The sequence below is a fragment of the Genypterus blacodes genome, unplaced genomic scaffold, assembly GCF_046128005.1.
Source record: "Genypterus blacodes isolate CSIRO-AG114 ecotype Tasmania unplaced genomic scaffold, CSIRO-AGI_Gbla_v1 ptg000033l_1, whole genome shotgun sequence".
NCBI lineage: Eukaryota > Metazoa > Chordata > Actinopteri > Ophidiiformes > Ophidiidae > Genypterus > Genypterus blacodes.
The window spans coordinates 1,257,669-1,329,757 of NW_027466846.1; the positions used below are offsets into that span (position 1 = coordinate 1,257,669).

The 72,089-nt window shown below is 40.9% G+C and overlaps 1 protein-coding gene across 1 annotated transcript; it reads right to left on the minus strand.

The window, feature by feature from the left end:
- Positions 1-10,999: 10,999 nt before the first annotated feature.
- Positions 11,000-16,266, minus strand: LOC142995635 (phospholipase A and acyltransferase 4-like). The gene is made up of 4 exons (XM_076146770.1): positions 16,135-16,266; positions 14,303-14,411; positions 13,929-14,197; positions 11,000-11,231 (listed from the first exon to the last, which is right to left on the minus strand). Exons 1-4 carry the CDS (start codon positions 16,147-16,149, stop codon positions 11,106-11,108), a joined length of 519 nt encoding a protein of 172 aa, XP_076002885.1. The 5' UTR covers positions 16,150-16,266; the 3' UTR covers positions 11,000-11,105.
- Positions 16,267-72,089: the final 55,823 nt, after the last annotated feature.

Consider the following 72,089-nt stretch of genomic DNA (forward strand, 5'->3'; position numbering starts at 1 on the left):
GTCAGTGCTTCAGCATGACATTATTTGATGCTGTGCATAAACTGTAATGTCAATATCTGCAAATCAAAGCCAGACAGTATTTTTATTTTATAAATATGTTTTAACTTGACAGTAAACTGGAATAAATGTGTACGTTTATATATAAGTTTATAAATGTTTTCTGATTTTAATCTCAAACACAAAATCCCTTGAAAATGTAAAAAAAACAACAATCTCTTTAGTCCTGTAAATTAAATTAGGTCAGACTTACACATTTTTTGTATAAAGCTGATGATAGTGTGTGTAAAACAAATCACTCGTGGGACCACACTGCCACCTTGAGCTTTCTTATTTCCTGTTACTAACCGAGTGAGACAGCCTCTCTGAGTGTGCTGAACATCACCGTGTCGTGTATAATATTCACCACTAGGTCGCGCCAGCTCACCGTGTAGTGTGAAGCGGCGATTGACAACGCAGTTTACAAACTTTGCCACTAGGTGGAGCTCAGCACTTCTCTACAGCTGAGCTCAATGGTGCCAGCCAGCAGCCACGACCACCTAGGACTCGACAACTGCGTCAGATTGAGAGGCTTCAAACTTCAAATACCCCTAAACAGTTTGTTGTGATCCAGAGATTTACAGAAACTACATTTAAATCTGTTTATCCTGCTTGTAAGACAAAAGATGAGAGAAGACAGTCAATATTTCGTTCCTAGCTCTTCATTTTTGTTCCCATAGAGAGGAACTTTCCAATAAAGCGGAGTGAGAGCCCATCTGAGTCCTGCTGTGATTATTTTGGTTGGTATTGACACATTATCTGCCAACACTTCCCTCTATTTTTCAGCATGTGATAGACTGAGGTTTCCCCTAATGCAGCTTTTCCACTGACATCCAGGCCGCAGGGTAATCGCCCCCGCAGCACCAGGAGTCGCTCTGTCTGACTGTAATTCTATAATATCGGGGTTGGCTATGACAATAATCCCCGGGCTCATCATACACCGCCAACACTGTTTCTTCAACTCAGATATATATATACTGTATATGTGAATCTTGAGATTGTGGGTATGGGACAAAAGCTCTTTGACGTGGATGTTTCCATCTGCAGGCTAACACAGCTTTCTGTGGGGACAACTTGACTTAAATCACATATAAAACACACAGGATCAAAAACAGAAAACGTGAATATGAGTCATGGCTTATTGTGTCAATCTGTCATTTTAAATTCTTTCAACTTCATACATATACTATATAAGAAATCCTTATCTCTAGAACATTCATGAAACAATCTGCCCTGCTGTAACTGGACTGACCTAAAGGCTTAGTTTTTGTTTGGTTCTTCACCTCTGTAGCTTGTTTACTTCATTTACTGGCCAATCCACCAAATATAAAGCCGAGACACGAGTGTTTATGCCAGTTTGTGCCATACTACAGCAGATCGATAAAAGCAGTGGACTTATCAGCTGTGGGCACTTAGAGACTCATTTGATCCTCAATCTTCACTCCTCAGGTTACCCAGAAATCAATCCGGTGTGGCATCTTTAAAGGATGTTCCAATGCTCCTATTTCTTTCCTATTTATGAGGATGGAGGAGACAGGAGGGCTTCCTTGAGGAGAAGTGAGCGAGGAAACACGAGATGATCCTACACGGAAGCCTAAAAAGACTCAAGTGAGAGTAACATAAAACAGTTGAGAGCCTTTGAACACACCTACAGTCCAGAATGTCGTGCTATCACTCAGTGTGCACAGTAATGCTGCAGCAAACAAGAGTGGATCTATATATTTGCATTGCAAATGTTTCAATATGCTTAATTGATTTGAAGCTAAACAGACAGAAAGACTTGTTAGATAACTTTTGTTTCGTAGCTTTTTGGTTATTTGGACAATCAGAACCAAAATCCTTGTCTTGTTAGAAAACAAAAGGAAACGCTATTAAATATTGAGCATCTACCAATAGAAGGTGGATCATTGGCTGCTCTTATTGTGCCCAGAGTGACTAACTTCCTGGCATCACGCCTCAAACAGGCTGTCAGATATATTTCTGTTTGTGTTTGTGTTCACGTGACAACAGATCAGATGAAAAAGAGCTGGTGGATGTCTTAAAAGCTTAATGGGATGTTTGTGTCAGAGCGTGGCAGGAGTCGGGATGTGATGGAGGAAAGAGGTGCAAGACTGTGTGAAGCTGCGGCTCGGCTCTGCCTGCTGCTCTCTTTGTACAGCACGCACACACAAACGCACACGCACACAAACACACCTGTTCGCTAGTGAGAAATCTGCAAAGAGGAGCAGATGAGCACACGATGAACAGCAGTGTGATGACATTACGCAATTAGCTGCTTTCATCTGGCGTCCCGTTTCATGGCAGGATAGGAACTTGTTGGTTTGAGGGAAGTAACAAAGTGAAAGTACTGTCTGTGACCCTTTGAAGTCAGAAAATCAAGGAAATTATTAAAATCTTTGAAGAAAATTTCCTAGGAAAATATTTCAAACGTTCTACATAACAAAAAAATTGTAGAAGGAATTGTTTTGGCATATCGATCTTTAAAGCTTGTTTTTGATCGATTTTTCGACTTTTACAATTTGAAAGAGTCAAGTAGAAATTCAATATGAAAAAGTAAGGCAAGTAATTTTCATTAAAATGATATTATTGAGGTATTTATACATTTTTATTTCACTTTGTTTCATTATTTCATGTTGTGTGTTTGTTCCGCTGTTCATTGTTTGTATGTTGACCATTTTTTTGTTTTGTTGATTTTAAAAACCTTTTCATATGTTTTTATAGTGCATATTTTTAACAAACTTTTTTTGCATTCACCAGGTTTATTCTCTCATCTGTTTATTTCATGTGATACCTTGAACTTCCATGTTTCATACTAACACTTTCATAATGAGAAACCCATTCCTCAGTCATATTGTGTGTTCCTTCAGCGATGATGAATACAGTCGAGGAAGAATACAAAGAAAGGAAGATGAGAGCTTGTGGAGAATTCACTTGAAGTGTGACAACATCTTTCCATTGGTCGAGGCTGAAAATTCACAACAGTTCAATTGAATACCTTTAATTAATTGTTTAAATAGAGAAATTACCAGAAATAAAACAATTTTGGAGTCCTGCCCCCTCAACTCTTAGAAGATGGATTTATAATAGTCAACAGTGCAAATTTCCAGGTCTAAGTTAAAGGTTGAACTCTTTACACAAACTTTACTTCCATGATAAATGAATGCTTGGAGTGATGAAATTCCAATGAAATAAACATGACTCAAACGTTTCATGTCTGTCTAAAAACGTGTCCTTTAGTTGGTGACGTTCTGACAACCCCGGCTCGTATCAAGCCGGATGTGTGTGTGATCTGTGAGTCCGTGTCCTTCAAATGTCCCTGGAAAAAAACAATGCACACGACAATTAGAGCCCAAGTAAGAAACAGGGATTGGAGCAAATGTTTCCATACGTACTATATTCATTGTCCAGCTAAAATTGTGCGTAAGTATATTGTGAGTATATTTTGGGATGCAGTGGACTTTTTTTTTAATGACAAACGAGATTTGAATGTAAATTAAACGTTGATTAATACTAATTAATAATCTAAAACTCAAACACCCTGAGGGACTGAAACATCCATAATGAAGAAACAATGAATGATGACTGGGGTAATGATATTCCTGCCTCAGAATGGCTGTAGTGTATTTGATCAATAAAAGCCTCATATACACATAAATAAGCAGGTAAACTGGATTAGCAGTGTTGGTTAGAGGGCGGTTGAGCTGCAAATTTATGGATGCAAAGACCCATTTATTCTTGTTTTTCGGAGACAGTCGGGACCATTCAGCAGACGCACAATCTATGCCATTTACCTTGGGTCTATTTCTGTGACACATTCACGCCCACGCGTCAGGCTCAGTGAATCTACCTGTGTTTGGCTGACCTGGATAATTTACACAGGAAGCCTTTAGAAATAAACATTTGCCCTCATTATATGTTTCAGGCTCGGGGGCACACACTTACACACACAGATACGCCGCGAAACGACAGATAAGCACAGATAGACCTTTACACATACATGAACACCGTCCCTCTCACGGCGACGCACACACACACACATAGAAGTCATTCATAGCAGGCGGTAAGTGGGGCAGTAATAACATTAGGCTGCTTTTGGGAGGCTGGCCACAGCTCTGTGGGCACAGAGGGTACAGGAGATGTTATTGCTCTATATGTTTATAACGCTGCCATGGAAAAATAAGACACTTGGCCACAGGCATTTCCTCAGTTCCTCTCTCCTCCGTCACCTCTCCGAGACTGTGTGGGAGGGAGGCAGTGTGCATTCAGATGAGGATTGAGCACATGTCACACTTCATCATTTTCAGAATCAGGCATCCTCATTTTTTCTCATTTTCTCTGTCGCATATACTTGAGCACGAAAACCCCATTTCGCCACCCGGCTCTTATTTCCTTACATGTATTGTCTTCAGTGCTGCAGCTCTGACCCCAGCGCTCATATTGTTTACTTCAAACTTTGATGAAGATTCTTGTTGAAGTCTTTGGAATGGAGACCACTTTGTGTAGTTATTGACCTTTGCACCTTCCTCTACTTTGTGAATGTAATGGAACTTGGACAATTGTTTCTTTTTTATCTTCTGCATAACTGAATTTAGGTTTCAGCTGCTGGAAATTTAAAAAATGCAAATGTGAAGCTAACTTTTTAAGCCTGTCTCGTCTGTTATAAAAAGAACATTTGAAGGATCCACAAATATTCTGTCTATTCTGTGTCTGTTGTGGCTTTTGTCCCTGCAATCCATATTACTGGCAACCTGTTATGAAGATGACTTGATGATGCCAGAGAGGGGGTGTGTGGAAGGTGAAGGTTGTTATATCCCGGGGTGGAGTGGTTGCATGGCATCCTGGGAGCTGTGAGGGCTGATGCATCTGAGGAACCAGGTAGGCATACCGCAGTCTTCACAAGGCCAGGAAATCATCATCATCGTCTAGAAACCACATCGTTGGCCGGATTTCTGGATTACAGCCTGTCTATGAGGCCCCAACATTCACAGTGAGTGTGAGGGGCCCTCACAGGTATTTCATTGAGATTTAAAGATTGTAAGAGATTCTGCCTATTTGGAGGTTGAAGAGAGTTTATTCCAGAAAAAAGGATAGAAGTCAAAGAAAGGTCTATTTCTGAAGGATTTTGTCCCGGTCCCTAAAATAACAGGCAGGACTGCCTGCTGGGATCTTAAGGCAAGCAGGGGAACATATCAGATAATGATGTTAGTTAAGTATAAGGTTGAGGAGCCAGGCCATGTAATATTTTAAATGTAAGTAGTTAGAGCTTCAAATCGGCCCTGGCATGAATAGGAAGCCAATTTAGGGCAGCTAGGACGAAAGTGATATGTTCAAATGTACAGGTTTTGAGTTAGGATTCGTGCTGCAGTGTTTTCAACAAGTTTCAGTCTTTTCATAGCGGTTGAACTAAAGCAAGAGAAAAGTACATTACAGTACTCAAGTACTGAGAATTTATCGAGTAACCTGAAACTATCTTGGATAATCCTTGCTTTCATTCCCTCTGTACTTAAATACTGTGTTCCATTCAAAGTCAGATTGTTACATGGCACCCAAAACCAAATGCAAAGTGTTCCACAGGTGGAGAAAAGGTGTTATACGTAAGGACAAGAGCAAAGGCCTGCTGAGGTAGTGAAGTAGACCTTCTGACCACTCGCCTCTGCAGGCTTACCTAATAGGCTACTGTCTCTAGAGGTGGGCAGCTGATACACCATTGCCATGGAAAAGACAGCCAGCAGCACCAAGCAACACCTATGTGCTGCTGGAGCTGAACCACCATCATCCAAGTTCCAGTATCCAACCTGCAGCAGAGAAGGGTTTCCATTTTACTTTGGCCCACACAACAGCGGCGACATGCTATCCCGACCTCACACAGCAGACTTCATCATCGACTTCAATGTCAGTCAAAAGAGAGACAAATACGGTAGTTGTCCTCCCGGAAGCTGGCTTGTTGTGCAGACAGCACCTATTCAAGTGCAAAATGAAAAGTTCCTGAGCTCCTGCAAAGGTTCCTGTGATCCAAAGTGTTGAATCAGCCTTTGAGATGTCGGCTCTATGACACATCAGATGATTAAAACCTCTGAGTGCTTTTTTTCTTCTGGGGTCTTGGGGTATTTTTCCCATCTCTCCGCTGTTAAACATCAACTCAGAAAGTGAAACTTCTTGTACAATCACTCTAAATAAAAGTGTCAGCCTATAATGTAAATGTATATGTAATGGCTGGAGACACGTCACATGTAATTATTTTCAGATATAGCCATCCTTGCTCGCGCTGAACCGGTTCTGTGTTTGTGATCCAGACGGTAATTAGGTCTGGGAGCCTGGTGGTGAGTGTTTGGTCTCACTTTGGTCGGGTTTAAAGAGAATGATCTTTTTGAATGATAGAGAATAAGCGTACATATGCCTTTAAGAGGCAGAACTGGTGCTGTTCTTCCCTCTGATGTGCTATCCAACTTTAAAATACAGCTCAGTCTTCTTCAAAGAGTTTTTTCACCCACTCCTTTACATTTTTCGGGCACTTCTGCCAGCTCCAGCTCCAGCTCTTCCTGCTGCCTCTACTAGACGAGTGGATCAGAGTGAAGAAATTTGGGTGGAAGCCTGAGAGGAACTGCTGCTAATTCATGAAACACACTGTCATCTCTTCATTTGAAAAAATGTTGCCCCAACAGTTTAACCCTCTGAAGTCTTTTTGCAATTATACCTTTAAATCTTTCATTGCCCAATATAAAGAGTATAATCATGATTTTCCTTGACAAAAAATTATTAAAAAATATTTAAACCTCGAAAATCTCATATAATTAAGAACTTCAAAAATAACTTTTGGTTTTGTTTTACATATGTTTAATTTCGGAATATTCTCAATTCTAAAAAATATAAATGGAAAATATAGTAACACCAATACACCATTTATATGAGATATAGTGGGGGCAACATCTTTCTATTCTAGAATTGCAAAACTAAATAAATATATAATCTATCCATCCCCGATCTCTCCAAAATGAGTGCAAATTCAGCCTTCATCATGAATGTACAAGACAGGGTGGAAGATTTTCGTGTAAACCTTGATTATAATAATTTTCTACAGAATTCTCGGTTCCAGATAGAAAATATTACGTGAGAGGAGAGATTATAGTATTATAATATACTAAATAGAGCTAAAAAAAATATATTAATAATAATGGTTTTTTAAGGCCTACAGTCTGAGTTTGAAGCTTTCTTTGCTGCGAGTTGGGCAGAAATGGCTTTTGGAACTTGAAAGCCAAAATCAATGAAAAGTAGAAATGAAGATTTCACATTAGATTCCAGACTCTGTAAAATAGAGCTCACCACTAAATGATCCACTGAGCTACTGGTGTTTTTTTTGGTCTGATTGATTATTGTTCTGTTTAGAATTCTCTCAGAGTAATCAGTCTAATGAAACCCTTTCATTCGCGTTGACTTCAAGGCTTAATGGCTTTTTCAGTAACGACTTTGTGTCTCTCATCGCACAAACATCATTAACCCACACCATTGTTATTCTAATCTCTCTGTCAGCGCCCTCGGAGGCAGACCCCTCGTCCCACCGAAACAGTTTCCTCATTGTGAGCCTTTGGGGAGGAGGGATGGAGGGGTGACGGGGTGTGTGTGTGTGTGTGTGTGTGTGTTTGTGCGAGGTGGACGTTTCAACCGCTGCCACCTGAGAGCGTACATTTAGGGTGGTCCAAGCCGCCAATCTCCAAACCACCTCCTCCTGGCTCTCCTCTTTATGTGGTCCTAGTTACACCCCCGTCACCACCCCTTTCACCCCTCACTACACAAAAAGCCCCACACAGGACGAACAAAGTTGCACTGGCGCTCGTGTGTTGACTTATCACGGCAGCCATTCACTCTAAAAAAAAATCTTTAAATGTTTGTTTGGCTTGTTTTTTTTACTGTTTCAGACACACAGGAAGAGCCTCTGCTATGTCCTTTCGCTGATTGAGCAGGTGCAAAGACACAGCTCAATGACATCTTTGTAACAGATGGAAGAAGTTTGGGGGGGTTTACTGCTTTCCTGGCCCGGATCGGGACCCCTCTCACGTGTAGCTTTGGGAACTTGAATGTGAGAAGTTAGCAGTGACAGGGTGCAGAGGGGGGAAGCCATATATCTTGCAGTGACACTGACACCAAAGGTAGTTGGTTTTTGGCTTCCATGGCAGCTTTTCACTTTGCTTTTGTCACAGCTCTGGTCTTTTACTGACTGCTGTAATTCACATTGGCCTAAATGTGCCTTTACTTCGATTCACAATAGAAACTTATAATAGCAAATCCTGTATTGTACTTTCAGTGTGACTATATTTATTAACTGTTTAAATCATTTACTGTTCAAAAAATGCCAAATGTAGACGAAGAGACGGGGACCTCATACCCACATGTCTCAACACCATCCCAACCTCATCTCTATGTGACCCAAGCAAATATTTATTTCTTCATTTAACAGATTTGGATTGTTTTTAAAACTCTGATTTGTCTCATAATAATACGACATCCATGTTTAAAATCATTAAGATCTCTTCAACAGGTAATTGTGTTGACTATCCCCGCTCTCCCTGTGGGAACGTTTTGAATCTTATCACCATTCTTTTCTTATTTTCTGCTTTTGTGTTCACTTTTGTTATTCAGATCCTAAAACGAGACCCAGAATATCCTGAAGCAATTTTATAACCCTCCTTGCCATTCAGGGGGCTGCTTTAGTTTGTGGTATAAAGTGAATGGATTGATGGACAGACTGAATCCAGCGTTTGGCTTTGCATCGCTCCGTCTAGTTTAATGCCTCAAATGAGACGCAATCAGCCCATAATCAGGACATGCTGCCTGACATTATGGACTCTGATGTTTGGCAAAGCTCACTGGATTCTCTTGCCAAATGCAGCATTGTCACTGATATCATGGAAACAGGCCATGGATGCAGTGATGACTCCCTCTATTATCTCTATGTGTAATGACTTTAAATAGACACAATAGAGAATCAGTTACAGAAAATGCTGAAAGGTTTTTTTATCCGAGATGCTGCTGATGGCTTAGGGGTGCTGTCCCTTTCTGTTTTATGTCTAATATTTCACATTGATTGGAGATTTAAATCTTATGTCCTGTTGTTTCAGTTGTCCAGCCATACAAAGTTTTTGAGCGTCTCTGCATTAACACCACCAAGACAAATTCCTGTAGATTTGTCATGCCCGGTGATGAATCCTGAGCTGATTCTGAATCTAATGATCAGTCACGATAAGCCATCCTCCCCTTCTCCCAAAACATAAAGAGTATGAGGTTTTATTATTTCTGGAGACAGTCCCACGGCCCAAGCTTCCACAGCCCACCCTGGATTTCATGGAGCTCTCAGGCAGTGACCTCAGGAACAATGTGGGGTGCTGTGCTGATTCTGGGGACCGGGTGAGCCCAGCTGCCCCCACCTGCTAGCAGCTTTACTGGTTTGGCCCCAAGCCCCGAGGCCTGCTTCTACACTGCAAGAAATATCCATTTATCATGTGATTTTACACTTTTGCTGGGTCTTAATAAAAAATACCAACTATACTATTCACAAGGATCCAAATGCTATAGATGAAGGTATTTTGAGATAAAGGTAAAGATGTTTCAACAAAATTCTTGACGGCTTCTTTATTTGAATTATGTTATATTACTGATTATAAAGTTTAGCCTATGTTAAAAGGCAGGTGAGTTTAGGTGTCAGTGTGAACACAGTAAAGAATCTCATTCAAACATGTGAGTTATTTTAAGAAAAAATGTCCAGAAATTAAGTACGCAGGAAAATAATAAACCAGATATTACAAAAACATTCCACAAAAATAATCTAAAACAAAAATGAACACTTATTTTTTTCAGTGTTGGCCTGCCTGATACTTCATGGGGATCCAGTTGGGGTAGAAAGGGCCTCACACGTGTATGTGTGTGTGTGTGTGTGTGCGTGTGTGTGTGTGTGTGTGTGTGTGTGTGTGTGGTACATTATAACGATTGTTCACTCAGCTGTCAGTATACACATAGACACGTATGTACACAGACACACAAGCATCCACTTCATGGCCGTAGTTGAATTGGTGCACACACACACACACACACATACACACACACACAGTCCGTGAGCACCACTTTGCCCCACCTGCCCTGGCTGTAATGGGGGTCCACATGTGAACAGTGGTAGATTGTGATGCAGCACAATGCTGGCACACAGATGATGGGGCATAAATACCCTTTAAGCCCATAACTAGGCGGTAAGAAAAACATCATTTAGTCAGTGTTCTCCTGTTCCACTGTGCTGCCTCTGTTAGAACATGCTTCCTTTTCTCCATTTCATCCCTGGCTCTTATTTCTGCTCTAAGTGCCTCTCTGTCAGTCGAGATGGAAATATTAGTTACATGGATGTTTAGGCTATGAGGCTTCGGCCCTCATTCGTATTTCTTCATGCAACGTTGGTGATTACTTTTCTTCTAAATATGGAAAATACACAGTAAACAGAAATGTAAACATCCATGAGTGCAGGAAAAAATGTAATTGGCTTTGAGTGTTGCTGTTATTCATCTGTCCATTTTCCACTGCTTATACAGTTTTGGGTCACAGACACAACAGACAAAACAAAAAGTGTTCCCAGGGCAGGTGGGATATGTTATCCTTTATTCTGGATCGTCTCTCTTCCCTCAGTTGGATGTACCTGGAATGCCTATGGAGATACCTATGGGGAGGAAACATGCTGAAAGATGCCTGAATACCTCACCTGGCTCCTGTCAACTCAAAACGCCTTCCTGATTCCTTCTTCCTAATTCCTTCTGAACTCCAAGCTTTTTGCGTTTTCCAAAGTGCTTGCCATTGGCTGACCCAACCATGTTTACCTCCTAAAAATGTTAAGAGAGGAGAGGTCCCAGGTAGCAATGCAAAGAAAATTCTGTTGTGTATTCAGTTAATGATGGACTTGAAGAAGCAAAAGACATGACAGACAACTTGCTTTAGTTTGTGCTTCAGCAGATGTTTATTCGGCATCATTCACTCAGCTCAGCATTGTGCAACAATCATAAATCAGGAGATCCAACAACGACTTCTTTTTTTACATTTCAGTCATCGCTATCATATCTTTTTTTGTCACCTTTGAGTAGGCTTGAAAATAAAACGGCACCAAGAGCTGCAGCAGCAACAGCTACTACAGCGCCGCCTCCAACAGCCACAGCCACATCCTGAACCTGTCAAAAAACAAGCATCGAATCCTCAAATTAGATTACAGATTACAGCATATTTCTCGGTATAATCAAACTAATGTTTTTGTTAATTTCACTTTTGTGATATTTAGTGTAAATTAAAGAACAATCTGATGTTTGATTAGCACTGTGAATCAATGCTGCTGTCAAAAAGCGTCTTTAGCATTTTGAATAATTATGTAAAACATAGCAAAGTGACATATGTGTTAGTGGTTTGGGTTAAACAGGCATCTTTGAAACTGGCAAATCAGCTTGTTAATCATTGTCTGTTTTTGGAAATCCTGCAATCACAATTTATACAGCATCACATCTGCTTCTTATCAGTTAGATCTGTGAACTGTTACAATAAATGTTGTCTTATTTTGTTGAATATTCATCCAGTATCCAGGATCAGATACACAAGTCTGTATACGCAAGATAAAAGAATCCTTTCACGAGGCATTTATTAAAAGACATTACTCACTTACTTCCAAAGCTAGAATTTGTTGAGAGAGATCTGACATTTTCAGACGATATGACATAATAATCAAGAGGAGCCAGGAACACATAGATCCTCATAGAAAATCAATATGCATCAATAGCAAGATAGTGCACAATTTCATCGCTATCTTCACAGTTTGATTCAGTTCCCTCAGTATTAAATAAAATATTGTCTTCCTCTTACTCAACCTTCCATTTTTGTGTAGTTATTGACTAGACCATAATCACCCCGCCACTGACGTTTTTCTTTTGATTTGACTGTCGTCATAGTGCCACCATCAGGTAGATTGATGTTTGATTTTTTTCGCATCAGTACTGATACTTAAAATTTGGACTCAAAAGGACTATTTTCTGTGTGGTAGCACTGCACATTTGCTATGTTTTATATAGTTGGTGCACCAGGTCTACCTGGCTACGAGTGAGCCTATAGCAACGCATAGGAATCCAAGATGGGGGGTGACGCTAATTATATTGAAAACTAGTAGTGAAACTGTCTTGGGGAGAGAGATGTGCAACAGAAAACAAAGGAACACAGGCAGTGATGATAGCTCAAAGCTAGACCTTGATAATGTAGGATGTGGAGATGTTTAAAAAGCTTTGTGTGTGGATATGTGAGGGCTAATGACAGAAATGCTATAGTAAAGCCTGTGTTCATTGCTGGCAATTCCTGACCAATTGCCGACCAGGAGGCCAGTGGATAGATTCCTGTGGGTTTTTCAGAATAAGATGCAATAGGAAAAACGTGATTTGGGGTTTTGAAGGTTGTTGTTTTTGGTGAACATTGAGGAAGACAAAGACATAATAGATACAGATGATTTCAAAACATTGATAAGTTAAGTTACAAAAAGGTGAAACAGTTGATTTCAGAATAAATAGAGATTAAAAAGAAGTTAATTGTATATTACCACTTAAGAAAGGTGTCGGTTACATGATTACCTGACAAATTTAGAATGTTTTGAATTGTTTAATTTTGTAATATGTGTTTAGAAATATGCCACTCACTAGTAGAGTGCAGCGTCAGACAGTATGCAGTGATGCAGAGCAACGTAGACATTTAAGACTAAAACAAATTCATTTTGGCAATGTTCCGACAGTAATAAAATTTGACGTGCTACACAAAGCATTGCCCACAGCGTCATTCTTAATAGTGTAACACAGGGTGTTCCGGGGGAAATACCACTGACCACACCCAAACCCTAAAAAACCAAACGTTTATTTTATTTCAACACAGCATTTATGGAAGAAAAAGGCACTTTAAGTGGTTAAAATTGTATAAAGTGTATAAAATAAACACCTCTCTCATTTCTCTTCCCAGATATCACACCACAGATAAGCTTTCCACACATCTTTGGTGTGGGGAATAAATGGGGGCACTCCTTTATTTGGCTCAGGTTAGTCGGTTCTATTTTACAACAATGATCTGGTCAAGATGAACAGTTAGCAATCGGACCTTACTGATGCCCGCCCCTCTGGATCTTTTCCTGCTCCGTATAACTTTGAAAATCATGATGCTCAGCTTGGGCCTCTGTTAGCTGCATGCCTCAGCCTCACACATTTGTGCAGCCCTACTTTGGAGTTTAGTTTAGCTTTATGTAACTCAGAAGCACAATAGACAAAATGTTTCACAATCACAGCTGCTGTTCTGAGAACTGAAATGAGCTTGGTAGTATCAGCCATGCAAAGACCGGCGACTTTAGACCATCTGGACGAACCGATGTTTGTATGTAACTGACGGTTGCCTGCAGTCTTGGAATGTCAATCTGATCATCTTTGCTCTAGCTAAATAACAAACCTAAAAAACATTATATTCATCTTTAATCCCTCACAAGTGACAGAAGCAGTCCTCTGCCATCTTAGGTGTCCAACCAGTATACATAGGATAGGTAGCCTAGCATACACACTAGCTCAATTCGTGCTAATTCTGCACTTTCCTTGGTTGGCATTCACACATTCACGGACTTAAGCTGGACACAGTTGAGCACTTTTACACATGGTGGTGTCGGCTTTCATGTCAGCTTTAGCAACGGCAAACGTTCTCCTTGGGCCAGATGGCGAATCGAGATTTTCAGAGTCAGTTTTAGCGCTTCTGCGGTTTCTTTGACATGTGTAATGTGCAAACATTTTTATTTGTAGTCCCTTCCTTTACCTGTTGACCTGGTCTGGGCTTTCAACATGTCATAAATATACCCATAAGACACCCACCTGGCGAGAGTTTGGTCTGCCATATCGAAGCCCTGTGACAAAGTGCTCACAGTTTCGTGAGATGACACAGTAGGGGAGCTCCTTTCCCACCATGCTACAGGCGTCTTGCACAATGATGTGTCTTTGGCGAGGCTGGTACTCATCGTCCAGCAGGTTGTTGACATGGAAACGATGACAGCCAACCACATCCCAGATCTTCTGAAGCCACACTCTTGCTGTGCTGCTTTCAGCCATTGTCAGCAGGTTGCCTAGAATTCCTGAGTCATCACCTATGTGTGAGACATATTTATAGAAGAGAGATTATTGTTATGTGTGTGCTCATGAGAATTCTGACTTAGATGAGGTCATGTACTTTACATTTTGCAAATACTCACCTGCTGGTATCATATGAACCACTTCATTGTTTCCGATGTAAACTGCCCAGTGTTGATACGCCCCACGGAAAATCTCTATCAGGTCCCCTGGCTTTGGCTCTTCATCAAACTAAAATAATTTAAGAAAGTCGTATATTAAAAAACAGTTTTAAAGGGGTTAGCATTTAAATTCTGCTTCTCCAGTAACTTTGTCAGGGATGCCACAGGGCACAAAAGGCATAGGATCCAAATGCACGACTCGCTAAGGGGTTCGAATAACAAAATCCTTTACTCTTGATAAACAAGGCTTAACAAAAATATGCATGAGGCCAAAAACCAGACTTGACGTAATACTTGGACTTGACACTCAACTTGACAAGACCTTACAAGACAAACAGAGACATGGACTACTTATACATGAGGTAATGAGACACAGGTGACAACAATCAAAGCTTTAACCATGGAAACCGCAAGACCAATGCATGTACAGTTAAAAACCAAAAAGGTGATAATTTCATTAAAAGAGAAAGAAGAAACACAAATGCATTTAAACTGATTAAAGATAAGATTAGAAATATAAATACAAATATAACAAAAACCCATTAATATTATATTATGTTCAATATAGAAATTCAGGTAAAAACTAGTTATTAAATAGTAAGATAAATAAATAAAACATGTGATGTGCATACAGCTAAAAAAAAATCATATGCAGTTAAATATAGTAATATTAGAAATGAACGTGCATGCAATATGTATGTGACATGTTCAATTTTAACCTTAGTCATTTCAGATAAAAAAATGTGATGCATGATTGAAGTGCAATTAGGCAGCATTGCAAAGCAGAACTAATTGTAATTATTATTATTACAATATTGTTAATAGTGTTGTTCTTCCACACTGGAACACGTGATGCACTTCCTGGAGCGTTTGTCTCAAGTCTGCATCCACATACACTCGCTGATGGAAGCTTTAAAGCACTCTTATGCTCAACTAACTAACTTTTGACGGCACTTAATATAGCGTAATGTGAAAATTGAGTGAGTGGGTAGGGAAAAAAATAGAAAGAGCCCGACTGTTGCCTGCAACATTACTCCCATGAACATCCCAGGATGCATCACTCATCTCACTCACTTCACGGAGCCTTAGGGGAAATGTAGTCTATACGAACAGATTCATCAACACTTCAATGTTTTCCATGACTTAATGAATCAAATTACTATTTATCAAAAAAAATAAAATAGTTTTGTTGTATCCTTGTATCTTATCCTTGTATCCTCTGTACTCTCGGTTTGCAAATACACAAACATACTGTAATCATTAAGAAATACACTGCAGAAAGAAATACAGATGATCTCATTACTTTAAAAGTTGTTTTCTGCTTTCCACGTTGTTCCTGTTATTTGCTTTGATAGTGACAGCATGGACAGGCTGGGACCACACCTCAACCCCGCTGCCAAGCCTATATATAACTGGTTGAACCACCTGCTGACTTATCTCAGTGTCTTCAACCCACTCTCTTGTGCATTCTATCACCTTATCCTTCTAATAATCCTCTCCCTTCATTCACCCCCTTCACCCCATCCCATTCCATACATACTGCTTCCACCTGTCTGCATTGTCCTTTAGGCACTGTCTAGGGGTTCCAGTAGGTTTGAGCAAACCCCCACCCCAACACCGAGGCCTCAATCCTTCAGGATCACCACTCATCTAACCCAGACTATTACTACTAAACAACCTATGTCATAATTGTTATATAAAACAATAACACAAGCATGTATAAGCACAAGTAAAACACTATCAACTCTGCTATGACTAATAAGTGGCAACAAATGTAACAGCAGACAACTTACCAGTATTGGGGCCATATCTGCTCCACTTAATGGATCAGGGCAGTGTGGTGACTATGAATAAATGCAGCATATTTATAGCTGCTGAAACAGAAACCTAAAAGTGCTTTGGCAGAAACGAAAGTGTTCACAGGGTCCAAAAGGTAAACAAGCCGGTAGCATTGTCTCGATTAGTTAATCATTACGTAGAAGATATGATGGAAAGGTTGTACTCCATTGGGGAGAGATCTACAGCATAAAAGTTCCTTCCTAAATGTTAATTTGAGCACACCGGACCATATTCAGAGTTGGCGATTTTTGTGGGGACTTATGTGGGACTACTGAAGATTTCCATGTGTTCTTTGTTGAGATGTACAAGTGATTAACTCCATTTTTGGGCGGCACACAGAGATGATTAAGCATGTCGCTGAGTTGAATGTCCCCTGCCTTTAAAACAAACACCTGGTGCCTGCTAAGCTGATAAGAAATGCACACTGATTAAAGACTATGCAATGTTAATGTGCAATAAGTTGTGTGTTATTGATAACAATTCCAAAAATGTGCTTAACATTAAAATCACATCAAACACCATGGTGTGTTTTTGAAAAATGCAATATGAAGAACAGAATAATGAATAAATACAGCAATACATAGTTCCTTCGACAAACCATCATTTTCCCTTCATCGTCTCAATGTTTTGCCTTTCCCGTGAGGGGAGCAGCCCTATGTTCCCTCAGCCCAATGGTCCCACAGCCCTATGTTCCCTATTTCTAAGATTTTTTTCAAAATTAGTCCCTATGTTCCCTCAGCCCTATGTTCCCTCATTTCTAATAAGGCCCTCTGTTCCCTCAGCCCTATGTTCCCTCATTTCTAATAAGGCCCTCTGTTCCCTCAGCCCTATGTTCTCTCATTTCTAAGATTTTTTTCAAAATTAGGCCCTATGTTCCCTCAGCCCTATGTTCCCTCATTTCTAATAAGGCCCTATGTTCCCTCAGCCCTATGTTCTCTCATTTCTAAGATTTTTTTTTTCAAAATTAGGCCCTATGTTCCCTCAGCCCTATGTTCCCTCATTTCTAATAAGGCCCTATGTTCCCTCAGCCCTATGTTCCCTCATTTCTACGATTTTTTTGAAAATTAGGCCCTTTGTTCCCTCTGCCCTATGTTCCCTCATTTCTAATAAGGCCCTATGTTCCCTCAGCCCTATGTTCTCTCATTTCTAAGATTTTTTTCAAAATTAGGCCCTATGTTCCCTCAGCCCTATGTTCCCTCATTTCTAATAAGGCCATATGTTCCCTCATTTCTAATAAGGGTTAGGGCTAGGGTTAGGGTTAGGATTATCTAATCTTAGAAATGAGGGAACATAGGGCTGAGGGAACATAGGGCCTAATTTTGAAAAAATCTTAGAAATGAGGGAACATAGGGCCTAATTTTGAAAAAAAAATCTTAGAAATGAGGGAACATAGGGCTGAGGGAACATAGGGCTGTGGGAACATAGGGCTGAGGGAACATAGGGCTGAGGGAACATAGGGCTGAGGTAACATAGGCATGCTCCCACTGTAAGAACAGAGATGGATGGAATCAGCCTACATGCTAGTGATCAGCAGCTGTGGGTCACAAACCACCTCAATGTTTACAGAATGTTGCCTTCTCCTGATTCTGTAAACATTTTCACCTTTTACTGGTGGTCTCACAGATGTATGTGTGCAAACAACAGCACTGATCACATTTGAGAAGCAAAGTGAATAGCATAGAGGAGCAAATTAAGATTAACATTAAGATTGTAATGAAAAATATGTGTTTGGCTTCATTCTCAATGATCTGTAACCTATGTTTAGAACTTCAACACCCTCTCCTGAGTGACAAATGATTAAAGTCACATGAGTTCCTGATAAGCTGAGCAGCTGTGTGATTCTGTTGTCTGGTGGCCTTTGATCCTTGGTCCTGGGGGGGCAGATATGTGTCTGGTTGTTACCGTCACTATGCTTCTGACATTACTCGACAAAAGTTGACATTATTGCCTCATCATTTTTGCAAATGTTGTTTTTTGAGGCTGTGTCCAACCAACTGTTCAAATGAACACAGGGTATCCTCATGCACGTATGCCGGCACCAGTTATTAGTGGTTAATGTTGTTGTCTTATAAAATAGTAAGGAGCACGTTGAATTAAATTCCAAACCAGCCGGGAAACTTTGCAAGGAGACATCAGGACATTGCAGTTGCACACTATATAAGACTTAAGAGTGTAGCCTATAATACCAATGTATAATTTCAAGTCAATTACGGAGGCAGAGACCCTGACCTTATTGCTAGTTCAATGAATTAGTTGAACCAAAGATGGACAGGCTGCTTAATAAAACCTGCAGCAGGAGTAAATTAGTTGTCAATTAGACTGTTCACAAAGAACTGCCCAAGGGCAAGAAACTGTGACAGGGACACACTAGCTTATCCCTGCAGCTTTGTATGTTATATCACTGAGCATTGTAAAACCACAAGCATAGCCAAGGTTGATGCATGATGTTATTATCTGAATTCACTGCCTGCCACACATGATATGATTTAATACTAATATTTAATGAATTAGATATTTGTAATGTGTAAGATTTCCTTACAATGCCAATGCCACCCTACTTGCCAAAGCCAAGATATTGGACCCAAGGTAACAGGAGCTGAAGTGTACGACAAGCTTGGCTGAATTTAATAAACAGGCAAAATTCCAATCTAGCTTTTAAGGCAGAAGTCAGGAAAAATCTGATCTGGATCGGCAGGAGAGTTTGGGGATGTACTAGGTAGGATTAAGCAGTAACAAGACCAAGGAAGAAAAGTCTAATTTCCTTTATTGTTTACAGGAAAGTGTCCAAGCTGTGAGACCTGGAAGTCACTTTCCCCCCGTCGTTCCTCATTAAGCACTAAAAACAGGAAGCCCTCAATCAGCTCAGCAAAGGGATCCACCGGCCTTACAGCTCTGCAGGATGTTTGGAGAAATCCCCCCCTGACTTAGATCAATGCTGCTATGCCTTTTATTAAATACAGCTGTAATACAGTACGTCCTGCACCTCTGCCAAGAAGGGTTTTTTCCTTTCCCTTTTTTCATGTCTTTTCTTCCCTGTTCTCCTCTCTTCTGGTTGTCTTCACCTCATTGACAACAGATAGAATCCAGAGGAGGGAGCTGACACAAAACATTCATCTCTCTTCCTGTCTGTCAGCGGTGCTTTCTGCCGCATACAGCACCTGTTGAAGCGCCTACAGGAGATGCTGTCACCTGCCCGACACGTCACCAAGCCTCTCTGAAACATTTATGCCGTCTTCTTTCTGTCATTTCACCTCTTTCTTTGAGAGAACAGCTTCAACATATAAATCCCTCTCAAGCAACAGGGCGGCTAGTTTACAGAATTTTCACCACCATGAAAATCTTATCAAGACCAACTTAATATTTAAAGTAAATCTTCACATGATCCTTCTGACAATAAATATTGTATATAATTATGTAATATGTTTTTTGTACCTTATTATTTTAAATGACTTGAATGAGCCAAGATCAAAAGTCTTATAAAAGTTGACAGCAGCTATACCACGTCTGGAACATTTTAAATAATAGGAAAATAAATTGAATAAGCGACTCAGGCAGAAACCAATTAGTTGTTTTGCTCATTATAGATATAAATGAAGACTATAAGGAACACATGTTCCGTCATTCTTTGACTCAGGCCCCAGCAGATGGATTACAAGTTTGAAAATGAAGACTTTCAAAGGACTTTGATTGGAACTTTAATAATACCAATCATATGATTCAAAGAATGTTTTTAATTAGTATTTACTATACACTTTGTTTGCATCTGCGATATAGTCCAATTTATTTGTCTGTACTTCAATTAGGACGGATAAGACGTATTGATATACAGTATTAATAGGATCCTGCCTTTCTCTAAACATACATGATATTGATAAAGAGGTCCACCAGATGAAAACGTGAAGGCTGCTTATTTCGACCATATTGTGACATGTGGTATTGTAGGACTAAATAAGCATATGTGAATTTTATATAATGATTTATTGCCTTAATTGGAGTGTAATCAAAGTTCTAACATGCATGTAAATACACTGAGTGATGTTGTTGGGACTCAGGAATGGCAACAACAACATCTAGACTCCCTTTGGGCCGAGCGCTCATTCTTCTTAATCCCTTTCCCGTGAGTGCAGTCCACCTCATCTCATGTAAAACCCACTCACTTTCACTTTTCCCACCTTCTCCTCCTATTCTGTGAACACCTACATTTGAACCTCCTCGTCTCTGTGTGCCCCACTTCACGTTAGGCAGCCAAGCAGGCAGGGCTGTGTCAGATGTTACTCTTTGATATGCTAATACAGCTCCCTTTTTCATGTCTTTTTTAAGTATTGACGGGCAGCCATGCGAGCGCAGCGTGATCCTGGGCCTGTTACAGCAGAGAGGGAGGAGATATTTACAGGCTGTCCTGTTTAGTCAGTGATTTGCACTCTTTTTCCTCACTGCGTCTTAAAAGGACAAACCACTACAATCACTGCAGAACAATGCATGTTCTGGAATTCACTGTGGTGACAGGGGTGTGGTGATGTACTGACGGACAGAGTTGCACAGTATACTAAGAAAATAGTTTTTGTTTAAGGCAACAAAAGTACAATTGGATACAAGAAATTACGCAACATGGCTCATGCACGATTACCTCATACACAGTGAGTTGTGTTGAGTGGTTGAATAGTTAAAAGCAGCTATAATACATTACAAAATATATTCCAAGTGAGAGTCATTACAATATGTACTTATTTAAAGGGGACACATACACATTTCATTTAAAAAAATAAAATTCATCTTTTTTATGCTACTTGATCTTTTTTCATTTTGACCCAATTTAAAAGCAACAGAGTCAACATTTTTTTGCACGCAAACTCCAAAATGTACTTTTGAAACATTTTCCATCTTTTAATGTGTACAAACATATTGATGCATTTCTGTCATACCTTGCTGCAGCACTGCTGAGCACACTGAGTGAACATGGGCAGTTTTTAGGTATCGGAAAGTCTGCACTGTTGTGCACCTGCTCTATGTGGAGTTAATTATGCAATAATTAATAATATATGCAATAATAAATCTCTGACATATATATAGAGGATGGAAAGTAGAAAATCATGCAGTTTCAGTACTTCAAAGTTTTTCTTGTACTTTGGTACATGCACTTTCCACCTTTGATTTTAAATGGAGACTAAAACATCAAATTTCCAAAATATGTTTTCTAAGCATATTTCTGATATGGGATTAGACCTTTGTGTCAATGAATCAGCCTGCATATTACAGCAGAACAGGCCTTGCTGTGCCCATATTCAACCACAGGCAGGCCGTCAATCATGCTGACTGTTTGGCAGAGGCAGAGAATGGTGGTACAGTGGTTAATTAAAGCCAGATCAATCTCAGTGCCACCGATTCTTTTAAAACTACGTATCCAGAAAGAAGTCCCACGGTACCTTCAGCCCAGCGAGGAGGAGGAGGAGGAGGAGGAGGGGGAGAAGGAGGAAAGTGACGAGGCCCATGATGTTTACTCAGGGCTAGAAAGAGTCTGCCATTCATATTTGTACAGAGGACAAAGCCTCACGGGCTCTCTGGCACCATATGAAAGATCTGTTTTCACAGTGCGCACAGCAAATACAACTGTTCACTTTTTTTTTACTCAACTCCAAAAGCCATCACCAAATTTCAGCAAAATTAGTTTTGTGCCAGTTACCATGGTGACTGGTCAGCACAGTGGGCAGAGGACTGTCAGGGGCAGGGGGGGGGGGGGGGGGGGGGGCAGAGTTCACATCAGATCACCCCAAAAAGCAACGTATTACTGCAGTATTAGCATAATTACGCTGAAAAGAGGAGAATGGTATAAATGTCAGAGAGAGAAAAGAACAGAGACTTTAAATGGTGAAACTAAAAAAGGAGGCTAATTACTTCTGCCATGGGAGATTTATCGGTTTGTTGTCTTTCGTGCTTTTTAGCAGAATATGAAAAGCTACATAACAGATTTCACACTCACTTCTGCAATTATACCAGCTGTATGTAGCTTTCACTTACAAACATTTACTTAACAGGTTGGATAAATCCTGACATCTCATTGAACCCTGTAAACAACAAGGCATGAAAGTGGTGTTTTTTTAAATTTTTAAATTTCTTTACTTTATAAAACCTGTGTATTTTATATGTGGGTATAATATATACAATATTTGTTTATATTTTCTGGCAGAAATGTCCAGCTTTTTTTCAAGCCAAAGTCTTTATAGTGAAATATTTAAATACATTTAAAGTGTCATATGAACCCTTAATACAATGAACATTAAAAATTGTTAGAAATACTTAAACTTTGGGGGAAAGTTAAGCCAAGTCAGGAGGCCCTTATGGGGAGGAACCTGTCTCCTTTCAACCTGAAGGCACAATGGCTCCATTCTAAACTCTCTCCTCATGTCCATGCTATTAGCAATTCCCAAACACCATATGAAAAACTTCATGCCTGCAGCTCCAAATTCATAGCTGGAACATAGACGAACCAATAAAGACTCAATATACTGTCTCCCTGCCTGGATTTGTTATGTTCATATTTTACATGACAAATTAATTTAGATATAATAATATATACTGATCTAATCTAATCTAATCTAATCTAATCTAATCTAATCTAATATGACAACCAAGATTATGTGAATTTTCCCATTGTAGGACGAATAAAGGACGATCTTATCTTATCTTGTGTTATTAGTATGATGCAACAAAAAAATAAAGATCCAGAACAGGGAGATGACATACAAATTGAGACCGAAGTTTCATTTTTGTTAGTTGCCTCCTCTGGTAGATGCAGTATATGGGCTGTACTTGGCAAACAGTGAAACGTAAAACTTTTAATTGTAAAATGATGTCTTCTTAACTTAGGAAGTAGGGTTTGTTCATCTGTTCCTCTGGATTTTTTCCCTGCCAACAAATTTTATGAGAGGAGACGTGAAGAGAAAAGAGCAGAAACAAAAGATGCCAGCTAGAGTTGTCATCTCCATAACTCAGTGACATGCCAGTGAGTTTGTTCCAGCCCAGCCAGAGCGGCTGGCAGCATGGGATGATGGGTGATATGAAAAGAGTTCTTGGTTCCCTGTGCCGGCTTCCTGCTTAGGGTCAATCAACAGAGACAACCCAAAACATACTGTACCCCAAAATCCAGCGAACTCATCTGACCTTCAGTGAAACTCTGACCTCTCGCTATACGCTGTGACCTCAGTCACCAGAGCAGGCAGAGAGAGACAGAGAATTCACAGAAAAGGACATTTGTTGCTGCCTTTTTATGAGCTTCTGAGTCAGGTGATGTCAGTGAATAACAACCATGGAATTTGGATCCAAAATCTGGGGTTACGGAAATCTCCAAAATTGTGGTTTTGCAATTTGGATTGCAAAGCCTTATATTTTCACCCTTAGTTATTTTTGATAGCTAGGGGCCTAAAATCTCCAGACTTACAGATTTTATTCTTCAAAATGTATCAGATACATCAACAATTTTACAATCTGACAGGGCAAATTTCTTATCATATTAATACTTGTATGTGAGGATTTGCTCACCACTGCTGCACAAAACCCATCCAGTCCGTGAAATAAAATATGAGAAAATATAACAAAAGAGAGATAAGATAGGAGAGAAGTAGGTGATTCAAATAAAACAAATGTGAAATTCCTTCATAAGAAATGTTTTTCTGTCCCCCTTCTTATCTGCCTTTGCTATTACACATGTTGTACACATTTATCACAAACCTTAACAGTTAGAAGCTGCCAGTGGGTGATTCAGTGATGCATCACTTACTGCTTCAGCACACCCATTGATGTAAAGTGTTCCTATGTATGCACGGTCCTCTGCAGAAATTAAGTAAGGGCACTCGATAGTTGTATCTGGATAACAGCTGAAATGTAGCAGTGAGTCACTTGATCTCCTGTATATCCATTACCACTCACACAAATCACTTCATGATAAGCTGGTGTTAACCACAGGCAAATACACAGTGAGCTATTGTTCTGCAAACCTGTTGTCTGACACAGCAGCTCAGCAGCTCTCACACCCATTTCTGAGAGTCATCAGCTGACATTGGCAGACCGCTTCCACACTGACATGTCCTGACTTTGTTTGCACAAGGCCTGGTCATGGATGATTGATTGTCCCTTATCTCTCTTGGCAAATCAGAGCCTTAATTGAGCCCAGTTTGGTTACAGATCTTTTTCTCTGTCCATGAAAGGCTTGGCCAGTGCTTGGCCTTCTCCCTCGCGATGAATGGCTGCATTCTGGGCCAGACCATGCTGTGGGCGTGCCTTTGTTTCCCCTGACTGATGGCTTTGGGTTGTTGACCAGATTCCAGGAGATCGTTAAAGACTCGATCTGACAGTACTGGTGACTGCCAGGGTCTCTGCTGCCAACACAGACAGCTGCGCAGAGCAGGGCCATCATTCAAGCACACTGACCCCTGATTGTGTAACTCAAATCACCCACTGCAACAACTTCGGTTTCACCGCTCAAAATATTTCCTGCTGTAAATTTGCCTGTGAGCAAGGCATTTAACGCTTAAACCATTGTGGTTGAATTGCTCAGTGTTCGGTCAGTACGGTTTTGGCAAGGCTCAATAGGTATTTGTTGGATTAGGGACAGTGTCATTGGGAACAAAGCCAAGTTGCTTTAATTGCTTTAAAGATAACTGTAAGTACAGTATGTGTACAGTACAGCAGCAACAACACAAATCACAGAAGTGTTTATCAGCTTGTACCATCACAACACTGTTGAACTGAATGATAAATGAGGGAGGCAGTGGCTCAGTGGGTAGTGCTTCCGCTTGGGAACCGGAGGGTCGCCGGTTCAAACCCCTGCCAAGGTGCCCCTGAGCAAGGCGCCGAACCCTCAATTGCTCCCCCCTCTGCGAAGGATGGTACTGTCGTAATGTAATGTAAGTCGCTTTGGATAAAAGCGTCTGCCAAATGATCGTAATGTAATGTAAATGTAATGTAAATAAACACAACCTCCTGCCCTAACCTACTTTAGAACTTCTAAAACAGCACACACTGCTGTGTTCTACTCTTGCCCAAATAGGCTGTATCAATACAAAATCATGAACACCCTAATCTATTCCTAGACACACCATATCTATGTCAAATACCTACTGTCATGGTTGCAACCAGCTAGAACACCCAAGCAGCCACCATGACAACCAACATAGCAACAACCTGCTTCTGGCATTGCACTACAAATGCCCCAGCAACCACCTACAAAATCATATTATCACCTAGCAGCTTCAACACATTCAATGGCAACAACTCGGCAACATTAATCACCCATGATCTCCCTAGCAACTACCTGACGACAACCTATCAATCACCCAAAAATGCCCTTGCAACTACCTCACCATCACTGTGTAAAGCCCCAGAATCCACCTGGAAGCACCCAAACAACCATCCGAAACACCTTAGCAAAAATCTAATAACATCTTAGCAACCACCTTCCAATTCACTTTTCTCGACTTTTAAAATCTGATTAAAATGTAAGAAAAAACGCTATGAAATTGCGACATTATGCTTAACTTTATATCAACAACAACAAGTCCAAATTCATGAGGTTGGAAGTGCAGAGGTATGTAAAAGTGAATGCTGAGCCTGTGAGGTTTTGTGTCTAATTCAGTCAAGTTTAGTGGTTACCTGTGTGTTACTTAATGTATAATTGAGGAGTGAAGGGTTACTGAAAGAGGAGTGAGGTGGATCATAAAGTTAAAGACAGTTTAAATTGTACTGACTGGGTGGCGTTCTGGTGGACGGGGTGAAAGGCTGGGATGTTTTGTACAGAGAAGAGCTGACCGCACTGAAATGGCTGCTGCTGCATTTGTAATTACCTCCTGTTTCCAGGAAAGACTTGAGGTTTTTTTTTAATCTGTTAGTGCACAATAAAGCTCTGTTCAGTTTATCTCTGAAAAACAAGAGCTATCCTTTTAAAGCCAGGGTCAACGAGGAGTGTGTGAGCCTTTCTAACTCTTTGATGAAGGTCACACGTTCTTACGCTCATTGTCTCTACTGGAAGCACTACAAAAATATCGCTATCTTCCCCCCTCCATTTCCCTTTTATAAGCTTATCTGGTCGGCCTCCAACCTGGATAACACACTTTCTAAAAGAGTACAGAGCTGCTGTTTTCCCACTGTTTTGACCATAATTAATGATTTCCTGGTCTTGTTGACGAACCAAATCTAATTACCCAAACTCTAGGAGGCGTTTTAAATAGTCCTTGTTATTGAGGACCAAGTAAATGTTAAGAGGCTTGCCTTCTTAGTGTTTCCTGGACTCTATAGCTTTAATGCTCTTTACACATCTGATAGCTTTGTTCAGACAATATGAATGATCTAATGTATTTAGTTTCTGATGTCAACAAAATGATTCAATTGATGTCAATGAGACAGACATCGTTCTTTAAGTGATTCCTCTCTGAAGCATCTTTAGAGGTATATCCCTGCTAAGTCATTCATACTGCATGTGGATGAAGTAGAAGTGTCATATTTTATGATTTGCTAGCTGGGATGCCAAGAAATGTTGATCTCTGTGTTGAGATGGCAGTGCTGTTGACAAATATCCAATACATATTAGATTAATTTCCATATTATTATTTTTTCCATTGCATTTGGCCAAAACTGATCTACAAATATCAGATTCCATGTGTTTTTTTTGTATGGTTTACATGTTATCAAAAGCACATATGAGTTTAAAATTACAATTGGGTCACTCGCAGTTCCATGGTTGTAGGAGTAATGATTGGGGATCTGCTAAACGAAGGCTCTGCTTCCCTCTGCGTTTGTTACTGGAAGTGAGAGGAGACGAAAGGCAGATTGGTAGTGCAGCGGCGACCCAGCCTGAACTCCGCACATCGCAGGAATCGATTCCTTTTCATGTATTTTGACTCACAGGCGCTTTCCTGTACGCGCAGCTCCAAACGACAAACGTTCTCAACACATTTTCCATTTGTACAGCTGGATGCTTAATGAGGCAACCCGAGTTAAGATCCAGGTTAAGTGCTGAATGTATTACAGCAGCGGGGGCCCATCAGGGATTTGATCCTTTGACCTTCTGTTCGTTAGCCTGTTTCTCTCTCTGCTAATGGATATAGTGCACAGTCTGGAGATGCAAGCTCTGGGATTATTAGCTTAGACATGAGATTTCTCTCATTTATTTGTTGTTGTCTGATCCGGTTGTCATGTGTAAATCTTTCTGAGACAAACCTGTGTTTGGAATAAAGAATACATTGTCATTTTAATTGAACACCTGCTGTCGGTATAAGGAAAATAAAAACCTGAGGCAGATGTGAGGCAATCGCAGGGAGAAAAACACAGAGTGGCAGAGCTCTGTTGGCTTTTTTTCTATTTCATAACCCCTCAGGTGGCTGTGACAGAAAACAGACTCATGTCGCTGTTATGAGCATCACTGCACAGCCTCATGGGAAACAACAAAAGCCCAGGAAGCGTTTCATATTCAAACCATGGCAGGCTTACGGCACCATAGAAAGAAGTGCTCAGGTTCTTTATTTAAGTAAATGTGTCACTACAGCAGCATTCCAAATGCTGCGTGGATCAGTTACAAAGTGAAAGCATCATATTTCCACTTTTGGTGTTATTCTTGCTTTCGTATCAGTTGAAAAATATAAGACAGTAAGGAAAGAAAATAGAAGGAAGGAAGGAAAGAAGAAAGGAAGGAGGAAAAGCACTTCACCAACAAAGCCTCGCAAATTCAGATCCTGTTTTGATTCTTGTTGGTTTTGTGTTAAACTTTATTGCGCCTGACTAACACTATGCGGTGGTAAAGTTACTGCACAGGGCCCGATAACGAGCTGTGTGTGTTTTGGGATCAAACCAAACGTAGAGCCTTGGAGTCCATCCCGCGCTCCCACTCCCATTTCCCACTGCAGAATTGAGCACCTGTCTCACCATAATCACAACAGTGCACGAGAGCCCCTGGTCTCAGGGCAGTTAATTCCCTGTGACTACGTACATAGCAGTTGTGTGCGTTCGTGTAAGCATTACGTTTGGCCGCTAGCCATACCATCTTGCTGCTCACTGGGCCAACAGCTGAGGCTGAACAGAGGCTGAACTGAGCCTGATCCCAAAGGAGTGTTCTCCTCAGAAAGAGACTTTCTATCTGTGGCCTGATGGAGAATCGATCAAAGTTGCTAGAACACGATGGGTTCATGCTACACTGCCTGGCTTCCATACTGGTGCCCAGATTGCTCAGTAGGTGACCACCCTAAGCAGATTTGACCAAAGTGTTTTCTTCTGAGGCATGAATGTTGTTTGCATTGTTTTCATCATAGCATCACCATCTGGGCACATAACACAGCCTGAAGTTCTACCAGGTTGTTGCTCTTATGTGTGCACGCTTTTGTCTGTTCAAATAGAAGTATTAGTTAGCTTGATGACTATATATTTTAAATATTATCTAAAGGGTTCTTAACCTGTGAAATAATCTCAACTCACAAATATATTAGTTCTGGAAAGCTTTCGGAATTGACCAAACAATAGAGGTCTTGAATTGATTTATTTTAGACATTCTTCTCATTTTTTTCAAGAGGGTTTATAGATTTATTTCTGGAGTTTCTTCCTTTTTCCAATTTTTTGTCTAATCAATACTTTTCTAGATACAGAACAAAAAAAGTAATATAAGGTTTTTGTTCTTTACTGTGCAGCTTTAAAGGTGGCACATAAAAGCCAAATGCATAAATGTTACCCTGCCAAAAGGACTTAAACCTCCAGAGAGTTCATATAAAACTAACATTTCCATTATATCATCATTATAACAGACCTGGGATGAGTATGTCTCGCATGTACTTCTCATGTTTAACTGGCAGATTGGTGAGATTTGCAACACGTGACTGCCAGGAGCCACTGTGAGTCATCTCATCATAATTCCATGTGATTGAAGCTGACCTGGTTCAGTAAACTGTACCCATCTGACACTCTCTGCAGCTTTAAACAAACTATCACTATTATTTGCAGCTTCTCTTTAAGCTCCGTCTGGAATACGTATTGTAAATCTTCTGAGCCCTCTTTGTCCCAAAAGAAATAAAAAATGGAAAGGTCTTCCTCTCCCTTTTCCCTGCACTGGGTTGTGTAGACAATAAAGATTTAATGGGTGAAGTGGGTGAGGGGGGTCTCTGTGTGGCAGCAGAGGCCGTACATCTTCACATCTCTCTCAGCCCAAACAAAGCGTGCTCTCTGGGTACGGTGAGGCGAGGGTTTGTCTCCAGGAATAGCCTGATTCTGGCATCGCTCAAGGCCTTATAAAGCCAGGTACAGAGTCCGGATGCCAGGGACGGAGCTGTCTCGTGTGGGACGCCAGAGAGGGGCTGAGATACTGCAGGGTTTCTTTAGTCTTTACAACCAAGCCGTGCTTCTCCCCCGCTACCCTCCTGCTCACTGACAGGAAGCTCTGTGATACATCAAGAATCATCCGAGACTTTTCACACAAAGCCACCGAGCTGGATGTCCTTTTTGTACTCTGTAAGGAAGATGTTTGCTACAGGGGTGCTTATAGATAAGCCTCACCTGACTTGAGTTATTACTGTGAACTCCTCAGATCTAAATGACCCCTTGACCTGCATATAGGTTTGACGGAAGGTAGGGAAGACATGCAGCCATTAGTGATCTCTGAACATCTTTGATACCGTTTAGGAGGCAGATTTAAATTTTGCTCTTTTGTTTTCATTATTCCTAGTGATAAAGAAAATTTCCTGTGACTGGATAATTGATCCACACAAAATGAGATTCTTCATCTGTTTCTTCCAACTCTGTATTGAAGCCGTGTAACGCTGACACTGAGTGAAATATTCAAACAGAAGATGCTGTTTTTTATGTGCTCTATTCTTTCAAATGCCAAAATTGCAAATTGAAATGTTTGTGATATCTTTTGCGTCATTTTATACGTATTTCTACAAAATTCAGTCTGACATATTTGGTATCCTCTTTAACCTCTGATCTTCACTCGAGGTTAATACACAGTTCTGTGCGTTTCAACAATGCTTGGTCGCAGTGCATTTGTTATGATGAAGCTGCAGGTGGTTCTGGCAGAGTTTAGAAGGTTAAACTTCAGAAGGTCTTAGGCCACAGGAGCTGGATTTGTTTTCACTGTGGTCTGAGGTAAAACCGTTTTTAATCACAGCCGGTAGGAGAATTTCCCGGTTATGATTGTCAATGAAAACACTTCCTCCTTTCACAAACTTTGTTATCTTTATGAGAACGTTCTCCCTCATTTCCTGACTTCAGCCCAAAACATCTTCCCTTACCTGAACGCAGCACAGTAAAGCTGATTTAGACGTGAGAGAGAAGGTCAGAGTGACCTCACTGCTGTGTGTACGTGTGTGTGTGTGTGTGTAGTAAGTCATTTGGACAGAGTGTTTCCTGCTCTTTATCTCACTGTCTCCCACACTAGCTGAGTTGTAAATTATTCTCCGAAGGTCTTCTTCTGTCTGACTTTAATTATATATACAGCATCCAATTCATAAAGACACACACATTACACAATTCATTTACATTATTACAGCTCTTCATGGATTGAGTTTTTAAGACCATGTGTGCGCAAAATATTTTGGATACTAATACCAAAATGGCCGCACCAATCACCATCACCACCATCCCACCAAACCAAAGCCATTTTGTAGATCCGTTAGAGATGCTTAGTACTCCCCTCCCCCCTACCTGTGCCTTTGTGAAAGCACTGAAGCTGAACAATTCATTTATTATTATTATTATTATTATTATTATTATAGCATCTCTGAGTACATTTCCAGTTCACTTATGGCTCGGTTATGCCTAGAAAACAGGAGGACATGTTAAAAAAAGATTGATTTTAACCTTAAAAATCTATATCTATAACCAATATATATTTGTATTGTATTTGCCATTAAGGTGCAGAGTAAGTGGTAATGACACCAAGGATGTTGATGTAGATGTATTGTGTCACGGTCTGTCTATTGTGTACTTCCGGGTTTTATTTTGAAACTCTGTCTTGTCCATGTTCCTGCTGTCTTTACTTCCTACCCCCATGTGTTTCCCATCATTGTGATTACCTGTCTTCCCTAATGTGTTTCACCTGTGTCTCTTTGTCTCCTCCCCTGTCTGGTGTGTATATATACCCAGGTGTCCCTTGTCCGATCGTTACTTCTGTTATCGTTCCTGTATCTGTTGTCTCGTGTCCTCAGTGGCAGAATCTCTCTCTCGATCCTCAGTGCTTTCCCGTACGCTCGACCTCTGACCTTCGCCTGAACCTGACCACGTCTTCTGTCTCAGGCCCATGTTATCGACCCACGCCTGTACCTGACTTTGCCTCCCGTCTCCAGCCCTCAGACCTGCACCCACACCTCCTCTTGCCTGCTCCCCTGGTTACTTTTGCCCCGTCGTTGATAAATACTGTGTGTCTGAGAATCTGCGCTTGGGTCCTCGGTTCTGCAAGCGAAATTTCCCACAGGAATTAATACAGTGTGAACTTAACTTCACTCATTGTGAACAACAGTGCTGCAGCAAGGGAGAGTAGAGGCAGATTAATGTGTTTTTGTACGTTACATCTAATATGCTTTGTTTAATTGAACATGAATAAATAGAAATCAGGGTTTATTGATGAGATATTATGAGCATGGTGGTTGATATGAGCTCAGACTGCAAGTAGAACCTTGGAAAACTAATCAGTAGTACGCACGGTGTTACACTAAACTGTTGGAGTTTATTTGTGAGCAGAGTGAATGTGAGAGCCATAAAGGGGGAAGTGATCCATCAGTGTGTGACAGACTGTAATTACTGCATTGTCACAGACAGAAACAAGCTATATGGACGAGGTTTAAATGGCCTTTTAATAGCACAGAAGGGTACTTAGTGATTTCTAATCATTTGTGGCAGCTATGGGTGTAATTCTGTTCCTTAATCAGAGCTCATTAGCGGGTCCCAGTCTGTAGCAGTGATTAATATTGATCGTCAGAATCTCCACTCAAATGCTGGAAGTTAATTAAGCGATAAACCAGGAAACAAATTAATGAGTTTTAAATGCCGGAACTCCTGCCAGGGCTGTAAGGACACAAACACAGACTAACCCAGAGTTTTCACACCACTATGTCCAAAGGGAATACGTTCCACTCCCAGCTGACATATATTACACACATCTCTCCCCTCTGTCTCTACGCTTTAATCAGTTTGATGTATTTTTATTTTGGCGTAATATAACTCTAACATGACTCCTCTTCTTCACAGGTAAGGCCAGTTTAACTGTTTGCACATTTACTGTACACCACCTGTTCGCTGCCCACAATCAGTAAAATCAACAAAAACAAGAATTTACTAACTAGAATAGATGATGACTGCTCAGTACAACTTAGTACTGTACAGTGTGTGTTTGTTCTAAACAATATCATGCTCAGTGTGTATTTGTTCATTCCTGTTTATCTTGGAATGTTGTCATCTACAGTATATACATGCTACTTCAAATCTTTGTCATAATAAAATACATAATGTGGTGCATATTTTAAGTTTTCCGAGGCCACTGATTAACGCAAAAAAGTCAGTTATTATTTGCATGAATATATACTAATTCTGCGATATTCTTGCAATGGAATCTGTATAGATAATAATACAATTATTTATCAATGGGATTTTATTATTACAGGTGCAATAATAAGAGTTTTGTTTGAACACCAGAAAGGTGATCAGTGATTGTGTTCATTTTTCTGTATGTAAGGAGAACAGTTAGAGATATACAGCAAACATTTCTCATCTTATACATTAAGCAGGTATTTGAAAACTAAATGGTTATTGGTTTGATTCCCCTGAACAGGCTGGGAAGAGTGTGGATCAATTAGTGATTCGCCATGTACACCAAAGGCTGAACAATGAGAAGTTGAACAAAAATGTGTACAAAATTATACACTGCTAAAATATACAAAAATACACTGCAAAAAACAACAACAACCATGCTGCTCTGTATGCTGTTCTATTGTCCTGAAGTTTATCATGTCTTAAAAGTCTTATTTTCTTAAAACAGGTCTAGCATTAAGTATTTTCTTCTGACTTATTTTCTTTTGCTGTCATTTCTAGAAAATTCCTGAAAAATGTAGAAATATTTTCATCGAACTCTTCTATTTATCAGTTAATTAAAACTTTTAGGCTTCAATTATGTCGAAAACTTGGCAATGGTTTGAAAGAAATGTCCAGATTTCCACAAGGCAAAATTGTAGCTTTTAAGGTGGCAGTAGTTTTTATTCTGGTAATCATTATCTACTCGGCCACAGACAGACATTCATTATGACGTTATGATTCTTTTGACTGTAAATGACATTTCCGCTGATCAGTGGAACTGCCTGACACACACAAACCTGGCTGTGAATGTTCTTAAATTAATTTCTATCTATTTAAGCAGACCCACGGCATTAGCCAGGCTGTGATTTGGCGTTGATACCGCACCCACCAAGCATAGCCTCAACAGAAGAAGGACAATCCAGACTAATGCGTGTACCCAGGAGAAAATAATTGAATTTTTATCTATTTTACAGCATAATGAATCCTTATACATTAGCTGGTGTGGAGCTCTGAAAAGTTTGCAGAGCAGGGATAATTACTTAGTGGAAGCTGAATCTATGGGCCAGTCAGAGTGAAGGAGAGTGAGCTTCATTATACTGGCTGCTGAGAGGACATGATGGTGGTGGAGGCATCTGTTACTGCAGCCATTTATATTTATCTGTTGCCTGTTTCCATTTAAAGAGCAACAAACCGAGAAACTCTTTATTATCAGCTAGAGGAACTAATGCAGTCAATTTGTGTGGGTGTGTGTGTGTCTATGTGTATATGTGTGTGTGGTGGAATCCATTGTTAGTAATAAAGGAACATTTCACCAGTTAGTTTCACAAACACAACACAGAAGAATCGGGGCAGCAGAAGTTTTTTTTTTTCCAGAATGGGCAGCCATTGCTGTTCAGTGGAGCATTGCTTATGAAATCATCACCGAAATCTCCACAGATACGCAACTGTTGTCAATAGACTCATCAGTCTATCCGCCTTCCCCGCCCCTCTCCCTCTGTTCCTAAAGAAAAGGCCTTGTCCTCGCTTTCCCCGAGGAATCCGGAGGGGATTAAGACGAAGGTCCCAAAACGAGAAGACCAAACCCAGACGTGCTCATGAAGAGTCTATTTCACACATGAGTGTGCCTCCATCTGATGCGGTTGGCCACTCTTTGAATAGGATGTAGAAAGTGGAAGGGGGGGGGGGGGTTCCCAATTGATCTCTTTAAGCCGTTGGGGCTTACTTAACTCATCCAGGAGCCTCCGCTCTGCTGAAGGTATTGCTAAGGCCCCACTTTGCATGAGAAAACCAGGATTAATCCAAATATTTATCCGTGCTGAGAGAGATGTTTTCTCAGTCTTTACATCCCAAAAAGAATTCTCCACATTTTTCTTTTTGAAACTCACCAATTAATTCTCTCTCTCAGAGGTGGAACACAAGTACTGTACGGTACTCCAACAGAATTCGGATATACTTGTAAGTTACTTTGTGTTGCTTTATTCTGTTGCTCCGCTATATTTGAAATGGAAACATTGTACTTTTGAATCCACTTTATCTAACAGCTGTTGTTGTATTTGTGTATTTTTCATATTCTAAGATCATGCTATTAGTGCTATAGTCTTTATGGGTGAAATACAGACTTTGTTCAATCAATGCAACTGCGTCCTCAAGAAAAGGAAGGATTCCAAAATAAAACACAGTAATAACGGTCCCATGTAAATAGAACTAAACTTTACCAAAGAAACTACTGTGCGACTACTGTGGACTGAATTGGAAATTACCTAAAACCTTGGCACAAACATAAACATCAACTTCTGTTCCTGGAAGGGACTGCTGGCAGTGTGGAGAGTCTCACAGAGGTGTGACTGGATCGTTGGTTGAAAGGAGTGTGTGTGTGTGTGTGTGTGTGTGTGTGTGTGTGTGTGTGTGTGGTGTGTGTGTGTGCGCGTGTGTGTGTGTGCGCGTGTGTGTGTGTTTGAGCAGCAGTTGACTTGGCTGCCTGTTTACCTGCGGCGGCTTCTCTGGTGAGCTGTGTCTGATGTCAGACCTGTCACCGCGGATACAGCCGGTAACGACGTCATTTGACAATTCTCTCAGAAAACACCAAAAAAAGCTCCCCGGGACACCCGTCTCTCTGCTGCTACGTGTCCATGGCAACCCCAAGTAAACTGAGCGTACTGTAATTCAAGTGATATCTCACACTCTGCGTGCATCCCTTCACCCCATTCAAACATCCCCCCCCCCCTCCTCTCTCTCGCCTACATTCTGCCAAACACTTGCTCACTTGTTCACTCACTCTCTCCTTTTACTCCTTTTTCCGTCCCTCTGTCTGTATCTCACTCTCTTTGTCTCAATCTTTCTGTATCTCTTTCCATCCTCTTTCCTTCCTCTTGTCCATCATTCTGTCTCTTTCCTCATTCATATCTTCTCTACTGTCTAACCTCTACGTCCCTTCCTTACTCCCTCCCTCTATACTGAATGTGGCCCAAGCCACTTGCCAAGCAAAACTCATTTAGCAAATCCAGATATTACTTACTCACCATTGCCACTTTTTTTCAATGTGTCACTCGTTCAGTATCTGCCATGGCAACAGCAGAATTGTAATGATACTTACAACTAATTGAGGCCACAGCAAATATGTTTTTGTTGGGTTTGCACTATATTTTGGCTGGTGAGATATCTTCATCATCTTTATGGATGTGCATATACACCAGTCAGAATAACTGAAAACACCAGTGTGTGTATGTGTGTGTGTGTGTGTGTGTGTGTTTGATCAAGTAAAAAGGCGTAACATTGACGGTTGGAGACCAAGTCCCATTTTCTTTTATTACAAATGTTCTGTATCCATTCAGCCCTCCTCCTCCTCCTGACTGCTGATGTACAACAACATTACGCAACTTTCCGCTTTGACATAGAACGTTTTTATTGGACAAAAACGGTCAAAACCAGCAAAATCATACAGTATTGACTAATCTGCCCTCGTGCTGTCTCTCTCTCCTCTGTCCTCTCTTTACGTCTTCCTCCTCCTTTCTCTCTCCCTCTCTCCCGCCCTGTCTCTTCTCAGGACTTGTCCTTGGGAACCATTCTGTGTGTAAACTGTTAGCTTGGCTCTGGCAGTATCTCAGGCTCTGCCATAAATCCTGCTGTCAGATGCATAGGCTAGCGTTGGCTCAACCCAGTAGCGTAGTTTTCTTTTCTTTCTTTCTTTTTTTTTTGTTTTGCCTTTGTCTCGGAGCTCTTTAGCAAAGGGCGTGGACCAGCCCTCTCCTCCGCTCATAGCCTGGTTTTTCGCTGGCTTGTTGTGGGGGTGACAGAGCAGGGGGCATGGATAGAGGGTCCCAGGGAGAGAGAGAGCGAGAGAGAGAGAGAGAGAGGGGACTGTGTTTCATGGCCCTCAGACTTGGGACTCTGCTGGGGGAGTCAAACAGAGCTATTGATGCAGGAGAATAGTGAGGCCTGGCCAGGAGGAGGGCCGAGTCCAGCCCACGCAGCGTGAGACGCAGTATCATGGGAAAGATAAGCAAAGGGGAGCCGTGAGCTGAACCGCCTCTTTCATACACACTGCAGAGAGGTGCACTCTTAAAAACAAAGTGGCACTTCTGTGTCCTGCAAACCTTCATCAGTGGCACCAGTAATGGCTGACGTTTGTGTCAATATGACATTCCTCATTGGAGAGGCTGGCACTGTTGTTTCCCAGAAACAATGATTCAGGTTCACTTTCTGGTCCTGGTTCTCTCTGAGAGGAATTTGCTGGCTTAGTTTCCTCTGTTTCCACCTGCAGCGCCCTCTCATAGGTGTTAATGCAAGTGTGAGCAATTGTTTGGTTTATTTTTATTTGCCCTGTAATAGCCCCGTGACCTGAAGCAAACTTGTTTTGCTGTTTCTACCTTCTGCCAGGAAATATCTACAGTATATTCAGATTTGGCAATATCAGATTTGACAGAAATCTACACACGTACACACCTCCATGTGTTACTTGTGGAATTGGTCCAGATTTGTTTCCAGATGCAGATAATAAATGTCTAAATGTTTAGATACATGTAGTGTGTTGTGCAGTCTCAGCAGAGGAATTCATTCTCTTATTGTGTTGTGTTGTTCCTCTAAACAAAACCAAAATCACGTCTCAAAGTCAACTTGATGTTGAAACGCAGCCAATTGTGGATTGTGATTAAGAAGCAATTAATGTGTGTAAAATCAATGCTGAATATCGATTTGTCATTGTAACACCCTGCCCACAATTGCCCACAAATCCATCAGACTCCTCCAGGCGCAGCTTGCCACCAGTAGAGGGCACTTGAGTCACACCTCCTCTTGTGTATACACGCAGACGTACACAGTGTACAGCACAGTGCACTGTCACAAACCAAGTCACCACACCCAAACCACTAGTACGTACAGCAGGCGTAATGTGACAAGCTGTGAAAAACACACTTTCCTTTTTCAGAAACACACAAAAGAATAGAATTTCATCTGAATTAACAATTCATAACCTCAGTAAAGGCAGCCATATGTGTCTTCTCCAATCCCTGCTCATGTGTAATGGTTCTAATCTCGTGCAGTGAACATGTAATATGCATCACCACTGAATTCATTAGAAGTATTCACTAATTAATCATTTAAATAGCTTTTTCCATAATTATTCTGCCCATATCCCACACTGAATTTCATAAAAAAATATACAGTATATTTCACTGAATGCAATAATGAGATTTCGCCAATATTTCTTTCCACAAATAGTTAAACCTTTCTACAAAAAGGGAAATAATTATAAAGTGGGGCAAAGTGAGTGGAAAAGAGTCATTAATAGAAAATGAGAATAAAGTTAACAATGCGTTTACAGCCGCATGAGGCAACTGGAAGCTTTTTGGAGAGAATGTCTTGATTTAAGACGTCCATTCAAATGAAATGGAATAAAAACATGTGGGGATAAAATATTGTTGACACATAAGCTCACTGATTTGGCGTCTATGAAAAGTACTTTTATATGGTTTCAGTTGGTGTTGTTTACTGGTAGCAAGTGATTTATACAGAGTGCTGTTAATCTGTGAAATCCCATGTCACTTCGCTTTTAAAATCAAAGTCGCCATTGTGTAATGTGCTCCAACATTCTGGGTATTGTCTTGATGTAGTCATAGCATTCTGTGGTTCCTCTCTAAAAAGTAGTATAAAGCCTCATAACATGTGGCTTCAATGGCTTTTATATGAGACTAACCTACAACAAGCATGACACCTTACAGTTAGTGTTATCAGGAATTACTCCCATTAGTGTCTAATTGTTATTTAGCTGCTAATTTGAATTTGTCTTGAATTTGCACACTGCATCATTCCACCACATCTTGTTAAGAACTATTCAGTCTTCTGTTATTCTCTGTAGTTGTGTGATTGCTACCAGCCAACCTTACGTTGTCTGGTTCAGACAGCCGTCCATTGGGGTGGTAGGGTTGTCCAATCTTGGCTCACCACTGTGGCTGCTGTTAGCTGTCACAGTGTATAGTCAGATTGCTTATCTGCAAACTCTGTGATAAAGAGCAAGGACCATCACTGAAGAGGCTCCTTGGTGGATTCAGTCCATGTCGCTGCACTCCTTCACATCAGGGGGTGGGTAGTCTGAGCCTCTGTTGCTTTACATTGTTATCTTTACATGCTGCTGAATCCTTGGGAGGATGCCCACTAGCAGTTGTAATAAAAAAAAACTGTTGTTGAAGACGGAATACAAATAAGCTAACAAATTTCTTAATAAGAAAAAGTAATTTGGGGAAGAATAAAAGCAGCAGGGCCGCAGGCTGTGTGTGAAGTGTTAAGTGTTTGGCCTGGTTGATGTCTCACTCTCGGTGTCAGGTCTCTTCTGGTGGGAACGTCTTCATTTGGAGGCGACTAGAGAGCTGTTTCTGTTTCACAGCAGGCTCATTCACTGCAGGCCTCAATGGAACAAGAACAACAATGGGCGTGATCAATGTACGCAAGGCCAACAAAGAGCAGATAAGGAGTTTCTCAAGGATCAACAAGCCGGCTTTACCATCTATACTGACCCTTTGAAAACACTCGGCCTGAGCAGCCTGAATAATCTGACTCCTCTTCAAGATTGGATCAGTATTCACATAAACCTCTCCTGGTATTCAGTTTCAGGAGATTGTAGTTCTTTAACCTGTCTCAGCCAATGAGAAGCAATCTGTGTTTTGTTTAAAGGACACAGGGTGTCCCGCTCTATCATCAGTGTGAAGAGCAAAAACCTGCACCCAGTTATATATTTTAATTTCCAATCTGAATGACGTATGGGCCAAAACCAATTCTAATTACGTCAAACCTGCAATACACAAAATGTAATCATGTGTAATGAACGTTATCATTGTCAAACAATTAGTTTGGCACTAGAAAAGCTTGGCTCAGTCATTGTTAACATGAAGAATGAGGTAGAACCGTAAAAACAAAGCCAAGAAGTGAGTCCAGTGATACTCCGATAATACTCCAGTGATACTACAAAATGTCCAGGTCACTGTAAGTTGTACCATTCCAGAGATGTTTCATGTTCACCAGCCTGTACGCCTTTGAATGGCCCCTTATTGATCCCTTAAACATATGGTAAAGCCTCTAACAGCTACTCTACGTGAAACTATAAGTTTAGTTTGATGTAATTATGTTCACTGTTGCCCTCAGAAAGTGTTTTCCCAGAACACATTAGCCTGAAAAGTCTGTAGAGAGATGTGATGCAGTTTCACATGGCATTGTGAGGAAAACTACTACCTGAACATAATTGATTTTACAAGGTCTTACCCTCATAACACAGCTACTATTTAGAAATACACAAGTTATGTTTAGCTTTTATTGTGGTGTTCATGACGTCATCGGGATCTCTTGAACAGGGGTCCATCAGGGTCCATTCAAAGGCCTCGCAGACCATAAGGCTATCCCTTTAAGTGGCATTTGGATGCTTGTGTATGGTCTTTCAGAGGTTAATACTATTGCCTCACAGCAAGAAGGTCTTAGTTTTCAGTCCTGTGCTGACGCTGGACCATTTTATGTGCAGTATTCCGGTTTCCCCAAACAACAAATATACTTGTTAGGTTAATGCTCCTAGGTAAAATGGAAATACATATTTGGTATTAAGGTTTTTTCTGAATGTTTAGCTCTTCATTTAAGCTGTATCAAGGGAAAAAATCATTAGAATACTGTCGTCTTAGAATTCATACTTAAAATTACCTTGGCCTAGATCTTATCTTAAATTTCATGTTCAGGCAGGCTGAGATCTCTCCTGCTTTGGTGACATTGGGAGCTTTGTCTTCAGGGAGAGCCACGGAGTGTCTTACTCAGAGGCACGACTCTCACTGTAAGTCATTCTGATAGTCACAGACACTTGAGAACATGAATCGCTCCCAAAGCCAGAATGCAGAGAACCGGCCATTTACCTTCTGATGTCATCTAATACAGTGAAAGATGTATTGCATTCACAGTGGCTTCGGTTCTGTGGTTCTGTGGTCGTTGTTAATGCTTAAGAATATCGATTAGACTGTGGTGTCTCGAATTTCTTAAATAGCCACTATATCATTTCAGTGAAAGAGGTCAAGGGAAAGGTGAAGGGTAAAGGAGGAGTCACCAGGACAAACATTCAACAGGGACAGTCGCCAATATCTGACGTTCTTTGGTGAACTGGTGATTTGGAAACATAGCAATCAGGTAAAAAAAAATACCTGAGTTAAATCCTTTGCTCCACAACGCTAATGATGTTTCCTCTCTTCATGTTGCAGCTACGTCCAACACGGAAACAAATGGGATAACAAACGACATCACTATTTGCATTTTATTTGGCACATAAGTTTCTGTCAATGTGGCTTCTGTGCTTTCATTTGATCAAACTAAAATGTATCCGCCTCGAAAGAGAGCTTACAAAGTTTTGAGCACATTTTGAAAAAGATTTGCCATTTCCATTACCCATTTTTGTTACAATATGTACAAATTTAGATAAAAAAAACTTCCATCATCTGAGTTAAGCCGCTCAATTTAATCAGCTGTAGCTCATGCTGCTCTGGCCTGTCTGTTCTTCTCTATGGAGTTGAGCTGTGTACCTTGTGAAATGTTGCGGTTGTCCACTTCACCAACTGCCAGCGACCATACAACACACACAACATGCACAACCAATGACAGAATAGCTTTATGTGATGTAAGCAAAAAGCCACAAAACGATGGAGGAGAAGGAGAAGCTCACACAATCACATCACACAATCGCACAAATGTAAAATCACACCATGATGTAAGATACATCTGTAAACTGGCCTCTTTCTTCATATTTGAAATGTCAGGTTAGCTACAAGCAATCCAAACTCTTGAGGGTTAATGCTAATCTGCGTTTGGTGTCTCCTCTCTGCTCCGTTCACTGAGCAAAGCTGTCATGTGGGTAGCATGAGAGCAAAGCACTTTTGTTTGTTTACTGCAGTCCAATTTCAAAACTAAACAACATTTTAATGAATTGCGTCAATGTTTTTACCACTTTTAATCATCCAGTCTAAGCATCCTATAAATCACACATGCCAACTTATAGAAAATCATCCTTTTGAAAGCCCGATGTTGTTATCTGAGATAACAAAGCTATGTTGGTGTACCAGCCGGCGTCCCTGACTGCTCAGCTACAATCCCTGACTTGTCAGCAGACACGAAGGAAAACACAAGTGGAGCCTTGCATAAGCACTCTATCAGGGAAACTGTAGCCAAACAATTTAGGCCTAATCTGCAGAGCATGTTCCATCAGTCAGCCTGTCATGTGGTGATAGTGCGCAAGAGAGCGTCAGACAACACAAGAGGCTGAAGATGAACAAAGTGTTTCTAAGGGACTTACAGTTGACGCAAATTTATTTAGAAAGGGGCTACAAATGAAAAACAGTCTCAGAGGGCTTTACATGGTGGCGACAGGCATAAATTTAGATTTAAGCTAGTGAAGGCGAACATGTTGTAAATTTTAAGATAAGAGGACAGAGTTGAGGGCTTTGTTTGTATGAATATTACTGTGTGTGATGGTAGTTATGTGTGATTTTCTAAGAGGCCGCTGCTCACAAGGCTGGGGTTTAAAATGAAATATATGACATATTTTGTGAGATCAAAGCTGCATGTAATGATATCCAGCCCATAATGTTAATAGAAACATGTGCGAATTCAGATCAATCCATAGTCTGATCTTCTTAACAAACAGACTGATTACGGTTTTGCAATAGAGCACACTATGGGAGAATACAGCTCACCTGCAAAATGAACATGACAGTGCGGTGGATTAACTGAAAGGATGAGATTGCAGTTACAAGTACAGGTTTTCTCTATACGGGGTCTGATCACACCAGGGACCAGTGAGCAGCATGGGCACCAGCAGTGAACACAGGAGGAGATGGGGTTCCCTCAGGAAGAGCTTGGGGAAGGAAGCCAGGGCTACGCTGCCATGTTGCAAACATCCAAGGTTCTCCATTCTGTCCCTTGGGACTCACATCCCTGTGAATTTACCTCATCTCCATGCTCGACCAGCTTGTGATCAGCTAATCAGGTGCATTCACATGTTCAGGATTAGGTCTTAATTGGCAAAACACACCTGATTTAGCTCATCAGACAGCAACCTGGACCTGGATAAATGCTGGAAAATTGCTGCATACATGGTGAAATTGACAGTGACTAGTTCTAAATGAGACGATATTTTAGTAAAGAAATTTGTTTACTTTTTTCTCTTTCACATGTACTGAGCAGAGCCAAGTAATTATCTGAAAATACATTTCACCATCAGATTACAACTTTTAAATCAATCTTTCTGCCATGTTGCCACCACAGTTTACTCTTGAGACCCCCTTCCTCCACATATTGCAAAGCCATGGTGATTTCAGCTGTTTACAGACACATGTGTACAGATTTGTTCCAATGGAAAGTCACAAAACTCAAAGAAATGACCAGAGAGGAGGTTTGTATTTTCTTGTGCGCTCACACATGACAGAAATAATGGCAGAGGCAGGGAATGCTGGATCTGTCTGCAGTTGTTGAATTTACTGTAAAAATGTGGAAATGGACAGCGAGTCGCATTTAGATTAACTATGGTTTCCATGGCAATCCAGGATTCAGATTGTTTTCTTAATCAGATTTAGATTGGGATAATTGGAAATTGCAGTCCATGTAAACACAGTGAATGACTAACACAACACATGCATTTTAAAAAGCACTATTAAATCCATCTCTGCATTGTCCCGGTTGATACACACACTCATTTAAAATAACTCAAATGAAACTTTGTGGTCTCTGTCAAATCCCATGAAAGGGATTCTCTCATTCAAAAGAATTGATCCCCTTTATGTTGTGATCCAGCAGTGGTGTGAATAGGTTTGCTGATCAGTGTTCTGTGATCCTCTGGGCGTTGGAGGTTTTGGGGTTAGGGAGTGAAAGGGGGCAGTGGTGTCATTGTGTTTGTAACTGTTAGACAGCCAAATCCCCGGGACTGAAAGGTTGCAGATGCAGCACACGCTCGTCATTCCTGGATTAACCTCCCCATACAAATCAAGGGTTATCTGCTGAGACTAAAGAGCAAGGGATGAAGATACCAGACGCACACACACACACACACACACACACACACACACACACACACACACACACACACACAAACATGCCACGGCTGCATGTGTGTGAACTCCCACCACCACATCTATCACTGTCAGTGCTGTGACGTCACTGATTGATCTGCACCCTGCGAAGGATCAAATGCTGCACTGTAAGCCAGGGTCAGAGATACCACTGCCCGCAGCTTGCTTTACATTTTACACTCTGACATTAACATTTCAGACATTTGGGTAAAGCTCAGGTTCAGAGAGTGTAATGATCAGAGAGATGATAATGTCTACTTCATGGGTTTACACAAGAATCCAAAATCTGAAGTATGGGGTCAAGTTTGGTGGGTAAGGTGGGTATTCTAGCTGAATGAAAGAAGGTTTCAATCCACCCATCGTGAAGTGAATATTGTACCTGCACATTACAAACCTGAATAGTAATGCCAGCCAACTTTAATAAAAGCACTGGTGTATGAACAAACACCATGTTTATATGCACACTATCCATGTTTTTGTATTTATTGTCACTCTCCTCCTTTTCCCCAAAGACATACGTACGTGTGGACAGAGAGGAGGAGTGAAAATGTCAACTTTTTATTAGATATTCACAGATCATATTTGATTTAGTTGACCTAGTTGAGAGCATATCACCACAAAAACAACCTTTTCTTTATTGTGTACTTACCCTTTCCGATTAAATTGTACTGTAAATAATTACATTAGTTTATCCCTACCTTTCTTAGTGAAAGGGCACAAATTCTACCATAAACTTTATCCTCTCCAAAGAGCATTTAGTTAGAAGTGCAACTCATTCTGAGATGTCTGTGAACTCTCACAGAGGCCCAGAACTCATTCTGAGCCTCACTCACCATCTGCTGCTTTGTCTAAGAAACTTCAAGTCCGCCCAATCAACACACAGATCCATTGTTAGTCAACGGCCCCTTTTACACCTTGCGTTAACTCATTCTCCGGATACGTTATTCAGACAGTGAGGCCGTTTATGACGCATCTCTGAGGTCGAAACCACCTACCAGTTGCAAACATCAACCCAACCTTCCCTTCCCGATTATGATCGTTGTCATTCCTAAATTTATTTGCACGGGACTTTAGACCAGCAGTGAATGGACCCGTTGCCCGAACAAGTACAGTGAGAGTCCAAGAATAAAAAGTATTGGTTATTTTATAAATGGATGATGATTGTCCACTGAACATGAAATCCACAAAAGACAACAAGTTGACAGTTGATTAATATTTCCAATGATCAAACACCTCATTGTTTTATGTGACACGTTTTCTCACTTGTCAATACTTCTTCCTGTTTGAAAAGTTGCAGAACACGCCAACAAGGATTTTAATATCCGTCTTTTAACTTTCTCTTTATGTGTTTTTATTTACTTTATCGACATTTGCGGCACATTTAGTTTACTGTGGTTTGATCATGTCAGAGTAGATAACTCTTTACAAACACATCACCGAAACATAGCAAAGCTCACAATTGTTGTAGACACCTTCACCAAGAGATTCTATGTGTTCGATCTCAAAAAATATGCTTTGAAATGATAATTCAGGTGAAACCATACACGTTTTTCAATGAACATGAAATCTTTGTACTTTTATTTCCACAGGACTCATTTCCCCCCCTAGAAACAATGCATTTGTACTCCAAATGCTCCTGTCTAAATTAGAAGCTCTACTGTTGGATGAAACCGACGTCGATCGAGTCCTTGTAGGCGGGAGAGAGTAATATCATAAGGCATTGGTCAGTTATTCTCTCAGTTAGCAGTTTGAGAGCTAATTACATTGTTCTGCTCATTTTGAAAGTGTCATTTCTATGCAAGAGTGGGTACATTGCGTTATTGATCCGATTGTCTGGTTTGAGACAGTACTGGCTCACCTGGTGGGGGCGCTGCCTTAACAGCATTGTATCAGCCTGGCCTCCTCAGGCAGTATTAACATCCTCCACAAACAGCAGTAAACAAACTCATAACTAACAAAAAGGAATCCCGACTTCAACACTCAGGTGATTGATGCGACCAAAACTACTTGCCTGAAGTATTTGCTTTCCTTACAGGAACAGAAAAGGGAAGAGCAAAACAATCCATCCACAGAAGGAATCATCAACCTTTTATCTATATTACTGCTGCAGAGTCGCTCTTTCTCATGTATTGCTGAGCAGAAATGAAATACTGCATATTGTTTCACAGACAGCAAATTACTAACTGCTGGAAAGGAGGCATAATTTTGCATTTCAAATTAGTTTTGCCTATGGAACAGCTGTGTATATTGACCATAATTGGACTCATTTGACTCAGTCCAACACAATTTCAAAGAATACACACACTCTTTTTCAGCAGGACATGTCAGGTTGCTTTTGATCAGGTCTGTGTTTATCCTGATGGTAAAACTAGAAATCAGACTTGGAACGCTGTCAAAGAAACCAGTGCAGGAACATTATAAGAATGGCAGCAAATAACCCTAAGAAACTTCTTGGATTTCAGCTTTTTGAGTAAGTCTTTGATGGCCAAAATTGAGGGGAAACATTGCTGGATTCAATTGCCAAACCGCAACATATTGTAGAAAAATCAACGATAAAGCTTACATGCAAATAATGAAAACAAATGCAATATTTGATCAACAAAAGCCCAAATATTACCAGGAGTGTTGGGTCGTGAGCACATCAGAACCCCTTAGCCTTGACTTGTCCACATTAAGTTCTAAAGGCCATTGTAGCTTTGCTGATGGGAACATGCAATATTTTTCAGATTACTTGTTGCTGTTTTAATATAGGGTCTATTTTAAATGATTGTGATGCTTTAAGGGTTAAAAACACAATAAACATTGACATTCCCTTGTTGCAGCACTTCTGTACAAACTGAGTGAAAAAACAGTTTCTTCTTCGAAACTGTGCATTTTAAGCAGTTCAGTATGGGTTTGCCTGGTGTCAACCTGGATTTGCAGCTTTGAAAATGTTTAACACTATGTCCCCTACATTCTATCGGACCAGATGCTCCACACAGTCTCTGTTCTAGCACCTCACAGTAGATTAACTCCTAAGTATGACAACGACACCAGCTACCATAACCCCTCAGGCATTACATGCTGAATGGATGTAATGGCCTATTGTGTGAGCCGCTGTAATGCCTCATTCTCAGGTAATACACCACATTGTACCTCTGAATGAGTCTGACACTGAGTTGGAAATCTTCTAAATTCTTGTAGGTTTGAGTGGAACTTTTCTCTCTCCCTCAATTATGATTTCCTACTCAGTTCCCCTGACAGGCAGCCAATTATGTACGTTTTAAAGCCTTTACAGCAAACCCATCTTTCTCCATGTCTGAAACTGCCTCTCTCTGAAGTGCATTAAGCCACGGCGTCTACAGCGAGGTTAATCAAAATAAGTCCCTGCATGCCGACGCTGACCCGTAGCCCTATTATTAGAAACACCTACATCGACCCTGAGTGATGCCGATGATTGTTGGTGTGGAAATTGAGGGCGAATGCTCGTTTGCAAAAATTTCTCAAAGTCTGCCGCCACCTCATTCTCCCTGAGAGAGCAAAATGAATTATAGCCTGTTGTCATCCCTGCTTGCTTTCTTTAATTCAGAAACCAATTACTTCAGATTTTCCACTTCAGGAGAGCGGGAGAGAGTCTGCCTGAGCGAAAGGGAATGAGGGACAGAAAGAAGCGAGAAAAAGCTCAAAGACAATCCTTTTAAGAATGAGTTTCATATGGAGATCCCAGTGAAAGACGGGGCGAAAAAAACGTCAACTGAAGTTTTCTCTCATGGACTCTGCACATCATCTGGCAAAATTACGCAATGACATATCTGACAAAAATACAGTATATTAAATCCAGTGTGCTGCAGCAAGTTTATCCAAAATAAATACATTTATCAGTAATTGAACATGGCATACTTTATTGTATCTCTATTAAAAATACATATGCTATCCTAGAATCTAACTAGTAAGGGGAAGCTGCTATTGTCAACCGAGAATACACTTCAACAGAGGGGCTGGTTTTACTTTGACATACACACACACTCACGCACACACAAACAGCAGTGTTTTCGTGATTCATTATCTGCAGAATAGGCAAAATAAGGATGTTACATTATGTATGACTTTAGGTGCAGATAGACATCTAACATTACTGTGAGATGAAATATCCCCCCCCCCCTCTCCTCCTCCTCTGACCCTGTAATGTACAGTAGGAAACCCCAAACTCTAATCCAGTTTCTCATCTCTTCCAAGCATGCTTCACTATAAAAAGGAAACTGCTCCTGGAAAACACTTAAGTAGTTACTTTGCAGTAAAATCTGAAAGGGCATATTGTGCTTTTTGTTATTTTCCCTCATGTTTATAGTGAAATATAGTAGGAAATTGTGTTGTTGGGTTGCCAAAGTGTCAAAACTGGAAGTTAATGCCAACTGAATCAGAACAAAGCAGGCTTATGGGGAGGAAAAGAATGGCCTAAAATGCCTTTTCTCACTCATTGTGAACAGCACTGCTGCAACAGAGCGTAGTAGTGAATCTTTCTTTGTTTTATTTGTTAAAGCATCACAGTGGTTTCAAAGTAGACCATAAATGAAATAAGAACATGCACATTTATATACTGAAATTCGTCCCCCCTTTCCATACAGTCTATTTACAATAATTCAGCAGATCATCCATCATATTTCTGTGGTTCTGGGATCAGGCAGCCCAAAGCATGTCTGGCCAATTCCACTTCTTTCATGCTGGTGTCATACTGCATTTGCCCCGTCATGGTGTAAAAGTCTGTGAAACAGAAAGTAAACCTCACAAGTGGAAAACATTCTCAAATTGTTTACGTACTTGTATCTGTATTTTTGAGGATTTCACCAATATAATTATGAATAGGAAAGCAAATCTCAAGGCAAAACACTTGTACACCTTGTATGATAATGTATTATCTTGCAGCGAGACTCATACACATATGTGGTAATATGACAGCGTTTATACAGTATCGCATTTCCTTGGATTTTCATTGTTTGAATAGCGATGTGCACTGAGCTGTGCAGCTGTGGAGGAGCCGTTTTGTGCCAGCAACATATTAGGACTTATTCCCACAAACTGAGATGTAATGTACAACTGGCAGTGAGGCGGTGTTGTTTTGCAGATAATTGGATATTGTTCTATTGTTGGTGCTTTTGGGGGGGGGGGGGGAGAAAGGCGAGTGGCAGCACAGCAATTTCACAGACACAGGCTTTCCCTCGATTGTGATATTTCAGTGAAGACTTCCATATAGCAGAGCAAGACAACATGAGAAAATGAGGCTGAGGAAAGAATCGCACTTTCCACTCTGATTGAGGGCGGCTGAGGTGGCCATGGCCAATGCAGTAAATGCAAACATATTTGTATTGCAATTTTACTTGGTTTTGAATTTGGCTTTCCTTTGCCACCTGTCTCATAAATCCTAAACTGAATAGATTCACTTTGTGAAAGAAATTAGGAAGTAGACATTCTTAGAAAAGATGAGGAAAAACGCTTCTTAATCAAAAGGGAATTATGTAATACAACATGATTTTTAAATACTTTATTTTTATTAGAATTATACAAAGAAAGTAAAATGATTGATTCTAAGCAGTTCCTGGGTTTAAACCTTCAGGGCAAATTCAAGAAAAGTAAAAAAAAAAAATTCAATGAAAATCACACATGTTTGAGATTGTTTTCTAAAAACAGCAACACGGTCTGAAGGGATTGATTACAGACAGAAGGAATGATTGTAAAAAAAATGTTCACCTCATCTTTGAGATTCTGCGTATTTTTTCATATGATTCCTTTTTGATTGAGTCCTGCACACTGCTTGGCAGATTCGCGGGTGTTTGAGAATGTGACATTTCTGGTAATGGAGACATTCCAGAAAATTCTATTTAGATCTTTTTACAACCTTTCAAGGTGAAGGGTTTAGCCTGCTTCAGTAAATCAGGACTATGTTCAAAGATAGGAGGGTGCAGGGTCAGTGATCTCTTGCCCCTGCATCTCCTGGCATTCCTAAAGCCTGATGCTTATTGCTGTATTCAGATGGATCCAGGCCAAGGATCTGAACTCACTAAGGTTGGTCTTGTAAAGTCGGCTCCAGAGGTGGATATAAGAGTCAGGTCATTGGGGAGTTAAGATGTTTTATGACCCTCATGCATATGAATACTATCTATCATTGCTCAGGAACCATGTGAAGGCACTTTTAGCTGATTTTTGAATAATTGATGCAAAATCAGATTTAAAAAAATTTGCATTTCCCTATTCTGGAATTTTTTTTTTTTTGCTATGAATGATATGTAATTTAATTAGCCAATGGTGGGCTCGAGAACATTAAGTGGGTCAGATCAGGAGGGAGCAATATTATTTCATAAGCATTCAGAGAAACTCTTGTACATGAATGTGAACTAAATCACTTAGATGATGCTTTGTTGACTATATACTAAATGAAGGGAGAGACTGCTGTGGTTGTTACCGTACATCTCACGTTTAAGAAGCACACACGTGGGGTTTGGAACCTACCATGTAACTCCAATTTGCAAGTTCAGAATCTGGCCAAACATGTTTGTTGTATTTCTAAAGCTGAATATCCATAAAGTTTCACGTATTAATGTCAGCAGGATACTACGCATTAATCTTGGTTTGATAAACAGGGACTTCATTTGTCCTCAATATTACAGTTTATATATAATCTAATATTGAACCCCTGGAGTCTAAAGGCATGAAGAAATATGCCAAGCCAGATTGTAATGGATCACAAGAAAATTGATAATATTTGTTTGGTATCAAGTTGGGCATTACTTTGCTTTAACTGAATAAAAAGTTGCATCTCTTGAGGAAAACCACCCAAAGAAATAGAATTTGCTTCCGCCGCCCCAGCCTGCATTGCATGTTGTGACATCGCTTAAATCACACAGTGTGGGACCAACGTTATATGACAATGCATTTTCAGTCTTCAGACAGCCACCACAGCTAAGTTCTGTGAGTTAAATTACAGTTCCGTCAGACTCTGCAGCGTTCAGATAACACACAGACATGAAGTAATGGTTTCCTTGAAGTCCCAGCAAGTCTCTTGTCACATTGTGGTGGAATTGCAGTAATTAAAGAAAGTACACTGTCATTAGGCTGAGTGAAACATTCCTTCATGTTGCTTGGCAAAAATACGAGAACAGCTTCCACTGGTGCTGAATGTTGTGCTGGCTGTCCAAGTGACAACTCCGGGAATGCTGAAGCCACAGAGCCACAAACAACGCTAAGACGATAAATACATGAAATAGCTCTGAAACCACAGGCTGCTCAAAGGTCCATTTGGGCGAATTTACCCCCATAGCCCAAAGCTCAGGGAAGTTAATTGAAGCAATATAAATGTGTCGGACAACCACAAACTGACCTGGAATGCAATATAATTGTAGTTTACAGTTCATGCAGCCATGCAGTGATGTGTGAGTCAGAGGGATTCTTGGCAAACTGAGCGCAGTTCCACTTTCAGACAAACTCGACAGCTGTAATTGTCCCCCAATAACTCAAACTGTTTCCAAGTGTGACGTTTTTGCATAAATGATGGGTATTATAAATTCAACAATGGTCTCCGATAATGTAACATTGTGACACGGCACATGCATGTTGTGTCACATCGAGCCATAGTTGCTACAGCACCTATCAAAGCTGCGATGCCAGCCGGGATTCCCACATGGATTTTCTTCCAATGTTGTTTAACATTGAAATTAATGTTTTTTCCTGATTTCTTTGAGTAGAACACACAACAACGCACAACACAATACTGTAGCCATATTGAAAGCCACATGGCAATAAAGTTAGATATCCTCTTATACTGTGTTAAGTGACTCAACTTCTAAGATGGCAATTTCAGTCTGACATTTGAACAGTGTTTGACAGTTGAGCATTAAACTCATTCTATGCGTATGCAGTAAGTGTAGTTGTGTTTCCACTCCCCAGAATGTCTTCAATTGCACATCTGCACTGTGTGAGGTATCCTCTATGTGCAGGACAGCAGTCGTTGAATTATCATGCTATAGAACCCAGTGTAGGACAGACTAACATTGGCATACTGTGGTCCTACATCAGCAAAAAATGTTGAATTTGGAATGAAATTGCCAGCAGTCAGTTGCTATCACAGTATTCATATGACAGATGTCTCATTTTATGACTGATCAGAGCATGTCTGCGTCAACATCTCCAGACCAGCTCCTTTGGTGGTTTATTTTTACTACTTGTATCAAAGCCACCTGTCAGAGTTTTAGATGTGCAGGATCTACTGTATGCTCTATTCCTGCTGCCTGCACAGAAAGAGGGAAACACTGGATGGTTCTAAAAATAGCAAGACTCATTTTACAATGTCTTTGATGGCCCAATATTGCAAAAGGAAACGGCTAATCCTCATAACTAATGTCTGGAGAGAAGAGGAAGATTGTTTTGGACCATCATCAGAGAGGCGCCCTCGAATCCAAGGCCCTGATAAGTGCGAGAGTAAGACACAGAATCCGCCCATGTGCTCTCCATATGCTTCACACAAGGAGTAAAGACTGTGGACTTCCGCTGCGATGCTTCAAACAGGCCCCCCGCTCCCCATCAGTCTGCAGCCATCAACACCCACCTCAACTCAAAGCCTCACACACTCAAAGAGACCAACAGAGTGAAAAGCAGAGGCAAGGAGAGAGAGAGTGACCAAGAGAGAGAGAGAGAGAGAGAGAGAGAGAAGGGTAGAGTGAAATAAAATGAAGAGAATCAAGATTCTACATTGACAAAAAAGAGACAGATGCACCCGATTGACAGAGATATTTTAATAACGATGTTACAGTTTAAAAACAGACATTTGTTCCCACGTGAGCTGTAAATGGAACTGTGCTGGTACATTTATAATCAAATCACTGTTGAGCACAATGATGTACTCTCATTGTCCTGATATATTTGGACAAATTAAAAGAGAAATAGTGGGAACATGAGAATTACTTGTGAGTATAAGTATAAGTTTGCTAATGGGAATTAGAGAAAGTGACGTGTGTGTATGTGTGTGAGTGAGAGAGAGAGAGAGAGAGAGAGAGACATGTGCAGTGATAAAGGAAGCTAGAGCAGAGAAAGTGATGGAAAGAGGCATTAAGACAGAAAGAATGACAGAAATGCCAGGAGAGATTGAGCAGAAGAAAGAAGTGCTGAAGTGCTCTCATCACCTGATCTCATCATGCAGAGCGCTCTCTCTCTCTCTCTCTCTCTCTCTCTCTCTCTCTCTCTCTCTCTCTCTCTCTCTCAGTCTGTCTCACTCGGTCTGTCTTATCTTAGGGCTTGGGCCCCTCTCCATATCTCTATATGGAGGATTAGGACACTCCACTTGAACGGCATGCCTGTGTGCCATGTGACCCCTGAACATCGGCTGCAGGCTTTTAAGTGCCACTCGGTAATTTATAAGCAGGGATTTTCAACAAAACAATGCGCTTGGACTAGAACTGGCAGAGGCAACTATTAGCACAGAAACTTGTGCACTTTGTGGTCTTATCATTAGGAATCATACAATACTGATAATAATAATATGCTTTTGTTCTTGAAGCTTAGATGATTACCACTTGTGAAAATACAACACTCAATTCTAACAATAGACATAGAAACTCATTAATGAGGGTTGGAGGTGTTAGTAGTTTGCTGAGAACTTCACTTAAGAACTTAACAATATCTGTGTTTCATGAGTGAGGGTAGGATGGAGTGTGACATTGATACACCAGAAGACAAAGCTCTCAATTTACTGGTCAGAACATTGCAGTCTACTATGCTCCAACTCTTCCCATGGTCATGAACTATGGATATTGACAGAAGGAATGAGATTGCACGTACAATTGGTCAACATGAGTTACATTTGCATGGGTTTTGGCATCTAATGGAGATATAACCCTGAAGCCTCACTGGGACTTCAGACATGTCCAGCTGGGAGCGGTGCCATGCCATGCAGCAGCGCAGAATAAGCTGGAGGGATTTCCATCTGGCCTTGACAACATCTCGGGATCCCATGAAAAGCTCAAGAACATGGCTCGCAGGCCTGCACGCCTTGCAATGTCGGCATCGCAAGGTCCAGGGTCAATACTCTGCCGCTGGATTTGGATGTTGGATTCCCTTAGGCAGCGTGCCGTTGTGAAAATGAGAAAATGAGTGTCGCTACTGTTTACTTAGATGTGTACTAAGTAGGTTATCAGGGTTGATTTTCTAAACTGTTCTTGAGGATGGAGAGTGTGGTGATATCAATGTACAGTAGAGTCTCTAGATGCGGTTGTTGGAGTTAAACGGAATGATAAACCCTGACTGATTCTATTTGTAGATAATGATGAGCTTCGTTTGGGCAATAGTTTATTTGGGTGAATTACTTATCTGAGCTATATCTCATTATTATCACAAAAATATCTCTCTATACCTCTATGACCCAGACTTGGATAAGGGGTTGATATCGATCACAGGCAGTTAGATGGTGATACGATATGTGATAGTAAAATGTTACTTCTCAATGAGATGTGAGGTTTGAATGGAATCTTTGAAGACAAACACAGAGACGTTTTAAATCATAAACATCCCTCCCGTATTTGCTGGTTGGAGGGACATTTTATTGTTTCCGGCTGGTTATTCATCACAGCTGTTGCAGTGTTGGTGGTGACAAACGCATTCTGGGTAGTGTCTCATTCAACATGAAAGAAAAAGCATCACTTAAGAATGCAGGGATGTTCTATAAATCTTGAGGGAGGGTGATCGTACTGTTTAGTATAACTATCTTGTTTTATGAGGCAAAGCCAGAGTTAAACACTCGACAATATTACATGGTTGAGCACATGTTACCTCAGGAGCTAAATCAGTTAAGTATTTATTTTCTCATTTTCCAGATCATTTGTGGCTTGGAGGAATCTTTGCAGAGGCGTACACGCAGCTCCCTGTGGTGCTTAGATGGAGAGTGTCCTCCTACAGGGAAAATGTTTTAATCTGTGTTTCTCCACAGGCACAAATCTGTATAGCTGAAACTGAGACATAATGCTGCAGTGTAGGGGGAAAAAAACTGTAAAAAGAATCAAACTTTTCTCTTTGATCCTTTCTTGGAACAGAAGTCTGCAATCTGGTCTGCGATGCTCCTGCACCTACACAAGTGTTCAGCCCCTGACTCACCATCATCATCTGTTTCTCTGGCTGTAACAGTGAAGGCATCGTGAAGGAAGCTCTGGAAGTTTGCTCAATGTAATGCAGTGTGTGGGATGTGCTCGTGCAAACCCAGAGGGATTGAAAATAAAGTCTTAGATGTGAGGGAATGTAAGAGACCAACAGGGTTAAATGAAAACGCCATATTATTCAGTGTTTTCCTGTTTTTTCACCTTTGTTTATCATTCTTTCTTATTTATTTATGCCCTAAGGAGGTTTTTCTGTACAGCTTGGTGGGCTCATCATTTGGAGCAATTGATCTAAGCTCATTTCTATCTCTCGATTTCTATGCTACCATGAATCCAAAAGTCAACATTTACCCTGCAGAAAGCGTTTGACACTATAATCCAACAAATCTCTGTTTTCGTCCCCTCTGAACTGGATTTACACTAGTCTTTGTCCGTCCTCACAGGGCAATCTTTCACTGTCCTGCCACGGTGCGGGGGTATTGTTGGTGGGGATTCTGAAGGACCACCGCTTCGGCCTCTTCACTGCATTTTCAAACTATTGCTAGGCTGTTTTATCAGCTTCTTGTTCTTCCAGCAAATCCTTTGATTCGAACAAAATCCGAGTTCCGGTCGGCTTCTCTGTACTTCCTCCAACAATGATGCTGTACAGATCACAGACATCTGTCATGTCACACCCCTTATATCTGAGTTCCTGTCTACAACATCAGGAGCTCTACCTACCTATATGTGCATGCACTCCAGCTACATGGACAGGTACTTGTAATCTCACACCTTCATATCTGGTCTTGTCTTCAACCAGCCAGAGAGGGCACATGTCACTCTGCTTTTCATCTCCCTCCCATGGTTCCCAACAATATCAAGTCCACTTGGTGCTTCTTTACAAAGCACCAAACAGAAGAGCACCAACCTAGCCATTGCCATGAACGAATACTCAACATTACAACTGAAATGCGCAGTACAATGATGAATGTCAGGAAAATATACCATCGTTAATAAAATTACTGAAATGTATTGGGGTGGCAGTAGCTCAGTCTGCTGGGTCGACAGCTGGGAACCGGAGGGTCGCCGGTTCGAGTCCCCTGTGTGGACCAAGCAAGCAGACTGGTAGCTGGTGAGTTGCCAGTTTGCCTCCAGAGCACTGCCGAGGTGCACATGAGCAAGGCACCGAACCCCCACCTGCTCCATGGGCGCCGAAAAATGCACCCGCTCTGAAATGCATGTGTTTGTGTGTGTGATATGTAAGAGGGGGCGCAAGATAAATTTCAATTGCATGTAATTTGTGTGTGAATTGCATGCAACATGATGAATAGACTTAATCCAAATCTTAAACACCAAAGGGGAAAGTGACATTGTAAGCATGTAGGATTTGAGGCTGTGATGTATAAATGTTAGTCTCTGAAGTTAAAAACAGGCATTTATTTTAAATCAAAATGCCTTATAAAAGTTCCAACAAAGCCATTTTCCAAGTTTAAATCAAGCCCAACAACAACGTCCATGTGAATTGCCTGCTTTGAATTTATATGGCCAAATGAATTCTGGGCTGAGACTGGAAATGCTTTTTTAAAGACAGACTCAGACTATATTGTCTCAGGATAAAAAAAGCTCCACAGTAGACTACACCAGATATTGCTTTCTGTCACGCCAATAACATCTAAGGCAAACAACAGTGAAGACAGAGAAGAAAAGCAAAGCTAATCTAATTTGCAAGAGAGAGCAACTCTGCTGAAAAGGGCCCATAAACGGAGAGCTGTGCTGTAATTCAGATGTAATCCAATCTAACAAATTACAGATTCTCCATTTTATATCAAAGACGGAATGTGTGTGTGTATGTTTAAGACTCAGTCAGAAAGGAATTGACGAGAGTTACATCTCATAATAAACCTCCTCCTGCATTGTGTGCAGAGAGGTGGAAAACTAAACGATTAAATTATTTTACAGTGTAAACAAGGCAACACACTTATTTTGAGAACACAAGATTGTTTATAAAGCTAAATAGATTTGAGAGATGAATGTCCCTTGATATTTCTGTATTTGACCCTTGGAAGTCTTAAATAGAACTGATTCTGTTTTCATTGAATTTAGTTTGTATCCATTTGCAGAACTCTAAAAAAAAAAAAAAGTAGGAAGACATGATCTACTAAATCTGTCAATAGCAATTCATGATATGCCATTTTTATGCTGTATTTGTTGGTTAGTGTTTACTAACTAAAATGGGACTTTGCATCAATAATTAGTTGAATTGTCAGCCAGAAATGCAGCTGCACAGACAAAAATGTCAAACTAACAAACCCAATCAGATGCTGGAATCAATCTGTCCAATGCAGCAGTGCGTAATGAAAAAGTAAGAGTAAGGAACATTCAAGATGCATGAAATATTTATGACCAAAAAATGAAAAATTGTCAGAACTCTCACTCCAATGAGCGAAAACAAGCTTTCTGTGGTGCCAGCGTGTCAGAGTGATGAGTGATGGAGCTGTTCCGCTGTGTTTTTATATGGCTTGACAAATGATTCCCCATGAATATTCATTGTTTTGTGCATCAATGACTTTATTATTCAATGTATAGACTCCTCAGGCTGCCAAAAAGTCTGGAAAAAGGCTCAATGGTGTGTTGTGAACTTTGACATCTCTAAGATTCCAAGCCGTGAAACTTTGCCATGTTCAGACAATTTACTTTACATTTTACAACCAACACATGCATGGGTTTTTGCAGGAAAATGGAGAATCCCTCCAAAAGCTTTTAATTCTTAATCTCTGTATAACCCTCAATCAGGCAAGAAGGCCACAACATAAATACACCCAATGACAGAAAGTTCTCCAATTTATGAAAATGATTAATTATGACAAGCCATGAAATTTTGTTATGAAATTGTGGAAAACACTGGAAAACTTTTGGAATTTAAATGAAGTCAACTTTGGTCTCCATTTCTGAGATGGCGTACACCAGCCAGATAGGGAAAGTTCATTCTTAATTTTGGATACTCTCTGCTAAATGGAAGCTAACAGAGCTCATATGGGGTTCAAACACAAAATGATTCACATCGCCTCTGTCAGTAGATTGTAGGTATCTGATTTCTTAACCCCAACACAGTCTGTGATTGATGAGACTTTTGCCCACGCCACTCAAGCAGCAAAGTAAACGCAAGCGTCCTGAGCCAACTTGCGACTAGACGTGGTTGAAACTCGTTGTGTAAACACCTCCCATGTGTTTGATTTATATATTTTGGACTTCTGAACTGGTGGCATGTCAGGACAATTTAAATCATGTCAGGTAAGTTGTCAATCGCAGCAAAATTGGCTCTCTCGCACACTTTCATGAGTTTGTCAAAAATTTCTGGCGCTTTCTACCAACGCTGTCTTAAAGTATGCAACAAACCGAACCCATGTGGCGCCTGTGTAGACTACAACAAACCACAGTCATGACTTGCAAACAGGATTTGATCCAGGTCTGGTGAACTCTGACAACCTCATTTTTTGACCCTAACAAGCTGGTGATTGATGATACATCAGCTAATGGCAGCAGAGAAACGTGGGGATCCAGCCAAGCTTTGAGCCGAGCGGAGCAGAAACACATTTGGATGGATGTAACATGTTTAATCTGGACTTTTGGTGGCACAGACCCCCATGTCTTTGTATGTCCTGGCAGAGTGAAAGGTTCACCCCAGTGGGTGGACTGTAAGCAAGACCTGCGCCAAAGTGTATTTGTGTCTTTTTAAAGTTGTTTGATTTAAACTACTTCAAAGCCAGATGGGGTGGAGTTTATCACCACATATGACAACACAATGTGTGCCAGAAAGTTATTAAACAACCACCAAAAGAAGTTAATTTGATGCATTTTATCATGATTGACAACTTTTCTAACAAGATCAGATGCTATAAACCCCACCCACCTGGTACTTCAAGTAGAATAAAACAAACACAAAGGAGGATTATTTGCAAATAGCAGTTTAAGAGTCTGGTGAGTATGTGTGTGTGTGTATGAGTGAGGCAGGGGGTGTGACTTTCTGAGGAGGGGTAGAAGGAGCAGAGGAGGAGCGGTGTGGTTTTAATTAGCCGGCTGCTGTAGCGTTGCGGGTTGGGATGCGGTGCCAGGACGTCCCGGGAGAAAGAGCGCTGACGCCTTCGAGGCCTGCCAAGTGTGGCCACAGCCTATCCCAGAATGCCTCTGTCACCGTCACCGTGGGGAATGGTGGGGCCACAGAACATCTGAGAAAACAATCATTTTCGCCCGGCTGTCGCTACGGTAACACTCCCAATTTTTTCTCTGCCCTGCGGAGACTGAGTTGGCGTCTGGTTGGTACGTGCTTCCCTCACTGACGTGCTGCAAAATGATACGTCACATCTGATATCCTCCGTGCTGATGCATCCAATCCCAATGAGAGTAATGAAAGAAGATGGAATGTTATGGAGCAGAAGAAGCTGTGTTCTCTTTAAACAAACTGTGGAAAGGGGGAAAAAAACACTTGTGTTACTTTTGTAAGTTTTATTTTCCCTGCTGCTCAGGCATCTGAAGTAAAAAAAAATGCTTAAAATATTACTTTACCTCCATCAGGGCTGCACAAGCTTGATCATTTCTTGTTGAGTGTAGAAATATATATTTATTTTTTTAAATACAAACAGTGATACACAAGATTTTTTAGAGAATCCATAAATCCTGACTGGGAGGACCAGGATGTGAATAGTGCAACAGTTAGTGTGAATCAAACTCACGGCTGTAACTTATTGCTATGTTATTGTTAATAATTCTGCTGCACCTTGAGGCCAAACGCTACAAACCTAACATTTACTGCTGTTCTAAAAGTAACATGAAGACTGATTCCTTACTGTTAAATTCATATCATCTGAGTGATACAAAGTTGGAGCGCTCAAGCACATAATATCATACAGGGATGTGTGGTCATTATGGAATTTGATTGCAATTCCACAATGTTGTATTCTAATTTTACTGCATTTTTGTCAAGTAGGCCACAATCCATGAAACATCATGGAATATAAATACCAAACTTAAACATAAATACCAAATGCATTATTCATCTTTACAACAAGCAAGAACCCCCATAGCCACCCTAGATAATGAAAAGGCCTTTAGCAGAATTAACTGCTAAATCATTCTCATAACCACATTGCAATGATTTGGCTTTAGTGTGTCGCTTATTAATTAGTTTCCGTTCACCTCACCTTCAGCCACCATTATCAACCAATGGAAAAAATTAACCATTCGTATTGAACCGCTAGCTGCAGCCATTCATCACACAGCTTAAGATCATTCTCTATGCTGATGATATATCACTGTTCCTACAGAACCCTCACTTATCACTACAAGAAACAATTCAACTTATTATTGAATCATAAAATCAAATCTCTGACTACTCTGTTAACTGGAGTAAATCTTCCATCCTTCCATTACATTGTAATATCTGGGAGGATACGCCACCTAATCCTTTGTGCAGAGATCACATCAGGTATTTAGCTATTACTGTATACATGTATAGAACAAGCTCAGGTTCATAATTTCTCAGCCTTGCCTTTTCTATAAAACTCCATCCTATTAACAATGTAGCCGCAATAGCTCTGATAGTCTGGCGGAAATCCCCCCAAATCACCAACACCACTTTTTGCACTGCTCTTATGCATCGAATTTTACTCCGAACAACCCTAGAACAACCCTGCTGCTGGTGCTATTGGTTTCAGATCAACATCAAAAATGGAAGTTGTTAACTGGCCTGTGGACATTTCTACGAAATCTCATTGAGATCCATTAACAAGTTGGACAACCCTCCAGTTTCAGGTGAGTCTGGCATTCATCTTCATTAATGGCTTATACAATATTGATGCATCTTTACCTCAGCAGCTTCACTAGAAGCCAGACACTCTGCAGACAACTATTTACAACACGTCCCTGAACTGCCATTAAAAACCCTTCAGCACTGACCTCATCCTCAGCTGTCACTCTTCAAAGTCTAATGACGACATCATTGCATCACTTGAAGGCTGTTTGAATACTGTTCTCTTCTTGCAGATCAAAATGCATTTTAGATAAGCTTAATCTGCCTCAGCATCGTACGCTGACTTATGCAACACAGCAAAACCACACAAACAAGAGCAGGAAAATAACTCACGCTGTGCAACAAACCATCACAACCCTCTCTTCCCTATGTTATTCTTGAAATCACAGCTTTTTTCTGTGTTATTTGTGCCGTCCGCAGTGTGTCAACACAAATCAATGATACTGACAGCTCTTGTAAACGCGTTTCTCAACATGGACTCAAAGTGGAGCCATTTGTGGAGCGCTGCAATTATGACGAGCAGAGTGGGACAAAGAGGGGATAGGACTGTGGTCTGACTAATGAATACTCCAGGGATTCTAACTCATCGTGGGGGAAGAAAGAAAGTATGATGGTGTGAACAGCATTCAGACCTTCTTTTATGTGTGACGATTCCCTCCTTCGATAAGCCAACATTACAGCTACTCGGAAAACAAACAGGTGGCCCTTGAATTTGATTATAGGTCTGAGCAAATTGGAATCTGGGTACAAAGTGAAAACTGCACTTTGTTGAGGACCCCTAATGGATTCTTCATGAGTGTATGTATGTGTGTATGTCTCGCGAGAGAGACTGTGTAAATACCTCCATTAAAAGCCTCCAATATAAACTTAGCTGTCAGCCATTGAACATAATTGGCCCAGAAATAGATGTGAGCAGATGTTGAATGGTTTTTATCGTTTCAGAAACATATCTTACATTCTTATAATCAATTCCAGTTTGTGTTTCACCAAAGCTGTTTCAGTTAAACTAAACATGATAATTCACAATTTGCAATATTGATGGGAGGTCTCTGTATATCGATGTACAATGCAATCATCTCCTACAATATATAATCAAATTATACAGTAGACTGTTAGAGTAGGGATGCACCAATTCCACTAGTACAAGCCAGAGTACGTATACATGGGTACTTGTCGATACCGAGTAATGTATGAGGACTTAATAATAACATTACAGTTCTAAAAATGGCTTTGAAAAGATGTTTTATTCTCATCAGATGTTCCTCACTTGCTGACTGTAACAAATTAAATATACAACATGATGCTGTTGCTGACATTTTAAAATTCAAATTTATGTTTTCCTGAACAAACATGGCACTGCCTCACATTACACTTAAAAGTAATCAGCAACACATTTCAGTTTCAGGATTTCAGTGCTACACATCATGGGAATGTAGAAGAATCGAATTCTTTGGGACACTGGTTGGTCAAAATGACAAAGTTTTTCATCATTCTCTCTCTTTTTCACATGCTCAGGACACATACATACACACACACACACACACACACACACACACACACACACACACACACACACACACACCTTCAGTTTACAAATACAGTGGTGGGTGGGTTTGTCAGTGAAGCGTCTCTAGACAGCTGCAGTCAATATTCATATATGATCACATATTACATTGTACATATATATATAGGTTCATATATATACGTTTGTACCATGTGATATGTGCTGTTCCAGTGGGTTTCATCTGACTGTCAGCGCATCAATTACACTTCTCTGAGCCAAAAGACCCTTGTTAACAGCCAGCTGGAGGTTGTGAGCAACAAATGCCAAGCTAGGGAGTCCGGCGTCACTCACGGGCTTGGTCATGTTTTTGGTGTTGTCGCAGAGCACAACGTGACCAGCACTTTGCATAATGCCCAACATCTGAAGCATATCATCAAACGCACCTGCTATGGCTTTGACAGTGTGCAAACCCCCAAACTGCTCTGCTTGTAGAACGACCCTCTGGTGAGTCAAATCCTGTCAAATCAAGACAATAAAAGGTTTAGGTGAATTCCCTGAAGTCAAAAATTAATCAATAAAATGAGGAGAAAAATTTTGTAAAATTAAGTTATGAATCTAAAAACCCAAAGAAACCTCCCCTTTTCCACCTAAAAACAATCTTAGCATTTCTGCCAAGCCTTTAAAGAAATAACCAACTAGTATATGATATAAATTTTATTATAATTAGCATTATTTAAATAAATAACTTGACAATCCAGTAAGGAAGAACCTTCTAGAATATTGCCTTGAGTCTTGGATACGATCATCTGCCTTATTCTGTCACATTTCAAGATCCCTGCACTCATTTCTATTAAAATATTGAAATAATCTTATTTGTATGGGAAACTGTTTTTTTCAGCTCATGCTTTGCTTAGAAAAAATGCTCCGGTACATTCCTGATAGAGGCTGACAGGGAGAAGAGGGGTTAAATGCTGACGCTCCTGTTTAATTCAGCATTGGATTAATATTTCATACGTATCTATGGAGCTACAGTGTGATGGTCTATGAGGAGAATACACCAATGCTTCGGTTTGATGAGCTCATCAGCATGAATCAGGCCTCTGTCATGCAGTGGTGGAAAATGTTTATAAATTTATATAAAATAGTTCACCTTTTACTTCTAGAACTGTTGATACGTTTTACTGTTTATGAGTACACACAAATCTTCACATCGATGAGGGTTCCAGAGGGTTCTCTTACTCTGTTTTATTACCAGTTTATATTATGACTCCCTACCAGGCGATAACACTCCAACAACATAGCACCCAGGATCATGATTACACACAAGGTGGTTTGGGAATCTGGGTGCATCCTGGATGACTCCGTCGGGGAATTACGTTGAAGGGGACCACAGGGTAATCCCAGAACGCACAGCTAAAGATTAGGTAGAGGAACATCTAGACTACTTTGCTTAGCCTGTTACCTCCTGGACCCTGACACAGATAAGCAGTAGAAAATGGAGGGATCGATACACATCACAGTTTTATACCTTTGATTGAGTAATGCTACTATTTTTGTTGTTTGATATGAGAGTTTCTTCAAACCACTGCAGTCAGAACCCTCAGTCTTTCGATTTTTTTACACTTTTACACACAGCATCTGAAATATCTAGCTGGTGCTTTTATCTACAGTGCTTCCATGCTCCAGTTCACCAGCAATGTCATGATCGACCATCATCAACCATCAGCCCCCGTAAAGGCTGGAGATCGACTGCAGCGTTGGCAATGCGATGCCCTGAGATCAAAAGCCTTCTGACGACGCTGTCTCAGTGTGAGCAGGATGAAAGCACACACAACATTATTTTACAAGGCTAATGAGGAAGCTAAATCAGTTGTGAAAGTGCCCAACTAATTATCATCCCTGGTGGAAAGTGTCTGTGCGAAGTTTGTCTCCAGAGCGCCATGTTCGTCCAGGCACATAAATCATCAGGGTATTATTACAGGCACTCAGATTAATAGAGGTTAATGTGGGTGGGTGTTTGGGACCTTTGGGAGATGGATGGCAGGCTCTTACACGGTGGATGGACAGAGTATAGCGCTGTATCAGCTCTCTGTGTGTCAGTGTGTGTCAGTGTGTGTGCGCTTTGAGGAGAATGAAAACTTTGAAATGAAAACATAAACTTCCAGAATGCAGTTTTTAATGGCATTTCTGCTTCGTTGGATAACGGAGGCAAACGTGACAGGAACAGCGAGAGAGAGAGAGAGAGAGAGAGAGAGAGAGAGAGAGAGAGAGCAGCACACGGAGAATGAATACTGTAATAGAACATATGAAACACTAGACGGGAAACTCACTTACTCACACACACCCAATACGAAACTGGCCAGCATTCATGTCTATGGGCGTTGCCAGTTTAGGCCTGATGCAGTTGGCCAATCAGAACAGAGCAAGTTTTTTGGGGAGGGGCTCCTTGGAGAGACAGTAATAAAATGTCATATTTCAGTAAGTGTGCACAGTAGTGCTGCAGCAAGTGGAGAGCAGAAGTGGATGAAAGTGATTTAGCTTTTTAGAGCCCAGAACAAACTACAACGAAAAAAAATAACATGCATAGATCAGGTTTTTTACAAAGACTGACGTTAGATTAAGTCTAACAATTTCAGATTTCAGGCTTGTTTCTCATCAGCTCCAGCAAAAAAAAACAACAAAACATTCAACTACACACTCAATTCATATACCTACAGGCAATTTATATCTTCATTTCACCTGACCTGTATGTTTTTGTGAATAATAAACTCCACACTGAGGCACCAGGGCCGTTTCAAATCTTCCTGCGGTGAGGCAACAGTCACAGAGTCACCTTGCAGTATTCATCCAGGTCTAATTATCAGTTGTATAAATGCATGGCAGCTGCGTTGTTCACCACCCCGACCACACAGACACTGCAGAGTTATTAAAAAAATAAGTAAAATGGCATAAATGCAGCTGAACTCTGCCGCCTGGGAAGAGAAACGCACTCCAGCTGGCTCTGTAAGTGAACATTTTCATTGTCTTGGAAAGGTCACACAACGTGATTAAATGAAGTTGATGCTCTTGCAGTGCAGATGGTTATACATGTTAAAATGTGTAGCAGAAGTAAGCTGGAACCTGTAATATTGAGCCTTGACTCACTCGTTTTGTTGCAGGACAGCAGACTTTTCACTGCCTCTGTGCAGAGGAAGCAAGTATTCAAAAGGTGTCAAAGTAACGATAAGCAATACTACAAACACCAAGCCCAGTGTTCAATTGTTTCCACACATACAAGGAAAGGAGAGATTATTTCATATTTTATAATTTGAGAGCCCTGAGGAGGTAAAGTGATCTAATATTACATTATTAGAGATATGTTCACACTTCCTTACCTCCTTCTTCTTGTTAATCCTTTCATGACACCCACAGTAATGAATGATTTCACTCAACAGTCAGGTCAGATTCTGTTTAAAAGGTTATGGATATTTAACTTCAAAATGGGTTCTATTTGTAGAGATTGTACCTTATACTGTATGTAAAATTAGCAGATACATTTAGTACAGTAAAGATTAGAGTACAGGGGTAAAGTTGTATAAAGTGGGAAGATTGATGTAAACAGAAATTGTACGTTAGTCCTTTTCTTCTCTGTCTTTCAGTCGGGCTTACAGTAGTTATTTAAGTGTGTGTTGGTGTGTGTGTGTTTGTGTGTGTGTGTGTGAGAGTGCGGTGAGAGGAGGTGTTGGGGTACATAAGGTGAAATGGAACCCACGGAATGAAAAGAGACGAGAGGGCCGAGGTGGACGGTGGGGGGTGGTGGTCTCCGGAGGCGGGGGGCCTGTCCTTTTTTTCCCCCTGTCCCATCACACCTGTTTACAAGAGGAAGCGGTGATGTCACCCACTTCACACTTTGGGACAATGGTGGCTGGAAGAAAGCAACAGGTCGCGAAGGGGCGGCGGGGCGGGCGGGAGGAGATGGGCGGGTGGGGGATGGGGAGAGGCAGCGGAGGGGCCTGAAGAAGCTCTCTGTTTTATTTACCATGGATACTATGTTTTGGCCCCTCCGGCTCCAACACTTACGGGTTCAAGTTCCTGCCGTCCCCCTATTCTCTCTCTCTCTCTCTCTCTCTCTCTCTCTCTCTCTCTATCTCTCTCCTTTAATTCTGTATCACCTCCCCTCTCTCGTTCTCATACATCATATGGTCGGGGGCTCAAAGACATGAATTTCCCATCTATTGAGCCGTCTCTGTAATTACCTTGAGAGGAGGCGGGAGGATAAAATAGGGGGGGACACGGAGGGAAGAAGGGGGGGGAGGCACATATTAAAAGTGCCTGAAAAAGAAATACTCTGCATTCTTCTATCACTGTTCACAAACGCAATAAAAGGATGAAGAGGAGGAGGGAGGGTGTGAGGGGACATAAAAATGGGGTGCGTTCCAGGAGAGCAGGGTCCCCGGAGGGAATCTGAATAAATTAATCACAGCGATTGGCTTTCTGTTTTTTTTCTTCCCTCCTTCCTCTGGACAGGACGCAGCCATCTAATTGGGCCCCGAATCGGCGGGGTTCTCCTATTGGTTAACAGGGAATGTGAGAACCTGAAGACCCCGGCCAACCAGGCTGACAGGAGCTCAAAGGGCAGCTTCTCTCCCCGTCTGAATGGAGAGGAGCAGAGTGGTGGTGGGTGTTTGGTGGCGGAGGGGGGGATCGGTGAGGTGGAGGGGTGTGGTGGGGTAGGGGAGGGAGGCGGGTGGGCACTATTATACAGCTACTAATGGAGCGGCGGATTTGGAGTGGGATAATTAAAACCAATGGATGTGGGGGAGGTGTGAGGGAGGGTGTGTGTGCGTGTTTGTGTCTGTGCATTGCACTGTGCAAATGTGTGTGTGTGCACATGTGCTCGTGGGTATGTGAGTACACTGCAAAAAAAAAAAATCACCATATGACATTTTGGGCCTATAATTGAGGCCCACAATTGCACTTTCTGGAAGTGTCTACACAGACCACAGAGAAACATCAACCAACCTACTGGAGTCCAGCTTTTGTGCATCTCAATCTGAAGGACCAATATTTGTCTTAAAATTATCAAGTTAGTATATTTCCTTTGGTCTGTAAATAGAGTTTGTGAAGTTTGTTGACAAAAGTATTAGCAGTAATGCAACCTTAGCTGCATGTTTACAGCCCCTCAGTCATTTTGAGTTGTTTTAGTTGGGCATTAGCAATATACAAATGAGCCACTGTCCTGATTAGTTCCTGTACAGACAGGGTAAGGGAAACACGGGCGTATCCTATTGGACGATTGTGCTAAGCAAGCTGGTACATAGATTTTTCTAGCTTAATAGGCATTAAAAAAATCTTGCAGGCTGGATTCGTAATGGTAATTTTCAGACAGTGCCTTGCAGCAGCACCCACTTAAGGTAGAGATGTGATGATTTGTGATACAATATTTCACCGATTCCAAAACTGCGCATTGTAAACAACATTTTCATAAATCCTTCAATAAGCAGAGCCTTTTAGCATTTCACATTTTAGTTAGCTGCAGATAACAATAACCAACTTATACACAGAAGAACAAATAATAAATGGTTTTGTCCTTTAACTGCAACAGCCCCTCTCTTTTAAGCAATGTGTCAGTCTCCACTGTCTCCTGAAATACTGTAACTGTGGCTCTGCCGTGTGATATGCTTGACTTTGTTCACCGCCTGCTTCTTTATTTTGGCCCTGTCTGAAATGGTGAACCACAAATTGACAAGTAGGACACCGTGTTTTCTTGTGGATTGCACAAGCATGTTCAAATGAAGACCACAAGATTGTAGAGTGTCCCACGTGTCACCTAAGGTGTTTTGGATTGCATCTAAGGTATCTACAGTGTATAATAGGGTATTTAGTCTGAATCGTTTCAAGATGCTGTCTCTAATTTCTTCAAAACACTTTGTAAACAAGTTGAAATAATAATTAGTTCTAGTTAGGACTTAATGAAAGACAACATGACTTGGAGATTTTTTGCAGTGCACCATGCGCATATGTGAGTGAGTGTGTCTGTGTGTGTGTGTGTGTGTGTGTGTGTGTGTGTGTGCTTGCGTATTTCTTGGAGAGAAAGAAAGAGCGAGAGGCCAAGAGAGGCAAAGGAGTGAGGGGAGAGAGAGAGTGAACCTCACCAACAAAAGCAGGGATGTGCCCCCCCTGCCCGCTGTGTGCTCCCAATACCCAGACATCTGCCTCATTATAGCCGGCACTTCACTGCATGCTGCCCATTGTCTGCAGCCATTCTGTTTGTGCACGGCATTCTGGGCCAGCAGAAATAGCTGCACAGACCACCGTCTCTCACAACGGAGCGAGCGCTGGCCCATGAGGAAGTGTTTTGTTTTGAAAAACCCGCCTTGATATGGGTCGTTCCTGGGAAGAGACACTGATACTGGGCAGGAAAAAAGAAGAGGGCGAGAGCAGCTTGTTCAACACGAGGGGAAGAAAACGGCTTTGATTGAAACCTGCAGACACTATCACCTGTCAGACGCGACTCAAACCAAAAAGCTTCTTGAATTCTTAAAGAGGATGTAATTAGCAGAATCACCTGGTGGAGTCAAGTCAGCTTCAGCAGAGGTCACTGAGAAAACCCTTTAGAGCCTGAAGCCATTTCTACCAAACCTCTTAACAACAAATAATGTCAAACTAAAATGGTGTTTTTACAATCAAAACCAGGTGACTTGACAATAAAAGTCTAAAATATTCTGGAATGGGTTGTGGTGTTTTGAAAGGTTTTTGTCATGTAAACGGATTTGCACAGTCCACACTGCTTCACTTTAAGTTTCACATTTGTTTAACACTTGTAGGTTTTAATGGAAACACACTGCAGGTATGAAGTAAAGCACTGGACCTCGCAGTACTGCAGATTGTGAGTGACAGATTTACCTTGATATTTTGATGAAAAACAAATAAGACACAGCTTGAATTTAAAAGCATTAAAAAGCATTTTTTCACTCTAAGCCATTTATTCAGAATGCAGAATGCAACGAAATGCACCGGAATTTAAACATTCTTATTATCAAAAACACTGATTTTGCTGCGATAATTTCCTGAATTTTGGGCCACATTTTCCACGGAACAACCTTTTATTTTCTTGTGTCACTAGGCATTACACTTTCTGATGTCATCAACATTCTAATCATCATCTAACACTAATGTGTCCAGTACAGCATGCAGTATTACACTTTAGTTGAATTTGTGTGCGAATTCCCCAATCGTGGAATGGTGAAAAGCTGGAGGGACTTACTTAGAATAATTTTGACTGTCCTACTATAAAACAAATCCACTGAAAACCCGGTAAAAGAAATAAAATCTGTGTTAAATATACACAACTGTTCCTACTGCGTCAGTTCACCCATAGCCTCAGGAATTGTTCGGACAATTTTCTTGGAAATACAAACCGAAGCACTCCTTTATTAGCTTCATAAAAATTCCTCCCACTCTCTCTTTCTCCCTCTCTCTCTCTCTCTCTCTCTCTCTCTCTCTCTCTCTCTCTCTCTATGTGTTTAAATGTCATTTTTCACGTTAATAAAGACACTTGAATGTTTAATGAGCCCGTGCTGATGTTGAGCAAACTCTCCATTATCTGCCAATGTTTTCATACTGAATATTTGATTGCTGAAAACGTGTGCCCAGAACCTCACAAGTAGTTTGTTCCTCTCAGAATTCAGTACGAGTATGAATTCTTTGAGACTGAGCAGTGACAGGAGTTGTGTTTTGCAGTTAATTTTGCAGTGTTTCCATTAAAATACATTGTAACATACTGTAAATATAGAGCTTACGACGATATATAGCTTTCCAGGAAATAACTGGAAAATCTGGAAGATCTGTCCGTGTTTCATGCGGACCAAATCAGATTGTCTGATATCTCAATTGTAGATTGATTGACCAGACACTTTGTTTGTGGCCCTTCTCAAACTGCGCGCTATAACTGAAAGACTTTTGAAGCCTTGTCTGTCGTTAACAGGCTCGACTGCAAGAAGATACATTTTCGCGTTGTGTACAATTTTTTTTTTAAAAGCAATCCAGCCATACCTTCGCCTATCAAAGTAAACTGACAAAAACAACTGAATTGATATACTGTGTGATGGGCAGTAGCAGTGCAGGCCAGTTATTTCAGGAAGGGGCTAAACTGTCGGGTCACCAAGGACACCAGAGCTCAGTGAATGTACAGTTTTCCTCCAAGACCTGAAGGCTCTGCTGCACCGGTGGTCTAAATTACTAATACAAAGCAGCCTGTAGTAACAGAATCACTCCATCATTCTGCCACTCACTCAGTTACCATAATCACACTGCAGCTGGAAAAGTCCCAGGTCTGATTTTTCCACTGTCAGTAACAGAACTCATGTGTCTCCTGTGTGACCATCAAAATGTTCTCTCCAGCATGGACCAACTAGTTTGTTTACTGGGTACAAGGTCAACTATGTACTGAACGAACACTCAAAGCAGCACACGATACCAGTATGAACAACATATAACAGGGTTTGGTAGATTTTTCCAATTCATAAGCTGATTTTCATGTCAGAAATATGGGTTCATCCATCCATGTCCGTTGCAAACAGGCATTTTGCATTGGACTGCTGTGTTTAGAGGAATCGCCCATGGAGCAATATATACTGAATATACAACACTGACACCGATGTCATTCTGTACATCCTATATGATGGACGGATGTGTCAGATCATGCACAGTGAGTGTGCCTTGTTGGTCTGGTGCATGTGTAAAACCATATGGACCCTCAGGATCCCTCACATGGATCAGTCTAGTTGCCCTTCAGTAATAGTGACTAAGGGGTTAAATAGCATGTTCTGAATTTTCTGAACTACTTTACTAGATTGTCTGTATATATGAAAGGTGTTTACATATCCACCTGATATCAAACTAGTGCAGAAGAGATTAAAACTGCGGGCTCTTTTGCTTCAGTAAAGGAGATGAGGAAAGAAAAGAGAGGGGCAAGACAAAGGAGTGAAATCTGCTTCATGCCGGCATATTTTGAACCTTTTGTCACTTGTCATCTTAAGGGTTTCTAATGATGCAAAGGCTGAGAAAAAATACAACTTCAGTTCACACTTTGAAGCTGCACAATAATGAACAAAACAGGGAGGTGTAAACCTTTGATGAGACTGTGTGTAAGGAGTGAAAATGAGTCATCTTTATGACATCTATTTAAAATCCTGCTGTAGTCTCCACACTCATTTACACATATCTATCTATCTATCTATCTATCTATCTATCTATCTATCTATCTATCTATCTATCTATCTATCTATCTATCTATCTATCTATCTACCTATCTATCTATCTATCTATCTATCTATCTATCTATCTATCTATCTATCTATCTATCTATCTATCTATCTATCTATCTATCTATCTATCTATCTATCCATCCATCCATCCATCCATCCATCCATCCATCCATCCATCCATCCATCCATCCATCCATCCATGATACAAACCTGTCAAACCTTTGACCCACGTCTTGATTTGTGAGGAATGCCAGCACTTTCCCCCATAAAAGTAAATAAATAAGAGCACCAAGACAACCGTCGCCTGCCTGCACATACCAAGCGAGCACTTAGTTTCAAAGTAACACACTCTCCATTGCCTGCATACTTTCATACACCGTGCTCCCTTTCTCCTCCAGGCCTGAGGTGAATGTGGCCTTTGAGAGTGGAGGGAAAGCAAACATGTAGCCGGCAGCTCTCGCCTGGGAAAAGAACATCCAAACTGAGAGGGCTGTCTTCAGAGCGACAGCCTGAGCAAACAACCTGAGAGGGCTTCATGAGACTGGGGGGGCTTTTGGATGACTGAGGGGCTTCATGGAGCCGGCCGGGGTCCTACCATTTACACAACAGTGGCTCTTTACGTTTTTACGGCTCCTGTCGAGACAAGA

What these genes read in the sequence shown, in the direction of transcription:
- LOC142995635 (XM_076146770.1), bottom strand. An exon ending in GGTTCATATGATACCAGCAG is followed by an intron (nt 14,198 to 14,302) that starts GTGAGTATTTGC and finishes TCTCACACATAG; the next exon opens with GTGATGACTCAGGAATTCTA. An exon ending in GCAGACCAAACTCTCGCCAG is followed by an intron (nt 11,232 to 13,928) that starts GTGGGTGTCTTA and finishes GTTTTTTGACAG; the next exon opens with GTTCAGGATGTGGCTGTGGC.